The sequence below is a fragment of the Helianthus annuus genome, chromosome 10 (assembly GCF_002127325.2).
Source record: "Helianthus annuus cultivar XRQ/B chromosome 10, HanXRQr2.0-SUNRISE, whole genome shotgun sequence".
NCBI classification, from domain to species: Eukaryota; Viridiplantae; Streptophyta; class Magnoliopsida; order Asterales; family Asteraceae; genus Helianthus; species Helianthus annuus.
In genome coordinates this window covers 72,450,382-72,522,470 of record NC_035442.2, presented here as the reverse complement: position 1 = coordinate 72,522,470, position 72,089 = coordinate 72,450,382, and the positions used below count along the sequence as shown (strand labels likewise).

The following is a 72,089-nucleotide window of genomic DNA, read 5'->3' as shown; positions in this document are numbered from 1 at the left end:
CTCGCCATACACCATTTTATATCCATTAATTCCATTTCCTCAGCATCAATTTGATTGTAATCCTCTTTCGTGAGCATTGGATTTCCGATCTTTCCTGCAACAAAACAACTATAAGATTCTAAAATCATCCCTAACAAAGACATTTGATTTTTAGCAATCTCTTCAGTGTAGTCATGATCGTTTTCAAGGCTTAACACAATGTTACACTGAAGTTTTCTACCATTCTTTGTTACAGAGATGTTAGGATCAAAAGATGAAAATCTTGTGCTGTTGCTTGATCCTTGAGATGCCTTCTTCTCAGTAGAATCTTTAACACTGTAAGCAGTTTCGATCTTAGGAGAAAACTTTGTTGAATCTGTAACACCATGCTTGTAGTACAAACTGATATCCTGTTCTCCATCGTAGTTCTTCATCCTAGCGATCTTTCTCTGCTCCATCTCTTGAGCTTCCAAATGCTTTATGAAGTCTCCTAGCTTCATCTTTTTATATTCTGCTTTGTTGGACTTCAGCATCATCAAAAATGTTCCCCATGTTTCATATGGAAGCGCATCTGCAAGTTTTTCAATTAATTCATCAGTATATTTCTTAATACCTAACTTTGTCATATTTCTCACCAAGTTACAATATCTATCAATAATTTGCTTGGTGTTTTCATTTTTCAATCCTCGAAACAAATCAAATTCTTTCTTCATGAGAGACATTTTGTTCTTTAACATATCATCACTTCCTGTAAACTTTGCTTCCAATTCTGTCCACATTGAATATGCAGTTCCGTCATGTTGAAGCAGTATCAAGATATCTTCTTTTATAGCTTGCTGAAGCAGACTCACCATCAGTTTCTCATCACGATATTTCTTTTTATCTGCAGTACTCATCTCTCTAAGTATTAGCGGAGTACCATTCACAACATCGTTCTTTGTGGGTTTAACATATGGTTCTTCGGTGTGTTCGCATCAAGATGATAAGCTTCGACCCAATTGCCAAAACGTTCAGACCACACGTTATAATCGTCAATATCCATGAGTTTCGGTGGTTTCTGAGACGTTCCGGTTTCGTTTTCAATCAAAGCACTCTGTGTAATCGAGGTTGGAGTAGCAAAAGCGTTATAAAATTCAGTATCCATCGTTTACAAATTGTTCACAAATTCACAACAATTTCCTAACTTTGACAAACTGTTCAAATAAGCGAACTGTTCCAAAAGGCGAACCAATCAGTGTCTTAACGCGGATCAAATGAAATGTCCAGATAAGCGAACCAGAAGACTTGACCAGATAAGCGGACCAGACAAATAACCCTTCGAGCGAACTGTCTTTCGAGCGAACCGATGAACTGACTAAAGAGCGGACCAGTCAGATTGTACAAATGAGCGAACCAGAAACTGTCACTAAAAGCGGTCCAAGCTGAATTTTCGAGCGAACCTAACCCAAAAATGTTCCTTGGAGCGAACCAGACAGGTAATTTGGAGCGGTCCTGATTGATGACGTCACTTTTTGTGCGAGTATGTAAAAGCGAACCTCCTAAAAAACAGCTTTCTAGGTCGATTTTTGATCTGAAAACTTCAAGGGTTTGTTAGTTCATGATTCCGAGCGTACTGTGCAATTTTGAGCTGGTTTTACTGTAAAAAATTTTGAAAAACGTGAAGAAAGTGTAGAAAATCAGAAGAAATGTAGCTAAAATGGCAAGAACTCCTCCTCCTGAGCTCTGATACCAATTGTAGGATCGTTCTCGCCCCTGTTTGAGTCGTTCAGAGAAGTTCGTATCCGAATTAAGAGGCGGAAACTAATAATTCGGCGCTATTGAAGCTGTATTCACTTTAAACTTGCTGTTTTATTGATATTGAACTCGATTACAAGATTTGACAGCACTTCGGCAGCATACCGGAACAAACACCTTCAACTATGTGTTTCAGACTCGCTCATATGGTCCTATTTATAGACATCCTGGTTCGCTTATACGTTTCATGTACGTATAAGCGGACCTACATCATGACAGAAAAGCGGACCAAGCACATGACCTAATAAGCGAACCTAAACAAGACTGATACATAAGCGGACCTAGCTTAGTGACTGATAAGCGAACCTTATACAAACATGTATTTCTAGGTTTCCGTGCCATGTCTGATCTGTTCAACTTCAAGACTCAATGAAAGACGTAGTCAGCAGACGTAAGTGCACCAACAGTCTTAACACACTATTGTATCAAGACCGCTTTGATATAATAAATCGAAGTGGATTTAAAAACAAATCAATGAATAATTATTTAAATCCATGAATATGACGTGTATACGAGATTAGCGCAAGATTCAAATTAGTGAAAATCACCATCACATGGTGTCAGAATCAACAAACAACTTAAGGGAGTCGTAGACCAAACAAGTCTACAACGACTCAGAACAAATGAAGTGCTCGATAAAAATTGATTTGAATATGATGCTCCCAATACATCCTATGATGTTTTGAATTGAATATGTGTAATGGACAGGTTCAACAATTGAATTTGATTTCGGCGCAAGCCGGGAATAAATGCATGTATCAACAAGACAACTTTCGGCATGGTCGCAACGAAAACCATGTATGTAACTTGAAAAAAAAGAAATTTCAAGAAAATGTGTTGACTTGATAACAAAGAAGCCAAAAATTTCAATAATGCGGGTCATTCGAATCTCAAATCAATAATTAGATTTTGCGAAATAATATTTGAATCCTTGATGGAACGCTTATTCGAAATGAAACCACATGCGTAACAAACGATGCATGCGTAACATATGAATTTTCAAGACATGAAGTAAACAAGTATTCGCTATAATGGAAGAAATGTTCGTGGTACGGTGACCAATAAGAGCAGTAGAGATACGAAAATCTACTCAGTAAATGCGAAAGTCGAAATTTAAGGACTTTACCTGGGGTTGCATGTGACGTCCGATTGTTAGGTGACATTACCATGGAATGTCAAACATAGCGTATTCGTCGTTAACCGAAATAGGGGGATGTGGAGACATACGTCTTTCCCTTGGAGTGATTCGTGTCGTTGCGGGATCGCGTGACAAGTTGCTGTTTCCTGGCCGTTAGTTCTCCTGTTGACAGGAATCTAGCGTCGTCGTTGAATTGCGCCATCGCGTCTTTTCAAAGGCCTCGCCTCGATAGTCGTATGTGACGTACTTCAACCTCCGTTGATGTAAGCTTAAGTTTCACGTATACCTGTGCACTAGCATCGTGTGCCACGTAGAAGGTGATGTACCCCGACATCCGTTGACGTAAAAATTGAGTTCCATGTATTCTCGTGCGCTAGCGTTTTGTTATGCGTAGGCTGCCTGCTCGGGAAGTTAAAATATCATAGACAATATGGATAATAGTGTGTACCCGAGTTAATATTCGCGGTTCCTACGTGATGACCATGCACAAATAATCGATCATATAATCAAATAAGCATGTTAGTCACCAATAAGCAATCAAGTAATTCCCCTAGTCCCACTAGTCTATCCTCCCAGCCTCTCAGACTGAACTTCCTAGTCCCACTAGACTATTCTCCCAGCCTCTCAGACTGAATCTCCTAGTCCCACTAGACTATCCTCCCAGCCTCTCAGACTGAATCACCTAGTCCCACTAGACTATCCTCCCAGCCTCTCAGACTGAATCTCCTAGTCTCTCAGACTACCTTCCCAGCCTCTCAGACTGAATCTCCTAGTCTCCCGACCAGATCCAGCCACCCGGCTGAATTCCCTTTTCCGAAGGTCTTAAATGCATGTTTCCTAAACTCTCAGAGTGTTGTGTACTGTATGTAGTTGTTTTATGCACCATGTATAAAACACCACTTTAGCGTATGGTTTGGAGACAAAATTTTTGACTGTTTGCTTTTCGGCAACGGTTGGAGACCATATTCGAGTACTAGGCGTTCTGTATGTATTCAACGTCTTAATAGTCTAAGTCCCAGAGAAAAGTGAGGTTAGAGCCTAGGTATCACAACAGAAACCTAATTCACTATAACCTATAGCTCTGATACCAATCTGTCACACCCCGAAATATCAGAGCGTTGGCGTGACTGGACCGGTATCTTCATTGCACAGCGGAAGCAAAATAAGATAAGACTTCTAGAAATTGAACGCCCACTAAGTACTCGACTCCACATGGTTCTCCTATTCCAACCATGCCTTGGCTTTGAAAAGCAACCTGAGAAAGAAACATGCGAAAAATCAACATAGAGTTGAGCGAGTTCATAGTTTGTTTGTACAAGATTTGAAATAAATCTTTTGAATTGTGAAAGATTTGAAATAAATCTTTAGAATAACCGGTTTTTGAAATGGTATTGAGAAAACGAAATTTAAAAATCATTTTCTTGTCCAGTTATATGAGGACTTTGTATTTGTAACGATCTATGATCGTAAAACCATGTATTTGTAAAGTATGTATAACCGTCAATGCCCACCCTGACTTTGACTCTATGCCCGTATAATCCTATACTTTAAATTTATATAAAAGATGGTTTTTATTTTGTATAAATCAAGCGTTTAGTAGGTGTGTATGATAAAATCCCTGGTATGTAGCAAATAAGGAAATAAAGAGATCACCAATGGTTTGCAAGGCCATTGATATGTGTGATGTGCAAGTAGGAAGACTCAAACCTAGCGGATTTATGCGTTGGGCACAAAGTCACCCCGAGGTCCGTTATGCTGGGCCTGGGGCTGGGCTCGCTACACCCAGATAGATCTACCGCTCATGTCCCTCGGTCCTACCCTGAGGATTAATGGCCTCAAGTTTCCGCCTACCCACTCACATGATCGAAGTAGTAACCCTCCTTACGCTAACCATACCATGTAAAAAGTATCCGTAATTACTGTAACATATATTCCACCCCAGCCACCCTAGCTGAACCTCCCCAGCCACCCTGGCTGAACCTCCCCAGCCGCTAAGGCTGACTCCCTAGTTACGAAAAATCATTCACATTTCGAAAATACGCATTTGTTTTGTAAAAACCGGTATGTTTAGTATAAACCTTTCGCAAATCATTTGAGTTCCTCGAAATCCATTCGTGATATGATTTAGAAATACGAGTTTTGCGTTTGTTCAAAACTTTGTATGTTCTTGCAAAACGTACTTGTCTAAAAATATACAGTCTTTGTTTGTCGAAAACTTTGTATGTCTTGAAAAACGTGCATGTCTTTCCACCCCGAAAACATTTACAAAAATGTAAAACAGTAAAAAGTGGGGGTTATGAACTCGCCTGAATATTCCTGTGCAAAGCTAGCTAATTACGACTTCGTGATGTCGCTTCCAAGATGAGACTCGCTAGCGTGCATCCTACAATATTCCTAACACGGAATATCTAATAAGTTTCTAAATAACGCAGTATCTAAACTACGTGTCATCGAGCTCTACCGAATCGTTAATCGAACGATTCGACGGTAAGTTATTGACTTAACGGAAATGAGTAAGTTATACTCGTTTAGCTTCGCTTAATGTCGTAAGTAATTAATAAGTCTCAAAAAGACTTGATTCTCGAGAGATTTAAAAACAAATAAATATTTATATAAAAATATAAATATGTTGTTGTAATTGCGTTAGCCATCTCGAGAAGTCGTATGTGTATAAAAGAGTATTTATACGAAAATAGTGTATAACAAACTCGTATTATACATCGCGTTTGATATTTGAAGTAGATTTGTAAACCATATTTACTTTGTAAGACGAATAAGAGTCGTTGGAACTTTGAAATAAGGAAATAAATTATATTCATCCTCATAAAAGAAGTCGTGTTGTTCGATTGTTAAAATAAATATAAAATATATTTATTTTTTTTTATAAAACGTTTTCGTGTTATACGAAAGTTTGAAATAAATGTAAACTACATTTATTTTTATAAAATAGTTGTCGTAAATAATTCCGAATCGTCGCTTTCGTGATGTTGTGAAATGTCGTTGAAAGTAATATATACCTGTATTTTGTTTTATAAAAATCATTTGTAGTCGATCGGTTCTGCTTCATTTTATAATAAAACGTAATTATTTTACAGATTTTCTCGAAAAACGGGCAGAGTTTCCGTTGTTTTTGGACGCCCCGACAACTAAAGTGTCGTTATTTTTTTCAAAATCCAATCAATTCAATCAATATAATAAATATTAATTCAACAATTAATCAATCCAAATATATAATTTTCGCCAAATATATCATAATTTAACTGTATTCTCGTCGATTGGTTCGAGCTCGTTTTTCACGTGTAGAAACATAAAAGTATACGAATTTCGCCATAAAATTTTTACCACTCTTCGTGTCGAAATGTAAACGGGTTGACCGAGTTGACTCAGTAAGTTGACCAGCTGAGCTGACCGAGTCAACCGGGTTGACCGGCTGAGTTGACTCGGTTGACTGAGTTGAACTGAGTTACGCCGAGTTAAGCCGAGTTAAGCTAAAGCACACCGAGTTGGACCGAGTCAAGCTGAGTCGGACCAAGTTTGACTTGTTGACCTGAGACGAGTCTAGACTAAGTTGACTCGCTGACTGAGTCAACCGAACCGAGCCTCCTAACCGAGTCTGACCTGAGCAGATTCGAACCAAAAGATATCAAACCAACACTAAGCTCTGAACCGAAACAAAACATAACCCGAACCTGTAAGACTTTCACTCGAACCTGAACCGAGACTTGACCCGCAACTGAACCACTCCACGTCGAAGCCTGCCGGATAAAGTCAAGGACCACCTGTCGTTGACACGAACCCCCCGGTCCGAGACGTAACCCACCGGACCCTGGTCATGGACTGTCGGTCCGAGACGTAACCCAGCGGACCGAGATGCAACCCACCGCCACTCACCACCACCGTCGGCTCCTCCATCGCCGCCGCCGTACAGCTTCCGATGCGGCTCCGATAGCCGTCGGGCCTCACCGCCATCACCAGAAAACAGAACCGACCGGCGGTCCGAGCTTTTGACCGCCGGTTCTTCATCTCTTCCGGTCTCTCTCTCTCTCTCTCTCGGCTTTCTCTCTCTGCTCTCTCTCTGCCGTCGCACCGCCGCACCACCACCGGTTCGTGGTGGTGGTGGTCCATGTCTGAGTCGAAAGAAAGGGGTGGGGCTGGTTGTTGTTTACCGGAGAAAGGTAGGAGAAAGGGGGGGGGTTACCGGAATATCATCGTCGTCGCCACGGACGGCGGCGCCGTCGTACCGCCGCCGGGTCTCCACCGGATCTTCACCGGCTATTCGCCGGTTTCTTGTTCTAGAGAGATAGTGAGCAAGGAGAGGGTGTTTGGCATCTGTTTGTGTGAAGTGTAAAGGAAAAGAACTAAGAGTTCTTATTTATAGGCTGGTTAGGTTTTGTGGGCTTTGGGCTTGGGCCCAAGGCCTACAAGCCCGATTCTCGCGTTTTAAAGTGGCCCGCTCGTTTCTACGAGACTCGTTATAACCCGAATATCATAAAAATATCGTGAATATACACTATTTGATTAAAAAAATAATATATATATTTAAAAATTTTTAAAGTAGTGTCGGTAGACATTCGTGCTTGTTCGTTGCTTACGGTACAAATTCGCGAAAATTTCGTAGAAGACGCCGTCCACCGTTTAAATCCGTTTTTCGATCCGGTTTCACCGTAATCACTAAAATTTAATTTCGAATCTGGAATTTATCGTAAAGATTTAATATTTGTCGGCGTTGTCAGTATTCTGTACGGTTTCGATCCGTCGTCGCTTATCACTCAGCAGATTTTTCCGTAAACCACCGTCCGCGCATTGTAAAGTCGTATAGGCGTTCCTGGCACTCGAAAGGCCTAATTAAGTTAATTTGCTTTGTAAACACTAATTATTATTGCGTTAATCCTCTGTTAATCACGTAATTAAGATTCGTAAATTACCGGTTGTCACAAAGTTGCTGAGAGTTATTATTTTATAGGATTTCTTTTGGCGGCGTAGGTTAGGCGGTGCATTATTATAATAAAGTATTCGTCGTTTCAGTTACTGTTTGTAATTATTGTTTTTGATAAACTTTTTTCCCTGAAGTCTGTAGCACGTCTCGTCTTTCAAGTTTGACGTTTTAGATTCTAATATAATAAATTTTCCGTCTCTTCATTTTTACTGTTTTGTAGTTACTGTTTCTAGTTACATTTTCAAGTTTGCTTTTTATTTTTTTTATTTTTTGGGTTTTTTATAATACTTTTCCAAAGTAATTTTATTATAGTTTGGGAGTTTTTGGGGGTGTTTTACTGCATGATAGCGTTTTAACAAGCATTTTGGATGTTTGGCGTTTTTATTATATATGGCGTTTTTATCATATAACAATCAACTGAAAAAGAAAATTAAAAAAAAAAAGAATATATAAACAATTGATCTTCCAAATCTTCACTGTCACCAGTCTCTTTCTTATTTTTTGAATCAACTTAACTGGCCGGTTCGACTTTCGTATGATTTATTTTGTTTTTTTTTTGTTTTTCAAGTAGTTTTTTGTGGCTGTTTGGAAGCACAGATCTTTTTCTTGAAGATTTGTCCATCTTATGCAGCAGAATGTTATTGAGTTTAGACCCTTCAGCCAACAATCTTGAATTTTCCAATGAACGATGTTTGATTTTTTTAACTTTTTTGGCGTTTTACCGATAAAAAGAACACCACCAAATAAAAAGCACCTTAAACCTCAAAATTTGATCATGCTAAAATCAATAATGTTTTGTTGTATGAGATGGACAACATTGTTAATCCTCGGTTAAGAAAGATAACTGACAATGTTGTCCCCCCCATACAACTAAACTTTATTGACAACAAACCTCAATAATGTTTTTGTATGTTTTGGCGTTATAAATTGGATGGAAGTTGAGGATAAGTCAATAAGATTTTACTCTATTAAATGGACAATATCCTCACTTAAGGATTTTGTCCATTACATTGAGCGAAAGCTTATAGACAACCAAACTAAATTTCAAAAAACGTTTTGGTTTAGAAGATATTTGTTGTTTGGGTTTTTTGGCGTTTCTAAGACGAATGGGATATATTAAATATGGCGTTTGGGGTTTTGTGTGTGTTTTAATTGAAGGTCTGAGATGTTTATATAGGATTTTTTTGACGGTTTTTTAGGCGGGATTTTATTATAATTAAGCTTGGCGTTTTATATCTAATGGCGTTTTTAGTTAGAATGGTGTGTGATTTTTGTTTGGCGTTTTATTTTCATGAGATGGCGTTTTGTGTGGAGAAGTCTTTTTACCCTTAATGAAGCGCATCCTCATAATAAAATTGATGTTATTTACGAAAATGCCACCACGCCAATCTAGTCCATAGATTGTTTTGATCGGACGATCCATAAGCGTTCTCATCGTTCTCACACTTTCTACCGTTTTCTCTAAATCATGACCCTATATATATATATATATATATATATATATATATATATATATATATATATATATATATATATATATATATAATTGCGCTAAAATGAGAACCACCCCGAGTTGTAAGAACCGCGAGAACCACACCATCCGGGTCGCCGTTTACCACGATTTTTTTTACAACTAGATGTGTGTATTATAAACACATCCGTAAAAAAAAAATTTAAACGCCGCGCCCGAGGGGTAGTTTTTTACACCACAAGTTTGGTGTAAAAAAAAGAAAAAAGAAAAAAAAAATAAAAACACCAAACTTGTGGTGTAAAAAACTACCCCCTCGGGCGCGGCGTTTAAATTTTTTTTTTTTACGGATGTGTTTATAATACACACATCTAGTTGTAAAAAAAATCGTGGTAAACGGCGACCCGGATGGTGTGGTTCTCGCGGTTCTTACAACTCGGGGTGGTTCTCATTCTAGCGGTCCCCTATATATATATATATATATATATATATATATATATATATATATATATATATATATATATATATATATATATATATATATATATATATATAGGATTAGGTTCAAGAGTGAACACTAGTGTAGCTTGCAAACTGAGTGAACTAATCCTGGCCATACACGCGTGTAGATCAATGACTATGATTTGATGTTGAAATACACTAGTGTATTTTACGATTTGATGATGAGATCCTGACCATACACGTGTGTAGATCAATGGCCAAGATTTGTTCACTCAGTTCGCAAATACACTAGTGTTCACTCTAGAACCCCACCCTATATATATATATTAGTTTTTAATTAAACTATTTTTAATTAAATTGGTAAAACGACTAAACTACCCTCATGTGAATAGACTTAACTTAAAATTTTAACCTGGTTAGTGCTAAAGGACGTAAGTGTAACGGGTTTTACAAATAAGGGACTGTGACTGTAATTATTGAAGTTAAAGGCTATCCATTGCAATGTGATACAAACATAAAGGACGAAAAGTGTAATTTACCCTTTTTGTTGTTTGATATGCGAGAAAAGACAAAGAAATAAAATCAGATAGAGGTGGTCAGTGATGGGCGGTGATGGTGGGTGGAGACGACGACGAGTGGTGACAGCGGTGGTGGTGGTGGCAGCGGTGGCGGTGGTCAGAGGTGGTAGCGGCGACGACGATGACGGTAGTCGCAGGTGGTAGTGGCGGTGGTGGAGGTGGGTGGCGACGGTGGCGGTGATCAGAGATGGCAGTGGAAATGATCGCGACGATGATTGAAGGTGGGTGGTGGCGGTGATTGGAGGTGGCGGCGACGACGGTGGTGGCGGGGACAAAGGTGGGTGGTGGCGCCAGGTGGTGACAACGGTGGTGGCGGCGAAGGTGGGTGACGGCGGCGAATGAGAATCGTGGTGGGGGTTTAGATTTAGAATTTGAATTTGCTCCGATTTTGACTAGAGGTGCGGTGGGGGTTTGGGTGGGAGGCGATGGTGATAGCGACGATGTTGGGTGATGCGGTGGTCACTACTGCTACGTTTGAGATTTCTATTGGTGATATTGTTGTTTGATTCGAATAGTTTGTGTTCATCAAATTGAAACTTGCGATTAGTCAATCTTATTGCCTCGCTATTGAATCTAACCTCAATTTTAGTGAGAGAGAAGAAGGTATAGAGAGAGAGAGAGAGGGGGGGTCTGATCTTGTAGTTACAAAAATGGATGGAATTGGGATTGAAGATGAACAAATATAAGATTACGAAAATACCTCTACTTCTAACAGTTAAAGTGAGAGTCCAAGAACAGTTAAAGTGAGAGTCCAAGATTGATGCATATTAGAAACGATGGGGTGTAAAGTTGATGAAATTTTAAAATATTGTGTAAACATGTCAGCTGGGGTCAACCACATGATGTGAAATTGTAGTTTATTGAAACTTAATATAGAAAAATTGACTTGAATGACCTTTTTCATGTTTTTTACATGTATAAATAAAAGCTTTAATATAACAAAACAATATTAAAAGACTTTTTTCGTAAACAAATATAAAGTATGATGGTTTTTATTAATATTATACTGTATAAACCCTCTATGTATCTTCACTCGTCGGTTTTTAAAAAATGAAATTCATAGTTAACAATACATTTGTTTTGATAGCTCTCTTTACATTTTTTTAATAAAAAATGAAATTCATAGTTGGCAGTACATTTGTTTTGATAGCTCTCTTTACATTTCTTTAATAAAAAATGAAAATTCATAGTTGGCAATACATTTGTTTTGATAGCTCTCTTTACATTTTTTAATAGTTCTTAATAAAAAATGAAATTCATTGTTGGCAATACATTTGTTTTGATAGCTCTCTTTACATTTTTTAATAGTTCTTACTTTTTTACACAAATATTTATCATGAAGAATTTAAAAAAATATATAACGTAATCTGAGTTTAGTAACATTGACAAAACCATTTCATTATATACATATAAAATTGATTATTTTGCCCAAAATATTAATAAAACATAAGAAACTTGTAAGAATACATTATTGATTTGTTCTGTTGAATTGATGACACATTCGTTGCACATGCATTGTGAATGTCTTTATACTATTTTTATTTATTATATCTTTGGAGCGGCAAACTCATACTAGTGAGTATTAACATATTAAATTTTTAATCGATGCTATCGGACAAATAGCTAATGTCATACTAGTGTTTGTGATATAATCTTAAAGAAGACAATATATTGCGTTACCGCTGTTTAACTTTAACATATTTTATACAAGCATTTTTAGTTTTTGCTATCCAACAGTAAGTGACGATTTTTTTCCAAACAATTTCATTCTAAAGTTAGTTATTTGCCAATTTTTAGTTACTTTGTGTTGGTGAAATTTATAGCATTTTATATTATACATGTTCAAGAGATATGAGCCCAAACCCTGTGGGTCCGGCCCATATCTCAGAAAAGGCAAAGACAAGCAATTTGGGGGGGGGGGGGGGGCAACATGCCACGTCAGAAATGTCAGACACAGAGAAGACCACAAGGACATATGAATAACGATATCTGGTCAATGACGTTCCACGGATCTCCGTTCCTCTCAGTCACCACTAGCAGTTATCACATAAAAGACCACAAGACAATCTTGATAGCGACGTCTAACTATTGACAAACCTGTTCTTCAGAGTCACCACTAGCGGTTAACACAGAGGAGACCACAAGCACACCCTAATACGTACGTCTGACCATTGACGTTTTGCTAATCCACACACCCCTCTTGTCACAACCCGCGACCACACCCTAGACGGGAGCCATGAACAATCAAGTGCTACCAGTGGTTATTTTGAAAACATTGCAGCAGAAATTTCATCAGGATCGTTGAGTTAGGAAAAACATCAGAGTTTATAAAATCCGGAATTTATTTATAACAAATGTGGGTAAAACCCACGTATTACATAAAAGCTTTTAATAGGAATAAACCCGAAAACAATGTTTCTTAACTTAACTGATAAAACAAGCCACTCCTTTAAGCCTTTTGTTGCCGCATAACAACTCTTATTTAGATTTACCGTAAATCACCACAAACATGTTTAAAAACATTTGAACAGTGGGAAATACTGGGGAGTACACTCATTTGTATAAAAAGAAACTTTCTTATAATTACAACATTAAGAGTTCTTACATTTATTTATATCTTACAACTACTCAAAGGTATTTGTCACTCGACAACCGTGGTCATATCACTGTGAGTCATTCTCCCAACTAGTGAAGTCTATCAAGTAGTGTATACAAAACCTCACATACTAACAATAGTTTTTCTGGTAAGAATACAAAGACTTGATCACTGTAATATAAGTAACAATTGGAAAAGATTTAGAGTTTTGAAATCATTTGATAAAAGAGAATGACTCACCTTGTAAGTCTATAGTTCTGATTAAACAGGCCTTCTGATTCTAAGCCTAAACTAAGCATCTTGATTAGTAGTAAGTTTATAGTTCCGAGTCTTCTAATAATTAAGTATTAGTGTAAAATCAAATCAAACCTAACGATGGTCACGAGATCAAAACCACAAGGTATATTCACAAAGTCTCGCCTTATTTAGGCAGAGTTTCGGCGTTCGTTGGTTGGTTCTCTGATCGATCAGAGAGAATATCATATTAGTGATTATTGGTTAGAACACCAACGTATAGAGAGAAGAAACGAAGAAATTAGCAAGGAAAAATGAAGTCCTAGGCTTCCTATTTATAGGCAAGGCATATGCCTTTCTTAGTTAGGAAGTTTTCTTACCCCATATATACCTTCCCTATGTGCTATCTCCTCATATACACCTTCCCCCAGGTGCTACTTACCCTATATACACCTCCTCAGATGTTATTTACCCCATATACACCTCCTCATATAGTTTCCTTAATTATTAAGTTTACTTAATTGTTTAGTTGATTAGCATACTTAGTTGTTTAATTGATTAGCTTACTTAGTTGTTTAACTAATTAACTTACTTAGTTGTTTAACTAATCAACTTACTTACTTGTTAAGTTTCCTTAGCTATTAAGTTTCCTTGGCTATTAAGTTTTCTTAACTGCTCCCGGGTAAGTTCTAGTTAGTGTAAGAAACCAAATCAAACTTTAATGATAATCATAAGATCAAAACCGCAACGTGTAAAGTATCACCTTATTTAGGTAGAACTTCAGTTTTTCGTTGCTAGGGTTTCCGATCAATCGGACAGGGCATCATTTCAGCGATTAGGGTTTCGAACACTAGAACTGAGACAGAGATTCGGGAATAGAGAAACGAGATAAAGAGATTCAGAAGTCGAATATGAGTAATTTGTAATGCCCAAGAACTGCTCTATTTATAGCTGGAAAATTACGCCGTCGCGCCACACGTCGGTGCATGGTTTCCCAGTCGCGACACGCGAAGGGGCCATGTTTATCCGGATGGAATCTGGCTATGTCGCACTACGTGACATCCAAAGGGGAATCTGTTGCGACACGTGACGATGCCAAGTAGGGCCAAGTCACCTGCCACGTGTCATCTGGAGGTGACACGTGTCTTGCAGGAATCTTACCCTGTCGCGCCACGCGACAGGCTTCATAGATTCTATCGCAACACGCGACGAGAAGCAAAACTCAATTTTTATTATTTTTCGATCCAGTTTTCGGCACGCATGTTCAGGGTTTGATTATGTGTTGTCGGAAAAATTTGAGAGCTGTTACACCTCTTCTACTACTAATGGTTAGCACAAAGTTGACCAAAAGGGTATTGCGAAAGCAACGTCTCATCCAATCTTTTCTCACCACTTCTCCTTTTCAAATGATTCATTCCATGCTCTTTAATCTCACTCTTATATTACACTCATATCTAAAGAGATACAATACTTATTTTCATAGCGGAGGGTGAACCTCCATCTTCCTCTTCTTGTAATGAGCCTAATGGTGGTTTTGATTTTGCAAGTCAGGGCATCCTCAAAAACTCAATATGATTGGAAGAGTCTCCAACTTATCAAACCTAGTCTAAACATCCTTTTAACTTAGTGTTTCTTCATATATGTTTTAGCTTTGAAGTTAATGACTCATGTTAAAGATTTAATTCATGTAATTAAATATTATTGGGTTTAGAAAAAAAAATGAAAACTATGAATATAGTTAGGCCATGCTTATTAGAAATTTAAGGGTATCATTTTTTAATTTTATAGCAAGCCAAAACCATTTAATAATTATCTTAATTTCTTATTTAAATTTTGAATTTTAATTTTGATATAAGCTCTCGTTTAAACTTATTGTCTTTCGTTGTTGATAACCCATTCTAACTCTACAATTATTCAAGTAGTGGGCTTTTTCACGTGTTTAGGCAGATATTCGGTTAGTATCGGTTCGATTTGTTACAGTACTAGTATGATGACTGAAGTCGCTATAACAACCGAAAGAGACACACGCAAATGGATAGCAAGATGTGTTTTACAAGATAGAAAACTATAAAAACGAATGCTCGATAAAAGTTTCCAAGCCTAACAAGAAACAAAATAATTAACAAATTAATTAAATAATTACTAACAACCAAACCCAACATATTTAACAAATTAATTCAATAAACTATTAACAACCGAGCCTAACATATTATTTGGGCCCAAGTGGCTACCACCAATGGCGAAACGTGAAATTTTTTACAGGGGAGTCGAAAACGTATATACCAAAAAATTTCTATAGAACCGGGAGGTCGAAAACATATATATCCAAAAATTTTTATACGAAAACTACATATATAATACTACTGGCCGAAAAGTTCAGAGGATCGGGCGCCCCTCCTAACCCCTTCAAAGCATCGCCCCTGGTTACCACTGATTTTGTGTTTAATCTGGCATGCGATTGTATGTATCCTAAAAACCAACTCAAGAGAAAAAAAAAACCATCGCCCTCTAAACCAATTAGAAGATAGCGACTCATGTTAGCAGAACCCACCATTCATAGTGAGTTTCAATTAGGACAATTCACATCTCTTCCACCATCTTCTATCTTAGGTTATATAAGTGTGTTCATGACCTTCAAGACCATCGTTATTTTCCATATTAGTGCCATGTTACGTCACTATCCTATATGGTGTGGTCATTACTTAAACCACCATCCCCATTTTTTTAAAATTTATTTTGTGTAAAATATATTTAATTAATTAAGGAAAAGGAGGTGCATGTTGTCATGGTTTAATCCATACTAACCATAATGGTTTCCTAACGGAGATGGTGTAGCACATCATCCACCATCTAGGTGGCATTCCATCCCCCTCATACATCTTAGCCTTATAATTTAACTAAAAACCATATATCTTAAAATTTATCTCTCGTTTATAAAAAGAAGATTCCAAATCCCATTCATTATATCTATCTCTGTATTCAATTTTTATTATTTATTTATTTATTTTTATATACGTGTATGTGTGTGAGATATGATGATATAAGTATGAATAGTAACTTTTAAAATTTAGGGGGAGTGTGTCGGTTGTTGTTAAATTTTATGAGGTATAGATAAAGATGATGTACGGGATGTTGTGATGTTTTCACTAAATTTTTAAAGAGTAAAATGCCAGAATAGTACCGAGTTTAGGTCACTTTATTAAAAAATGAAACCTTTTGTATCTAGGTGACTGAGGTTTCATTTTTGTTGTCATTTTCATCCGATTGGCAAACTAAGTTAGATTTATAGTTAACTTATCCCTTTTTATCGATCTCCTCATTTATATTAAGGATATAAGCTTCATTTATGCTATTATTTTTTTATTAAATGAGGAAAACGACAAAAAAGAAGAAGAGAAGTTAACATAAAATTTTAACTCAATTTACCAGATGAAAATGGCAACAAAAATAAAATCTTAGAGACCCACATATAAAAAAATTCATTTTTGAACTTAAGTGGTAAAAGTAGCCTAAACTCGGAGTGCATCTTAGCATTTTTAAATTTTGAAAATGGGGCGAAGAACGGTGAAGGGTAGAGTTGTAAACGAACCGAACGAACACGAACAAGACCATGTTCGTGTTCGTTCGTTAAGGGAATTAACATGTTCGCGAACTGTTCACGAACACATACCGAACATAAGTTTATGTTCGTGTTCGTTCGTTAAGGAAATTCAGTTGTTCACGAACAGTTCGTGAACACTAGTCTCGAACACGAACAAACGCAAGCAAATAAAAATGAACGAAAACGAACATTTAACTTGAAAATAAAAATAAAAATATTGTTATCCTTAAACATTAGATATAAGTAGTTAAATACAACCATCAAATGATAAATCAAAACACAAGAAGTCTACTACACCACTACACGATGAATCATGTTTAACTAACTTAGACATAATTACCCCAAAAAAAGGTCTTAGAATGTCCAAATGTTAGCTAACTTAGAAAAAAAAAATAGGGTTTCAAGTTTTCAATATGTTTTGATAAAATGTTTATTATTATTATTATTATTATTATTATTATTATTATTATTATTATTATTATTATTATTAGTATTATTATTTTAATATAATCAAACCAAGACAAACGAACGTAACCGAACATATTACCGAACGTTCACGAACGTAGTCGAACGAACGAGACATGTGTTCGTGTTCGTTCGCTGAGCTAACCGAACAAAATTTTTTGTCTGTGTTCGTTCGTTAAGCTAATCGAACGAACATAAACGAACTTCCCGCCGAACGGTTCACGAACTGTTCGCTGAACGTTCGATTCGTTTACAACCCTAGTGAAGGGGAGCGTTTTTCAACAATCAATCAACACCCATTAGCTCCAACCCGACCCGAATGACCGAATGCCAAAATCACAAGTTGAGGGACTAAAATGTTAAATTACGAAACCAAAAGGGTGAAACAAATAAGAATACAAAAAAATTGTCCCCAATTTCTCGTCGTCTATATACCACCACTAGTTCGAAACAACACAAACAAAAATTCTCCCTGAAATAACCAACTACAAAATCATCTTCATTTCATTTCATAAAACTCAAATGAACTTTACACAATTATAATCAATGTCGATTCGCATAACAAAATTCAGTCGCATCCTTAAAACGATCCGAACAACACCGTATCCGGGTCGGGTTTCGGGTCATGGGCACCGCAATTACTCATCCGCAGTAGCGTCCCTTGAAACGGAGCCGGATTCTTACGAAAGTTACAGGAAATCGATGAATGGTGGAATCACGCATAAAGCTCTGTTGGTTGATGCTGTTGGTACTCTCGTTGTTCCCTCTCAGCCTATGGCTCAGGTTAGTTTGATCAATTTTGATTTTGTTTGTTGATTTTATGGAATTTGTTGAATTAGGGTTTGTTTGTTTGTAGATTTATAGGAAGATTGGGGAGAAATATGGAGTGAGTTTTAGTGAAGATGAGATATTGAGGAGGTACAGGAGAGCTTATGAGCAGCCGTGGGGAAGATCTCGGATCAGGTCAGCAGATTGATTATTATGTGCATTTATTTAATTATTATTATTTTTTTCAATTTAGAGGTTGTTTTGTGTGGATGTGTTTGTGTTAATTGATGGAGGATGGAGTGCATTTAGGTGTTTTTGTTAATTGACGGAGGGGTTTTTTTTTTTTGTAGTGAATTTGTGTTTAGGGTTATTTATGTGTGGATGTGTTTGTGTTTTGGTTTATTGGATTTGCATTTATGTGTTTTGTGTTATGTGTTAATTGATGGAGTGCTTAATTGTTTATTTTGGTGAATTTGTGTTTGGGGTTAGTTATGTGTGGATGTTTGTGTTAATTGATGGAGTGTGTTTTGGTTTATTGATTTTGTATTTATGTGTTGCAAGTTTGAAGAATTTACATTAAATAGATAAATAGAAGTGCATTTAAAAAAAGGGGGTAAAGTCGAAATGAGTGACCCGAATGAACGGTCCAAAATGCTCGAGCACCATTTTGAAGTTGACACATATTCTTGAGTGAGTCAAGCATGTGGATTATAGAGTTGGTTGTAACTCTAGTCAATTAAAAAGTTCACAATCTGTTAAATATAACACATTTTCTTACGCAATTCCGGCATCGCCACTTATACATACATATAAGTTAGCAAGTTTGCTACTTTTACCTCATGAAAAGTTTGAGCATGTTTGTGTTTTTGGATGGAAAACATAACCTGAATTAACTACAGTCATGGTTTTAGCCCAGGAAGTGATTCTGACCCCCAAAATTGTAAGGCTGGCAAATCGTGTCTTAACAGGTTTAACAGGTTTCTGACGGCGCGCACAACATAAGTTTTAAACATGATTACGACTCGTTTAACTACTTTCTACCTCATGTTTATAAAACAGTTTTATGTTTTATGTACAAAGATGAATAAATGATAGATCCTAACATTGAAAATTATACAAAAAGAAATAAAAAAATTTTTTGATTCATAGTATTTATTTTGATCTTATTTTTTTTGCTTTATGTTCATCAAATAAACAGATACGTAGATGATGGAAGGCCTTTCTGGCAACATATAGTTAGTTCATCAACGGGCTGTTCTGATTCTCAATATTTTGAGGAGCTTTATAACTATTATACCACAGAAAAGGTTTATTCTTCTTCTACTTTCGGCATATTATTGTATCCATAATAACTGTACATCTAACTTAATTCGGTTTGCATCAAAAGGCATGGCATCTCTGTGATCCAAATGCTGAGAAAGTGTTCAAGGCTCTGAAAAAGGCAGGTGTAAAGCTGGCAATCGTCTCAAATTTTGACACGCGATTGAGACCTCTGCTGCGCGCTCTCAACTGTGATCACTGGTTCGATGCTTTGGCCGTTTCAGCGGAAGTATGTCATCTGATCTCTTTACTTCATTTCTGTTGTATTTCTTTAAAGAGTGTTTTGACATTTCAACTGCACATAATAGTTCCTGGCTATGACCTGAACCCGTTTGACCTGTCTTCCAACTTGTTTTGTAACCTCTACAGTCATATATTAATAACGACCCGTGTTCTCTAGGTTGCAGCAGAGAAACCGAATCCTATGATATTCCTAAAAGCATGCGAGTTGTTAGGAGTAGAAGCCGAGGATGCAGTCCACGTAGGCGATGACCGGAGGAACGATATATGGGGCGCCCGTGATGCTGGCTGTGACGCTTGGTTATGGGGCAGTGATGTGCATTCCTTCAAGGAGGTATGATCCATTTGCTTATTGTCAATGCGTCGAATTTTGCGTATAAACATTTCTATTTTATGTAACGGTTTGTATCTTGTTGCAGATTGCAGAAAGGATTGGAGTTGAGGTATGAAGGAAGCCGAACCGCCTGACTTGATGAAATAACGTTTCCCTTGTAAATTAGGTTTTCGCGTACTGAAATACAGTAGTGTGGTATTGTATCGTCTTATGTTTATGGTTATGGTATAATATGTTATACCATGATTATAAATATAAACAATAGATACGATACGACTGCTTTATTCAATACTTTTTATATGTTGTTATGTTTGTTCATCACTTGTATATATTACCTACTTTTTGTATGCAACTATTTACGACACTTAAAATAATATATATGTCGTGGGAAATGATAACCGATAAGCGATTAGGAACTAAAGAAAACCATTCTTTAGTATTCCATTATGGAATGGAGAAAATGGTAGCGCTTTGTATGGAATGAGTAGTTTACTTTTAGAAGTGAAGAAAAGTGTTAGGTTAATAGGTTTGAATGATGATTATTAAACATTAAAATTATAAAACCCAAGATAATTAGGGGATTAATTTATTAGGGAAATGATCAAATAGGAAGATTGATCTTTTTAGAAAGGATATGAAGTAATCTTGGCCATTCACGTGACAAAGTAGAAATATAAGTGAGAAATGTATTTTAGTCTAATAAAAAATTAGTCTTATATCTAAAAGAACCCATGATATCCTTTATGTTCATCTCACCCCACATCGCCAATACTCCACCATCCACCGTCACCACAACCCCAACCGTCACTTGTCACACCCTAAAAGCGTCATAGCGGAAATACAAATGTGGTTGTGACAGAGGTTGGTACCCATAAATGTCTTAGTGGTCGATGCAATATTTATGTTGGACATTTGGTTTGTTTTAAACATAAGTTTTAAGTTTCAAACATACGTCACAACCACATCATAGTTGTTTGACCCTTAGGGTTCTTATTACAGACGGTCCCAAAAGTAGTTTAAAAGTGTACAAACATTATTTAATTACAATCGCATCACACAACCACATGACAACACAAGCCAAAATCCCGGAAGCCGAACTCATGTACCTGAAGAACACATCAATATTTCTTACCACCTCTGATCCACCAGCATCAGATTTGGTGTAACTCACATCAATATTTTCAAGCAACTGATCAACCATATTTATTGCCTTTTCCACCTTCTCATCATCATAGAAAGTACAATTTCCTTCCGGCAGTGGTGGAACCTGATGATATTCTGATCCAGTACCTTTTTTATTCTTTTCCTTTTCAGAGCCATTCTCATCAGGTGTAATATTGAAAATACGTTCAAGAATATATGGAGATGCATGATAACTCTGTAGTTTATTATTATTCTTTTCTTTTTCAGCCAATTCACGTTTTAGCTCAGCAACTTAATCAATATAGTCATTTACTGTCAATTGTTTGTCTTTATAATTGGCTTCAAGAAATTTGGTATTTTTAGCATATTTTAAGTTTCTTTGTTTAAGACGTTTAATTTCACTTTTTATATTATCATATGCTTCTTTCATTCGGTGATGTGAATATTTCATCACATCATATTCTTTTTGCAGCTCCCGAACAATATTTTCTTTTTTATTACACTCGCTGTATTTTGCTGAACACTTCTGCTTTAAAATTTCATTTTCTTTTTTAAAACCATTGCATTTTTGTGTCAGCTCTTCTTCTTTTTGTTTCAAAACCTTTTCTTTTTCAAGAATTTTTTTTGCATTTTCGAATCAGACACAGTTCTTTTTTCTCAAACTCTGAGTAAGTTTGATTAAAATATTCTACAAATTCAACCGTTTCTTTGATTTTTTGTTCAAGAAATTCTTCTTTTTGAGCCACCTCAACACAGGTTTTGTTCAAAAAATAATCTTTTTCTCAAGTACTGTGTGTTTTTGTTTGAAAAAATATTCATTTTCCGCACAGACTTCACATGGTATTATGTCAAACTTACTCTTAGCAACTGCTAAAATATCTTTCTGCAAAATTAGTACAAATTTCATCAGCTATAGAATTAGAAGCATCAGAATTTATAGAAACTTTATCAACACAACATTCTTCTTCATTAACTGCCTCCTGAGATTCTTCAATAATCTCAGCATGTTGAATCAGTTTTGTTTTAAACATGATGGAAAACATGAAAACATACATGTTACAGCAGACAGTGCAGTGGAGAATCCAGTAAGAGAAGATGCCATCGAGTTCGACATGTTTGTCAGTGTGATCTGGTTCCTCCTTAGGGTGCAAACTGATGATGGTGATGATGAAACCGAAAAGGGTATCGGTTTTGGAGAAGAGGGTCGATTATGATGTTATGAGAATTAGGTTATGTGTCTAACCTTAGAACCTCTACATAAGTCTCCTTTTATAAGCACCCAAGAGGAAACCTAATTAGTTAATAAGGGTAATATGGTTCATCAACAATTACCATCTAATTATTTAATAGGTTATTATATATTTTGATCTATATTATGTAAATGATTATAATGGCTACTAGATTAAATACTAAAACATAATATATTTAATCTTACATTCTCCCACTTAGCCGAGTAATCATTTACTATGAGCATTAGATAAGCCTGATCAGGAGTTAACACTCATTTTAGCTTTAAACAAGTACTATAGCAGAGAAATACAACGTTGAATCATTATGCGACTCAGGACCCCCATTAGTCATACTATAGCCTTAATTTAAAACCTAATCGTCATGATCAAAATACGCATAAGCCCTTTGTTTAATTTGTAACTTTATTTGTCTATATGCCATTATACCGGTTGAACATATTATAAGAGACATACAAAATCAAACTAAGGAAATTTCATTAACATAAAACATAAGCTAGTAAATATGCTATACAAGGTCTTTACTTATTCCGAACATGTTCTTCGTAAACCTTAGGAGGGAGACCTTTAGTCATCGGATCCGCAAGCATATCTTTAGTACTAATATACTCGATACAAAGATTATTTTCCTCAACTCGTTCACGTACGAACAGATATTTTGTATCGAGATATAAACCAGCTCCAGTCGAACTGTTACTGTTCTAGAAACTAACGGCAGCTGAGTTATCACAATAAAGCTTCAATGGTCTAGAAATGGAATTAACGATTTTGAGTCTAGTGATCAGATTTCTAAGCAACATTCCATGACAGGTTGCGTTATAAACAGCAATGTACTCTGCCATCATGGTGGAAGTTGTGGTCAACTGTTGTTTATGACTCTTCCATGAGATGGGTCCGCCCGCTAACATAAAGATATAGCCCGAAGTGGATTTCTTGTCATCTTTGCATTTGGCAAACTCAGAATCAGAATAGCCTACCACTTCTAAATGATCGCTTCTTCTATAAGCCAGTTTATAGTCTTTCGTCCCTTGCAGATATCGAAGTACCTTCTTAGCTGCTTTCCAGTGATCTAGGCTAGGATTAGTCTGATAACGGCCTAGCATTCCAGCAATATAAGCGATATCGGGGCGAGTACAGACTTGAGCATACATCAGGCTCCCGACTACCGACGTGTAAGGTATCTGGCTCATTTGCTCCTTCTCAACCTCTGTTGTCGGACATTGGAATGAACCGAAAACATCTCTTTTAACTACTGGAGCGACGGAGGGTTTGCACTGTTGCATGTTGTAACGTGTAAGGACACAATCTATGTAAGCCTTTTGAGACAATCCTAAGATCCCTTTGTGTCTATCTCGGTGAATTTCGATGCCAATGACGTAAGAAGCATCTCCGAGATCCTTCATGTCGAAGTTATGCGAGAGTAACCGTTAGTTTTAAAATATAATAAGTTTGAAAGCAAAGTTCTAAACACAGTTAGTTTTAAAGCAAAGTTCAAATGTTTAGCGGAAGCATGAAGTTCAGAAGAAATAGTTTGGACGACCACCATAATGCTCCAAGCAAACTCCAGCTCAGCATCTACGAACCTGCAAGCATGCAATAAGGTGTCAACATAAAGTTGAGCGAGTTCACGGTTTTCAAAAACGGTTTTTCTTGTTTTATCCAGAACGTGTAGTGGGAAATTCATCCCATAAAGAGCTACTAAACTGTGAAGATACCGAAACCTTGACGCAATTGTTGTTTGCCCCAGATCAATGTTCTATCATCATTGACCTATGATTCCAGATAATAGTTCACTACCAGCTCCTAGCATGGTGTGAGGTTTGTCAAACCTAATAGCGATATCAACTAATATCCTGTTCGCTCCCCGCGATTAATCGGTATATACGTAAGGGGACTTTCGTGGTAGAGTTTTCGTTTAGTATGGAAGTTCCCGATCTTGGGAATACATGTTTTGAACTTATGAGTTTCGTTTAATTACTATTCCGTTCCCTCGGAATATTAGGTTCCCAAACCACCGGGAATACATGCTTAGAGTGTTAGTCGTGAACTCACCTTGGTTTGCTCGGCAGATAAAGCGTTTGTCCTAAGTTGGTCAACCATACCCTATTATGGTTACCACACGTTAGGACAGTAAACAAGTAATCACGTATAAGCTACACGTATCTCTCACGTATTTGTCAAGTAGTGTACAAGAAACAGTTATGGTATAACACTTAACCATAAATAATCCATTTATGAACAGTTAACACAAGATAATCATAGAACAGTGATGAGCGAGCGACTATGTAAGAGTTTGGGCTAAATCAGTGTGCGGCCCACTTGATTAAGCCCATTCCTAATATTGTGCGACCCACTTGTCAGTGTGCGATCCACACGGGAGTGTGCGACCACTGACAAGTGTGCGGTGATACGAGTGTGCAGTTCATACATTAAATGTGTGGTTTAATAAGTGTGCGGTTAATCTATGGGGTTGGGCTCAATTAGTGTGCGGCCCACTTAATTAAGCCCAACATATCAACTGTGCGGCCCACTACCCAATGTGCGGTCCACACGGAAGTGTGCGGCCGCTGGGTAGTGTGCGATCATGCTAAACAAAGTTGTACATTATGTGGGTAAGGTTCTACATGAAGGTTGTGCGGGTTGCAAGGTGTGCAACCTTGCATCACCCTTTGTACATCATGCATTTAAGTGTTATACCCCTTTTGAGAGTGTGTGACCAGTTACTTTCATTATTAAGCAGTTTTATTCTTAATCATCTTATATGACATCATCATAATAGCAACATGTACTACACCATATAAACAGTTTATACGAAAAGAATTATGTTATCATTATAAACATCATTTGTTAACAAAAGGGCATATACTTCATTAGTATACAACAAATAACAATTTATTCTTTATAAAAATTTCTTAGTTTGTGCTCACTATTCTCAAACACTATCGAAACAAACAACGAGTTTAGCAATGTATGTTTATATCCAATCACAGTTTACGGTAATCATTCTAAAACAAACACATTCCTGAGTTCTATAAATTTCGAGATGGTCATCAAAACACCCTAGTATTACTCTTAACATTAAACACACCCAAAGCATACCTTTTCATTTCACACTTGAAACCACAAAGAATTCAAAATACACAATCAGCTAAAACTATTAGAATTCACTTGTCAGTTATCACATATCTACACCTTAGCCGAGAATTAGGAAATATAGACATTTTAACGACAATATATGTACTTGATCTAAAACAGTTTGCATATAACTAGATCTAATCAAAATCTCAAAGAAAATGCCCCAACTTTTATTACTATCAAACAAAAATCCACAAACATGACTCTAGTCATACCATTAGTAACCAGTTAATATCCTATCAGTCTAAAAACGATTCCGAACACGCAAACTTTCGACAATTTATGCAAATCAGAAGTCATAAGGTACAAACAATAGCCAAATACTCACCGATGGGTCCTGGTGTCATCACCTCCACTGCTGTCGCCGAGGTTATCTCAGCCGTTGGCCACCTGCCATTGCTTATCATTACCGTCCACCGTATTTCGTCGGAAGCAATATCAAGCCATCATCATGAATCAACAGAATCCATCTTCATCATCGTTACGAAATAGAAAATAAACCAAATGAAAAGAACGGGGAGGACTTTCTTATCGGTGAATCCCGTTGGACATCTGAGCACCGCCTCCGCCGTCACGGCGGCGCTGTTGTCGCTGCTGCCGGAAATGCCACCACCGTCATCCTTTTATCTAATTATCAATTAACAATTTTCGAATAAACTTAGAAGATAAAATTGGATCAAACAGGAAAAAAACACTCATTAATCCTAAATACATTCCAAAACATAAAGGAATTTTCGAATTTTCCTAAGAACACATGATGAACCCTAAAAAATAAAAACATGATTCTGGAACCCGAAACCTGAATTTTTAATGTTTTGTAACCAGATTTCGGACATTAATATCAACCATATGATTTCGAGTGAACGTTTAATTATCCTTTTTCCGAAAACAGTGATCTCGGCATATATGACTCGAAACCAACCGTGAATTTTATTGAGTTTTCTAAAATTCCGTTTTCTAGATTTTAATCCCAGAATAATGGATACGAAAACAGAACCGACTAATCAACATATGCTCTGATACCACATGTTGAATCAGTTTTGTTTTAAACATGATGGAAAACATGAATACATACCTATTACAACAGACAGTGCAGTGGATAATCCAGTCAAAGAAGATGTCATCGAGTTCGACATGTTTGTCAGTGTGATCTGGTTCCTCCTTAGGGTGCAAACTGATGATGGTGATGATGAAACCGAAAAGGGTGTCGGTTTTGGAGAAGAGGGTCGATTATGATGTTATGAGAATTAGGTTATGTGTCTAACCTTAGAACCTGTTGGTGCACTACATCTGTTGATTTCGTCTTGGATCATGTTATTCATTGTATTGTATAGATTAGGGCACGTTTTACGAGAAAACTGGAGAGTGTATGTGTTTTAGAGAGTAGGTCCGCTTATACGGACATAGGAGGTCCGCTTATGTGTCAGGTCCGCTTATACGGACATAGGAGGTCCGCTTATTTGTCAGGTCCGCTTATACGGACATAGGAGGTCCGCTTATTTGTCAGGTCCGCTTATACGGACATGTCCGTATGTGGGGACCTACCAACACTATAAATACCCCATAAGCGGATCTCATTTGTAACGTGTGTGAGATTCCATACCGAGGTGCTGCCGGTGTGAGATTTGAATGTAAACGTTGTAATATCAATCAGAAAAGTGATTTAAGTGAAGATCTAGGTGTTTCTACGTCAGGTACTTGTTTTCCGCACCTGTATCTGATCAAACTCCTCTGATAGACTCGTTCGGGTCAAAACACGATCCTACAAGTGGTATCAGAGCTTCAGGAGGAGGAGTTCTATAGAGATTTGCTGGATTTCATCTAAAATTCTTACTTCTACACCTTCTTTCTTCATGAGTGACGCGCAGTCGTGGTACACGCAAATTTAATCCCAAAAACAACTAATTAGCTAGCGGTAAGTGGGTATCGAACTGTTAGGTCCGGTTTCGTAACCGATTCGATTGCGTAACGACACGTTCGACGTGCGGAATCCGTGAACGTGTGTGACCGAACACACGAGATCGTACAAATGTCGTGATTCTATTGATAATCTGACAAGTACAAGCTCCGTGAATCACGTTTTGCCACTTTCTCTCTCTAAGCACCTAAGCTCTCAAAGCTCTAATGTGGCAAAAGTTCCTAACTCTAAACCTAAGGCTCCTATTTATAGGCATAAGGTTATAAGGGATTTCCCTTATTTACAAGTTTGCCACCTTGCCTATTTCTATATTAATTACAATATAAAGCCTATTTTACTTCTATTTCAGCTACGGTTCCGATTGACGCAGGCGATAGACATTACTGCACTAACAGACTCCCCCTTGGATATTGCACTAAAAAGATCCTCTAACAAGTGGTATCAGAGCAGGTGCTCGGTTGCGAAGATCAAACTCACAGATTCGTACAAGTTTTGAGCAGATTCAGAGCCAAAAACCTCCAGATTTGTCAAATTCTTCTTAACTTTCTTATTCTTCACGTTTTTCTATGAATTTTACAATTTTGAACGGGTTTTTACGGTTCAAATCGGCTGAAATTTTGATATGTTGTGCGCATATATCCGCTCTATAATCCTTCTACTGCTGAAGCTGTGATCTCTTTGTACGATAAAGACACTGGTGAAGCTAGGAAAATTTGTATTCTAGACCCGATGTGGCTGGTAAATTGCTCAAAGAAAGACATAGATTGCTTGTTTGTCAACAAGATAATCTATGACAAGAAAGACAAAGCCATTGCTCAGCAGTACCAGAGTGTAGTTGATGTCTGTTTTGCTAAAGAAATCAACTCTGGTAAGAACTGGAAAACTTCATGGAGAGAAATAGAGGTTGATGAGTTTCTAAAGGTGTACAAGAGAAGTTTAAGATCCAAGGAAATTCAGAGAAAAGCTGTTGAAAGAGGAAGACGAAATCTTGGATTTGTACCTCCTACTGATCAGACACCCATAGAGTCTGAAGAGAACAAGATCCCTAAGTGGGACAGAAAAAGAGATGGAGATCCAGTGTACAGAAATTGGTGGATAACAGAGGGAAGACATAAGAGAAGACAAATGTTAGCTGAACGAGAAGAGAAGAGAAAACAAAAGGCACGAGATAGAAGACGCAACAGGAAATAATCAAGACTTTGCTGGAAGGGACTACAGCTACATCCGAGGGGGAGTCTGTTAGTACATAAACGTCTGTAGCTTCCGTCAGCTTAAAGTCTTTATTTTGTTAAAGTTGTATAGTTTAATGTATAAGGCGTCAGAATACAGGGTTTGTTTTGTAAAAGTGCTGCTTTGTAAGCCGATCGGCTGGCCTAGCCGATCGAACAGCCTAACCGATCGAACAGCTGTTCGATCGGGTGGCCCAACCGATCGGTTAGCCTAACCGATCGGACAGCACTTAGCTTATTCTGACTTGCCTATAAATAGAAGTTCAGTCAGCTCATTTAGGACTTTTGAATCTGTCTGTAACCTAGAGAGCTGAAGTCTGTGATCAACTGGAACTTGTATCTTGTCATATATTTCAATTGAATTGCAGACTATTGAACATGGAAATCATATGTCTTTCTGTATCTGTATATGATTTGCTGGATTCCGCACAGCAATCATAGTGTGACATTCATTAACAGGAAGATCCCGTTCAACCAGGGACCAACACGAACTCAGGGAGTATGTGGAAAATGTGTTTATGTTATAGCTTTGTGATTTAACTACAATTACCTAAAATGCAGAAATTAAAATTCAAGAGTTGATTGTTTTGGTTTTAATAACTAAAATTAACTAATTAAATTGCAAATCAAAGACCGTAGTTTGTGAACAGATTAGGAACAAGCGACCATCCTAAATTTCCAGTTTGCTTTTGACAATTGTGTCTAAATTCACTAGAAAGAATCACATAGACATGATTCGTGTATAATTGTTTGTTGTGATAAAAGGGAACTAAGTACTCGGATTATGACAATGCGAGGTTGTTACCTGATAACCAATTGACTAATATCCAACCCTAATCCCTCACGTGATATCTCGATTGTCAACGACACCAAGAACGTACGGTTTAGAATATGATTATAACATCAATCAACAATTTACAAACAAACATCCACACACCATAATAAACAAACGAACATTGCAAGTCTATTATTCTAGAAATACGAATCCAAACACAAAAGTCTTAGACAAACCTTCAATTCAGGATGATCACCATAAGTTTAGCCACACATAGCTTGGTGAATCATCATAGCAACAAGTTCAATGTTCATACGGATCGAAAAACACAAACAAATTGTTTAGGAAATGTTTACAACCAAGCAAGATCACCAAAATCGCCCCTAGCAAGTCCCAAAAACGTCCAATGATGAGAATAGGTGAAAAGACACCCCAAAACCGTCTTAATTGTGGCAGTTACAAAAGTGATCGCATGCTCCATCGTAATTTACGGCTCCACCGTAAATTACGGTGGAAACAAACATGTTACGGCAGTTTGAATCTGTTTTACGGTGGGAACAAAAGGAATTTCAGGTCCACCGTAAATTACGGTGGGACCGTAAATTACGGTGGCAACCTGAAATGTGTGCTCTTTCATCCTTTGCTCCGCATTCTCAACCCGTTCGACTTGAAAGCTTCCAAAGCTGCACTTTTCCTCCATTTGAGACGCTAAACCGTACCTGAGACATAGACAACAGTAGTTATCTAATTCAAGATAATTACACACATAAATGAGGGATAAACTTGTCTTTTAACATTGCAAAGGGTTGTCCAATGGACCACCCGTCAATGAGAACGAGATTTTACGATCGGAATTTACTCAAAATTTCACAGATTGTAGATTATTGATCATTGTCAAATCCCTGAAAGTTTGGATTTAAAATTCACACTAAAAATGGGTCAAATTAGTCTTCGAATATGGTCCGCTTTTATGAACAAGGTGTAGATCCGCTCCAAAGGTTCGCTTATTAGACACCTGGTTCGCTTTTTTGGACACTTTTTGATAGGTCCGCTCCAAATAACGACCAGGTCCGCTTCAAATAGCATGTAGGTCCGTTTCAAAGAACACTTTGGTTCGCTTATAAGATCAAATCAAGTCCGCTTCAATGGTCCGCTCATGTGACATCATAGATTCGCTTCAGTGTCACTAGCTCATTAGGTCTGCTCATCTGGTCAATATAGATCCGCTTTTCTGAATCAATCAAGTCTGCTCTTAAAAACAAGTCCGCTTTTATGATCACACTAGGTTCGCTTTTATGACCACCTAAGACAACAGTTCATGTGAATCATTTTTAAATTCAAAATGGGTGGCCCAATGAGATGTTTGTGATGAATGGATTTGTCAACCACTTTTATAAAAGGTTATCAGTATAATAAAAATAAGACAAATTCATTAAAGGTTGTCGGCTAAGTGGATCGGTCCAATCATAGTTGGTTTATGTTGTCAGCCTATGTGAACAATAGTCATCGGTTTAATTTTTTTAAAAAAAGGTGGCAGCCCACTTCATGACATCGGTCCAATCAGAAAGAAATATTATAAATGGTCCAATTATCTTTGGTGTTGATAATATAGTCACATGAAATTTTTGTCAGGATCCATTAATTGAAGTTCATAATAGCGGCCAAATAGTTGTGTCTCATTTTAAGAGTTGTCGGCCATTGGGTTTCATCATGTGTCTTTGTTTTTTAAAGGCCCAATAATAGTAATCGGTTTTATTTGAGGCCCAATCACCATCAAGCATTAACAAATCATCGGTTGATGTGATTATTTCAATGCTTCACGTGATGTCGTGTGATCCACCAACCATTCAAATTTTCAATAGATGATCAAAGTTTTTCTCGAGCCACACAAGATCTTTTACTCTCACCTTGTCAAATAATTGTTCACGTGATTGTCTGATACAATACAAAGATTATTTGAAAAAAAATGACAATTTTATCAAAAGATACTATGGATCAATTATTCAAAAGGTGGTAAGAGAATATTGTGGGAATGTGATTAGTAAATTGTCATAGCTCATTCAAGTATTATCGGCCTGTTACATTCATCGATCAAATAGTTTTAAAAGGTGTTAGCCCACTAAAGTTGTCTAAGTTGCATGGGTTGAAATTAGATCATTGTTTGGGTTTTGTTGGGCCAGAAAGGTTGTAAGATTTGGGTCAGTTTGTGTTGTGAGTTTTAGCTCAGTTTGCACCAAATTCGAGTCACAACAAATCTCATTCGCACAAGGTCGCTTGAAATTGATTCAGTTCTTTTGAGAATAGTTATTTGAATTCAAACTTGGTCAAGATTGTGTGGTTTAGTCAGGTCCCGTGAAAAGGTCCGATTCGTTTGAAAGAAATCATTTCGCTTGGAAGTTTGTTCCAGTTCGTACGGTTTGAAGTTCACAATTTTCAAAGGTTTATCACGTTGTCCGAAAGTCCATCAGTTCGCACGTAGTGAGTCTGATCATTTGAAATTGATCCGAGTCATAGCAGTTCTCACGGTTTGCCAATTTAAACCTCAGTCCACACAGATTATTCATCAGTTCGAGTGATTCAGTTCGCACAGAGTATCAGTTTGTTTCAGTTACTTTGATAAGTGTTTTAAACTAATTGTGTTTTTGCTTGTTTGTGTACGTCAGGTGATACAAGTGTGAAGCATGGATACTGAGTTTTACAACGCGTTTGCTACAACCCCTGCTAGTCCATCCGACATTGCTAAGAACATGACAATGGAGAATGAAACCGGAACAATGCAAAAACCCCCGAAACTTATGGGAATTGAAGATTATCACGGATGGAAGAAATGGTTCGAGAATTGGGTGCAGGCAAATCATTTAAAAGCTTGGGAGAGCATCGAAACTGAATATGAGAGGCCAAAGAATTCAGTGGGTGTTGATAAAATCATTTCAGAATTCACAGAGCAAGAAAGAGATAGTTATAAAGGCGAGAAAATGATGATCAATCTGTTACAATAAGCTGTTAAAGAGGATATATTTGTGTTACTTCAACATGATGATAATGCTCATTCTATCTGGGAAGCTCTTAAGAAAAAGTTTGAAGGAAGTACTGAGATGCTACAGAGTAAAGCAGCTTTACTAAAGAAAGAGTTTGAATTGTTTACTTGCATGCCTGGTGAAACGACAAAGACTCTCATTGAGAGATACTGTCATCTTGTACGCACTATGTCACAGCTGAAGATTACAAAAACTCCAGCTGAATGGGTTGAAAAGCTTGCTGATGCATTACCGCAAAAGTAATGGGGCACATATCTGATGATATTGAAGAATTCCAGACAGTTTAGCAGGCTATCTATTGCACAGTTTATCGAGAAGCTGGAGGCACAGGATTTGGAGCAGCAGAAAATTGCTAGAATGAACAGTTCTACTCATCAACAAGATATTAAATTGTACTATAAAGGAAATGTTCAAACTGCTGAAGCAAGTCCAAAGATACAAACTGCATTTAGTGTTGGAAATCAACCTACACCAAGCAGTCAAGGATCAGTCAACTCTAGTGGTTTTTCAACGGTGAATCCTCCAAGTGTTCAAAGTGCATCTGCTGGAAATGGACATTCGATTCAGTGCAATGTAGCTCTACATCTTCAAAATGGTCAAAATTATTCTGAAGAAGTTGTAAAGCATCATATGGGATTATTGGTCACAGCATTAGAGTCTTATGAAGGGTTGATTGCTGGAAGAATTGGTAATCCGATGCTCACAAAGGAAGATTATGACCAAATTGATGCAGAGGAGCTAGAACTGGTGGACATTAAATGGGCCATAGCGAGGTTTTTGAGGAGAGCAGAAAAGTTTAGATTGGTTACAGGGAGAACTGATTTCTTGGATGCAAATCTTTCTAATCTTGGATTTGATAAATCTAAAGTTGTTTGTTTTCGTTGCAGGGAGAAAGGCCACTTTAAAAGAGAGTGCAAGAATCAGGAGCCGAGAGGAGCAAAGGAGTCATCTGGGAAAGATGATTATTATAGGAAAACCATTTATCAGCAAATCACTCATCAGCCGCATCAACAAAAAGAAGCTCAAACGGCACATGGAAAAATGATAGAGGATGCAAACAGGAAGGCTTACTATGGCATCGTTGATCAAGATGATGAGAAAATGGCTGAAGGTTTTAGCTGGGACAAGTTTATTCCAGCTGATTCAAATGTTCATGCGTTTATTACTCAGATTATTGAAAAGCCAGAAATGTTGAAAGAATGGATGGAAGTGTTATCAGATGAAGAGAAAAGTGAAGATGAAGAATCTGTTTCATCTGAAAACAATTCATCAGAAACAAGTGATAGTGATGAAGAAATTGAACAGATAAATATTGGAAAAACTCACTTATCTTCTGATAGTTTTGAATTTATTTTGCAGAAAAACTGAAGAAACTGAAAGAGAAGAAAACTGCAAAAGAATTAAAAAATGTCAAAGTGATTGAGAAGATTGTTGAAGTTGAAAAAGTTGTGGAGGTTGAGAAGATCGTTGAAATCACAAAACCTTGTCTTACATGTTTAGAGTCTTGTAAACAATGTATAGAAAAAGATGAGAGGTTTAGTGAGTTAGAAAAGTTGAAAGAAAAGTTGTTGTTTGATGTTAAGAATCTGAAAAAGTCATATGATGTATTGAATAGACATGTGAATGGTCTGGAGAAGACTAACTTAGAAAGAGAAAAAGCTTTGAAGATGCTAAATGCAACAATGATCACAAAGCAGAAAGAGATCAACATGTACATAGAAGAATGTGCAAAGTGGAGGAAAGAGTTGGAAAATGAAGCAGCTGAAAATGAAAGAATCAGAAGACTGCTGCAAAGTTACAAAGGATGTCACTACATAATTGATAGAATTTATCCGACAGTTGAAGGATTTGAAGCGTTTAACGGTGAAGAATCAAAGTCAAAGAAGAAGAAGGATACTGGTAAGAAACAGGGCGTCTGTTATAATAAGTGTCCGCCTCCGATTTGGGAAGGGTACTCGCCTAGAAAACCTAATGAAGAAGAACTAAAACAGGCGGTCAATATTAAGCTAGAATCCGAGATAACCGATGTTTTACCGGACAATATTGACGTCACGTTCACAGCGTCCGACACAGATCATGAGTCCGAACTGATAAAACGAGTGGTCGATCAGGTGTTGGATAAGGATGAGGAGTCAGAGTCAAAGTCCGAGTCCGAAAGTTCGTGTCAGTCAGTCGGGAGTTCGAGTTCGTCCGAAAAGAGTTCAAAATCGTCGGGAAAACGGGTTTATAGTAAAGAGTTTTTGCTATCAAAACCTAGTTTGAATGATGAAACATTTGAAGTTGTGTATACTTTGAATGGTTCTGACAAATTATATTTTGATAAAGAGTTTCCAATAAGAGGTGTCAAAACTGATTTGATAAAAAAGGTTTTCAAACTAACAGAAATTAATATTTCTGAAATAAAAGATTTGAATTTTAATGGCAAACCTAAATTTTACACCTTAAGAGTTCAACAACGACTAAACAAGAAAAAAGGTTACAATTCTGGTTCTGGTTTTCAAAAGAAACCAAACCAAAATCGTAGCTACAAAAAGAAAGGACTTGGTTTTACTCCATCAGAAAACTATAAAAATGAGAAATTTTCTAAAACAAATACAAAATTTGTTTCAGGAACAAGCTCGGAAGAGGAAACAAAAAGCACATTCTGGGAACAATCTAACCAAGAATTTCTTGCCGAGAAGAGAAAGAATGGAGCTTATGTGAAGAAAGAGACAAGAACCTGTTTCCGATGCAATGAAGCTGGTCACATTGCATGGAATTGTCCGAAAGCGACAAACACAAAACAGGGAGTTTCTGGAAAACTGAAAGAAGTTATTGTTGATAAAACCGAATCACCAACTGAACAATTTAAAGTTTTCAAAAATTCAACATTTGAAGTTGGTGATGTTTGAAGAGATTTTACAGGCGAAGTGTGAAACTTGACAACCAAAAATGGGTTGTTAAGAAATCTAAAGTAAAAACTGGTGATGAATCTGATTCCACAAAATCAGAGGAGCCACAGTTTGATGAGAATGATGAAAACTCAGTTCCCTTCAATGGATGATGAGAACTTTCCACCATTGAGGACTGAGAATTATAAAAGAAAAGTTGAAAAGACTGAAATCTCAAATCAGGGTTATTCTGAAAAGGATAATTTTGATGTTGAGAAAGCATTTAATGGGAAAGTTAAGAAGATTTTCTAAAAAATGGTTGATGGGAAGGTGAAAGGGGTAATAGACTTTTATGCTAAAAAGAAAGCAACTTACACCCCAACAAAATCTGAACTGAAATCACCCAAGGCTGGTCAGGCTTGGGTGGACATTTTCTTTGCTTGATAAACCTGACTCGCCGGAGATCCCAAGTTTATATCGTGGATCAGGAATCGGCATCATTCATGTTTTATGAGTTTGGATGAAAAGTTCTTAAAATTGTTATAATTTTACAGGATGAATGACTACGCCGGAGCTTCCAGGTTGGTAAGTGCGAAGCAGGAATCAGCATTTTAAATATACATACAAGTGGTATTGTTTGGTTATTTTTACAAGTGGTACAGGTTGCTTAATTGCAAAACGGTAAATCAGGGACATTAAGTTGTACTTGATTTACTAACTCATGATAATACAAAGAACAAGATGATGAACCATATCCCCGATTTTAACAAAGTGATAAACCTACAAGTGGTTTTTATCTTAACAAACTCATTTTCCAGAAAAAATCATTTTGATTAAAACAAACTTAAGTGTTTTGAAATCTAAATGAGAAAATGGTTTGTGAAAGGGGGAGTTCAGATTGTTTATGCCTAGTGAATGGCGATTTGAAGCGATTTGATATCGGTTGTCGTGTTTCTGTATAGTTTATGTTGTTTTTTATGTTTTCACGTGGGTCAAGAGTATAGATAGTTTTCAAATTTCTTTAATGTGTTTGCATTTTAGGGGGAGTAGAAAATTTCAGAAAATCCAAAAACATTAGAAAATTTGAAAAAGCCAAAAACATGATAAAATTCAAAAATGAGTTTTGTTACGAAAAGAGGAAATGATAGTACATCAGTAGGCTGTCACAACATGCTAAAGAAATGTAAAGATAAAATGTGATAAACAATCTCACTGAGGATGTGCCAGTAGGTTTTTACACACTTAGTAAGTTGTGATGAGATATAAACCTAAATTTCAAACTTGCTTGTTCTGTGGGTTAACACAAACTTGGATATATAGGTAACCCCTGAAATCTTGTTTGAAAGGTCCCTTATTCTGAGATACTAGGTCTTTATGCTCAATGATATTTGGGGTATTATCCCGGGACTTCTGCTGTATGGAAGTACTTACCAAGTCCCCGGATAATGCTTTCTGCTATGCTTTGAAACATAAGCGCCGCCCTCAGCAAGCTGATGAAACAATAAAATTGATAGTCGCTGCTGTTGAAATAAAAGATCCTCTAAAGGGGACACACCAAAAATCGAAGCCGTCATCTCTTTGCGTATGCGGAAGTATCGGCCTGAGCTCTCACGGCCCTCGCATTTAACCCCTGAACATATATCATCTGTGGTATACTCACCTGTAAGAATGAATATTGGGATCTGGATACGGGAGTATATTCAAGTAGTGAGACACATGAATAAGTCAGTATCTAAGACATTAACATCGTATCTCGGAACAGTTGAACTTTGTGTGAAAATTTAAGTGGACAAATATACTGACAATCTAGGTGATGTGTGAAAATCTGTATATTAAATTCGAACAAGTTTTAAAAATGGAATCACAACCTAAACCACACACAATCGGCAAGTGCACCGGTCGCAGTGTAGTGTAGATGGCAAGACCGGATATTAATCCGTGGACACTATATGCAAACTCTAGATACTGAACCTCTATCGAATAAGTAGTCAAATTTTTAGATTTGTTTTGAGTGATTTTAAATAATTAATTAACAACTAAAATAAGCAAGAAAACGTAGGAAACAAAACAAGCAAACGAAGCAAACACGTGCGCAAATTGTGATCAAATATATATGAGATAAAGGCTACCTAGGTGTCGAATCCCTAGAATCATGCAATGCTAACGTGACAATGATGACGGTTAAATATTTATTTCCCTCGATTGACCCCCCGCTAGAGATGTCCCAAACGAGAAAGCAAGACTAAATGTGAAGTGCTAGAACGAACAGGCTCGAGCTATCGATACCAAATCCTACGAAAATAGAATCCTTTTGACCTCAGAGACAATAATGTTGAGAGAGAATCCCACAATCGCAAAGCAAATCCAACTTTGATAATTGAAATCCTAGGAAACCCTAATTACGATGCAATAAACGAGCCCGAGCTATCGGTCACCCAATCTACCCACCAATAATTAACTAATAACCTAGCTCACCCTAATCGTCTTTCGAGTCACAAGATGAGGATGCAAGTTTTAATATCGTGATTTTAATTATTAATCAACTTGGTCAATTTCTCAACACAATATTCAACCCGAAAATCCTAAGATAACCGAATTAAATTAAATCCTAAGTCTAGGGGGAATTTCTTCGTGCCTAAACCGCTGAATTTATTGACTAATAACAATCAAAATATACCAACATGCAATATCAAGATCAATATCAAAGAAAGATTATGTAAATCACATCAAATAACCGAAATCATGTCAAATATGCATTACAATCATCTAGTTCATCAAAACCTAGGTAGTTGTGAAGTTTAGCTACTCGTAATATTCAATAAAACAGCTGAACAAAGTCTGGAAACAACTGAATTCATAGTTCAAGACGAAAAGAAACCGAAAAACTAATGTTTAACGAACCCGAAACGCTCCAAACTCGAACCGAAAGCTTCCAAGACTCTTGCACAGCTTCAAGATGCCTCACAATCGTCCAAGAATGCTCCAATGCCGCCTGTGTTGCGTGAATGAATAAACCCTAGTCGGCTGCCCTGATTTATAATTTTTTTGCGAAAATCGACTCGCTTACGGACCGTATGGTGAAAGGCTTGCGGTCCGTAAGCAACTAGGTCAATCCGGGTGCGCGCCTCCTCCTTGCGGACCGTAAAGACCTGGTCTTACGGTCCGTAAAGGGTCCTGTACAACATTATTTTATTTTTTTCTTGCTTTTCCGACACGTCTTTCCGTGTTCCTTTCGCTGCACCATTTTTCTTTCGTTTTCACCGCAAAATTAGCATCATCAATTCCTGCAAATCCATAATTTAAACAATTAAGTATCCAAATCGCGAGAAAACCACATCCAAAATCATAAGAATGTAAGGAATTTGATACGAAAAATATGTGTAATTATAAACATATCAAACATCCCCACACTTAACCTTTTGCTTGTCCCTAAGCAAAATCCAAAGCAGCATGTTCAACTTAAACACTTTAACAAGAACGCAAATCTCGAACAAGTTATAACGCGAACTACGAAGTTATCCACCACAAAAGTTTCGCAAGACTTACAACGTTCAAAAGGTGACGAATCATAACATTTTAAATAAAAACGGGCCTACCTAATCAAGCTTTTCTTACCTTCGAGCAATCAATTATGCAATGTCAATACCCCTCACAATTTCACTCATCTCTCGTCTAATAAATATGTAATTTTGAGTGAACTCTCAAAACCAAACTTTGAAGCAACACTATCATAAGCTTGTACGTCAATCAGATTTCCACCTATTTGTTAAAACTCGACATGGATCAAAAGGACTTTATTGGGTAAGTAAGGGCTAAGGGTAGGTATTGTATATATATATATATATATATATATATATATATATTTTTCATTTTTTCGGACATAACACATAAACACAAGATAAACCGGATATATACGAAACAAATACTAATACATTGGTCATTTTGACCCACAACTTTATTCTATTTTTTTTTCTTTTCCTCTTTTTTTTCGATTTTTTTTATGTCAAATATAATAATCACGTAACACGATCCGGCTATCAAATCACAAACGGGTAACAAACGAACGGCTAGGCTCAAAGTGGTGTATCTAGGGGTAATGATAAAACGGGTCAAACACAAAGGTAACACTCTATCATATCCATGTCAAATCCTAACCGAAGGTCTCAAACTGTATCAAAACGCACAAGTTCTAAAGTGATGCAACAAAGTTGGTAAACACACATGAAACGAAAGTAGTGAACATATAAATATGAACATGTAAAGGCTCAAATCTCACTATCATGTGGTAAATAAGGGTTACCGATATTGACAATGCACAACCAATTAACTCTCCGGCTCCATCCACTATCCTAGGCATCCCAAACCCTTTTACTTCCCAAAAACCGATTCAGTCAACCTACTATCCCGCAACTTAAAGAAACACGTGCTTTCCAACTCGTAAATTCGACAATTAAACCGCTTTTGACCGACGTTTTGAAAAGGTTTTTCGTTTCCTACGCGCTAAAGGACCGGGACTCACAAACCAACTCTTTTTTTCTTTTATTTATTTATTTATTTATTTATTTTTTTATAAGTATTTACAGACTCATTTTACAAAATTTCCCCATCCCCACACTTGAAAGACACATTGTCCTCAATGTGAACAAAAAGGAAATAAACAAAGAATATACAACAACAACAATCAGGAAGAGTGAAACTGAAACTCCCCTGATATGCTCGATACACTGATCAAGATGAAGAAACCGTTCAGCTTACGCGACTCCGTATCATAATATAACCTGTATAATGAACTGCACGGCTAGAAGCAATATATCAAACACAACCATAATATACAATAAATATACAACGTACAAGTACAACAAAAGACCCAACCGGTTACCCTTACAATTCCCCCGAATATATATATCAAGTACAGACCATGATCATAAAAACAAAAATAAAGGGAAAAAGTACAAAGGTAACCCAAAATCCCCGCTGTTGCTGACTACTGCTGGCCTGGTGGTGGTATCGCTGCAAACGGATCAGGCATCTGCGGATCCTCAGAATATCGGATCACTCGAGCAGGACGCTCAGGCGGCGGCTGTGGTGCTGGAGTGCGTGAAGGACATCCTCGCTTGCGAGACGGCTTTGCTGACGATGAAGATGCCATACCTGAGTGTCGATGCAGCGCAGAAAATGAGGAGAAACAGTAGAGGTGGCAGCGGCGGAGCGGCTGTGCGGTGATGGTGGCTGAGATGGTGGCGGTTGTGCGGCGAACAGTGGTGGCGGAGGGTGGGTGGCAGTGGTGAGAATCGGCGGTGAAAATGGTGGAGATCGGGTGGAGATGAACGGTGGTGGTTATGGCGATGAAGGTGGTGGAGATCGGGTGGTCGGCGATGGTGATGGCTGGTGAGGGTGAAATCGGTGATGGTGGGTTCAAATGAGGGAGACGGTCATTTTCGGGCTTTTATATTTTTTTTCCGCTGCTGACAAGCTTACGGACCGTATGGGCTATCCCTTGCGGTCCGTAAAGTAGTTAAATTTTTTTTCAAACCGCCAAGCTCTTACGGGCCGTATAGAGAGTTACTTGCGGTCCGTAAGAGATGTCAGAACAGCATTTTTATTTTATTTATTATTATTATTATGGTTATTATTATTATTATTTATTATTATTAATAATGATTTATTATTATTAGTGAATATTATTATTATTATACCGTTAACTCACCTCGTTTCCGACGGTACACCCGCACTCCTTTGCTCAGTTATCCACCTGTGAACTACGCAGCTCAACAAACCGATCAGTACGTATGACGCAAACTGACACAAACAGACTCAATATACACAAAAATAAAAGATACAAAATAAATGGTACAAACTATACAACTCGGGAAATCCCGAGCGTGTAACACACTCTCAAGTGCTCATAACGGGGAGGTCAATCACCTCCTCCTCTCGATCCTCTGTCGGTCCCTCGACAAAATGTTTCAATCGATGCCCATTGACCTTGAACCTCTGACCGTCTTCATTCTCAACCTCTATCGTCCCGTACGGAAACACCTGCTTAACCACATATGGTCCGTGCCAACGCGATCTCAACTTTCCCGGGAACAGCTTCAACCGGGAATTGTATAGCAACACTTTCTCCCCACACTTGAACTCCTTCACCTGCTTCAAGTGTTTGTCGTGCAACGCCTTAGTATGCTCTTTATATGCCCACGACTTCTCATACGCCTCATCGCGCAACTCCTCTAACTCGTGCATCTGAAGAAACTGGTTCTTACCCGCAGCTGGCAAGTCAAGATTGACTGCCTTCAGTGCCCAGTATGCACGATGCTCTAGCTCCACCGGTAGATGACACGCTTTCCCATAAACTAACCTAAAGGGTGTGGTCCCAATAGGTGTCCGATAAGCAGTACGGAAAGCCCACAGAGCGTCATCCAACTTCTCGGACCAATCAATACGACTGTTTCCGACAGTTTTCTCCAAGATTCTCTTAATCCCCCTATTCGAATTTTCCACCTGCCCACTTGTTTGTGGATGATAGGCCGTCGAAAGCCGATGGGTGACCCCATAGCGTTTCAAGACCTTCTCCATCTGTGAATTGCAAAAGTGGGTGCCTCGATCAGATATCAAGGACTTCGGTGTCCCAAACCTAGCAAACAACCTCCTCAAGAATCTCACAACAACCCTCGCGTCATTCGTAGGCAAGGCCTCTGCCTCCACCCACTTAGAAACATAATCCACTGCGACTAGGATGTATCGGTTCCCCCTCGACATGGGGAACGGACCCATAAAATCGATACCCCAAATATCAAAGACCTCAACCACCTGAATGGGGTTCTGGGGCATCTCATTACGGGATGAGATATTTCCTGTCCTCTGACAGGCATCACAACTTCGCACAAACTCATGTGCGTCCCTAAAGATGGTCGGCCAATAAAAACCCGCATCAAACACACGTTTGGCGGTATAAGCAGCACCATAATGGCCACCAGTCGGTCCCTCATGACAATGTCGCATAATGCTGCGCGACTCGGACCCAAACACGCATCTCCCAATAACTTGGTCCGCACCGATCCTAAACAAGTACGGATCCTCCCAAATGTAGTGCTTGACATCCGCAAAGAATTTCTTCTTTTGCTGATACGCCATGCCCTCCACAAGGTCACCTGTAGACAAGTAATTCGCCAGATCGGCGAACCAGGGAAAGCCTTCCTCGTGGGCTTTCAAATACATCAACGCCTCATGAGGAAAATCATCCCCAATCCTGTCCTCCCGAGTCTTCTCTATCTCGGGGCTCTCTAATCTCGACAGATGATCAGCAGCAACGTTCTCAGCCCCCTTTTTGTCCCTAATCTCTAGATCAAACTCCTGAAGCAGCAAAATCCATCGAATAAGCCTAGGCTTCGCATCCTTCTTCGCAAACAAGTACCGAAGAGCCGCATGATCCGTGAAAATAATAGTCTTTGACAGCACAAGATAGGAATGGAATTTGTCGCACGCGAATACGACTGCCAGCAACTCCTTCTCCGTCGTGGTGTAATTTTCTTGGGCATCGTTTAGGGTCTTGCTAGCGTAGTAAATGGGATGAAAGTGTTTCTCCCTACGCTGCCCTAGAACGGCCCCAACAGCAAAGTCGCTGGCATCGCACATGATCTCAAATGGGAGGCTCCAATCGGGAGCAATCAGAATGGGAGCACTCACTAACCTCTCCCTAATCAACTCGAAGGCCCTCAAACACTCATCGTCGAATACGAATGGCCTATCCTTCTCTAGCAGCTGGGTCATCGGGCGAGAAATTTTCAAAAAGTCGCGGATGAAACGGCGGTAGAATCCCGCATGACCCAAGAAACTCCTAATCGACTTCACAGAAGTAGGCGGCGGGAGCTTGGAAATAACATCAACCTTGGCTTGATCAACCTCAAGCCCCGCCTGTGAAATCTTGTGCCCTAGCACAATCCCCTCTCGAACCATAAAATGACACTTATCCCAGTTAAGCATCAGGTTCGTCTCCTCACATCGAGTAAGCACACGCTCGAGATTACGCAGACAATGATCGAAGGAACTCCCAAACACAGAAAAGTCATCCATGAACACCTCCATGGAGTCCTCAATCAACTCGTGAAAGATCGCCACCATACAACGCTGAAATGTGGCTGGAGCGTTACACAACCCAAATGGCATGCGTCGATACGCGAAGGTGCCAAAAGGGAATGTAAATGTGGTCTTTTCCTGATCCTCTGGTGCAATAGGGATCTGGAAATAACCTGAGAATCCATCAAGAAAGCAATAGAACTGCTGTCCTGACAGTCGCTCCAGCATCTGATCAATGAATGGCAAAGGAAAGTGATCCTTGCGCGTGGCATCATTGAGTCTGCGATAATCTATGCAAACTTGCCAGCCGGTGACGGTCCGGGTGGGTATCAACTCATTCCTATCGTTGACGACCACTGTCATACCCCCCTTCTTAGGGACCACCTGGACGGGACTCACCCATGCAGAGTCCGAAATCGGGTAAATCAGTCCTGCATCCAGCAACTTAATCACCTCTTTCTTCACAACCTCCTGCATATTAGGGTTTAGCCTTCTCTGAGGCTGAACCACCGGCTTGCACTCCTCTTCCATCAAAATCCTGTGCGTGCAAAATGAAGGGTTAATACCCTTGATGTCCATCAGCTTCCACGCAATAGCCTGCTTGTGCTCTCTCAAAACACTCATCAGCTTCTTCTTCTCCTCTTCCGTCAATCCAGCAGAAATGATGACGGGTAACTGCGATCCCTCGCCCAAGAATGCGTACTCCAGATGAGACGGCAAATCCTTCAACTCCAGGGGCGGGGGTGCCTCTACAGACGGTCTCTCCTTCGGAATCTAGGGGAAGGCTCGGTAGCCTGCAATAGAGGGTCCTGCTCAACATCTAACTCAGTGACCTCACTCCCCTGATCATCCATACTAGTATCATGCGTATCAGACGCATCTCTCCCACAAATCTCGCTGAGAAGGCCACCCACATGTGACATAAGAGTATCGATAAAGTATAGAGTGTCATCATGCTGCTGGGTATGCCTCATAGAACGCTGAATGTCGAATGTGACCTCATCCTCATCTACTCGAAGAGTCAACTTGCCGTCGTACACGTCAATAAGTGCTCGTGCCGTGGCAAGGAATGGACGACCTAATATCAGTGGGACCTCAGAGTCCTCGTCCATATCAAGGATGACGAAGTCAACTGGAAACACGAATTTGTCGACCTTCACCAACATGTTCTCCACGATGCCCCTAGGAAACTTCACCGATCGATCGGCGAGCTGAATACTCATGCGCGTAGGGGAAGGCTCTCCTAGGTCAAGCTTAGCGAAAATGGAATAGGGCATGAGATTTATGCTAGCACCTAGTTCAGCAAGCGCATTGCTGACAGTAAGATTCCCAATCAGACATGGGATGGTAAAGCTACCAGGATCAGTCATTTTCTTTGGCAGCTTGTTCTGCACGACAGCAGAACACTCCTCACTCAGGGTGACAGTCGAAAGATCCTCTAATTTCTTCTTATTCGTAAGAAGATCCTTCAAAAACTTCGCATACTTTGGCATCTTTGCCAAAGCCTCGACGAGCGGGATGTTCACGTGTAACTTCTTTAGCATCTCCATGAAACGACCATACTGCTCCGCGTCCTTACCCTTCACTAACCTACCAGGGTAAGGGGGTGTCGGCTTGTACACCCTCATCGGCCCCTTCTCTGCATCCTTCTTCTCTACTGGAGACCCGCTGGACTGTGCTGTACTTGCTGGGCGCAGCCTAGGGTGCACTTTGCCAGCAGGGGTCTCCATCTCAATCACCTCGTCGACCTCCGGGTCCTCATCGACTGCCGGCTCGACCTCTATAGCTCCTCGACCACTCCTCGTAGTAATAGCCTTTGCAGTGGCATTTGGATTACCCTCAGTGCTACTAGGGAGACCACCAGGGGGTCTCTGACTCAACTTCTCTGACATCGCACCTACAGTCCTCTCAAGATTCTGGAAAGCCATGCTCTGATTCTTCATGAAAGTCTCATGCTCCAAGAATCACGACTGGTTCTCCTGATGTCGTGCCTCCTCTCTGGTCATGAACTGAGTCAGTAACGGTGTCTGCTGAACCAGGGTCTCTTGATGCTGCTTCATTGTCTCCTGGTTCTGCCTCAGCATCTCCTCCAACGTGGGGCTTTTATTCGTACCCGAACTTGATCCTGCTCCTACGTCCTGAAACAAGTTCTGATGCTACTGAAACCCCGGTGGGTGGTTGTTCTTCCAACTGAAATTCGGGTGGTTCCTCCAATTCGAATTGTAACGCTCCCCAAAATTTCCCTGATTTCGATTTCCCACAAACTCTACCTGCTCTGGTGTCTCAGTAGGGGCAATAGGTGACGTGATGTCGTGGTCACAGTCAAATTTAATCCCAATAACAACTATATAGATAGCGGTAAGTGGGTATCGAACACAGGGAGTTTGTGGAATATGTGCTATCTCGATGTATGTCTAACTTCACTAAAGTAAACTAAATTGAAAGAAAAATAAATTCAAGAGTGGGTTTGATTGGTTGATTTTTAAAACTAGGATTAACTAATTAAATTGCAAAAGAAAAGTTTTGGTTGTAAACAATTAGAGACGAGTGACCATCTTTAGTTTCCGGTTTGCTTCAACATTTGTGCTATCATTCACTAGAAAGAACTACATAGACATAGTTCATGTGCAATTACTTGTTGTGATGAAAGGGAACTAAGTACTCAGATTCCTAGAACGTGAGGTTGTTACCCGATGACCAATTGACCCTTACCTGATCCTAGTTCTACCCATGATATCTCAATTGCCAACGGCACCAAGAACGTATGGTTTCAAAATAGAATAATCATAAGCATCAACAATTTACAAGCAAATAAGAACACACCATGATAAATAAAACATAAATTCAATTTACCATTCTAGAAATATGAAATCAAGCACACTTGTCTTTACAAACCTTCAACTAAAGATGAACATAAAGAGTTTAGCTATCCATTGCTTGAACAACCCTCCTCCACCAAGTCCCAAATTCGTTCCCTAACTAAGTGTTGTGTAACCGAATAATAATAATAAAAAAAAACCTCTCATGAGACCTCTTAAAATTCCATAAAAAGGCCATTAAATTCGATAAGTTACATATGCTCTCCACTATGTTCATGTGAACTTTTAATGATGATGATGTCAATACATTGAAAAGCCCCTTTGAATATTTGTAGGTTTTTTTATTAGAATAATGATCATGGCCATTTATGTTGTTTCCCAAAATGTCAATTATGGCCCTCCAACAAAACAAAATCCACGCTGCCATCTTATAATTCTGCATTTTGAACACTTTAGCACCTGCATAATCCAAACATCTAGTGGTTACCAAGTTCAAGCAATTAACCGAATATAGTATAGAATGTGCATTGTATTAAACCTTATAAGGATTGTCCTACGGACCACCCGTCACATCCCCACACTTACCCGTTGCTTGTCCCAAGCAACCCGTTCAAAACTATTTTCAACCAAGAACGATCAAGTATGAAAACCAAGCAAAAACATGTTGTCCTTTTAATAACCCGTTCTTAACACCCAAAACAATACACCCCTCTCTAAATCTCTCCTCTCGGCTACAAGTAAGCACTAGCATTAGTAAGCTAGACACACAAAAGGCAAACGGGCGGTTGCACAACTATATGCTTGTACCTAAATCGGTCCTCCTCCTACGAGTGTCAAATATGAATGCAAATCAAAGGGGCTTTTAAGGTTGTAATAAAGCTAGGTGAATGGGTAGGACATGGAATATATATGAAGTAGCGAAGGACTTGCCCGGTCTTTTATTACATAATGAAATAAACAAACAAACAAACTTAAACTTATATACAAGACAACTCAACATTACTTTTTTTTTTCATTGCTTTTTCCATTCTTTTTTTTATTTTCGTTTCTCTTTTTTTTTCAAACATTCAACATAACATCGAACGTATCTACACACTACTAAAATAACTACTAGCACTATAAGACCGGGTCAAGTGGGGTAAATTTTTAGGAAACACGCTAAGGGGTAACAAACGATAGGCTTTAGGCACAAAATGGGCAACTAAATGTCCAAACCCCCACCCCTCTCGCAACCATGCTCATATATATAATTAATGAGGTCCAAGTCCCCAAATCCCACACTCGCACTCACCAAGACGAAGCTACCTAATTGCCCTTATCCTTTTCGCATTCATGTCTAACTAAGGACTCAAACCGCATACAAGCACAAGTTCTAATGTACCCCCACCCGTAGCCACTCTCATCAAATATAAGCATTATTTATATACAAATGTGGCTTCAACTCTCACCAAGAATGAAGGGTATTAAGGGTTGCCGGTGTATCATTTGGGGTTAATCCAAGGTGTTCAAATTCTCATAATGTTTTGCTTGATTTAATATTTTTTTTTAAACCTCAAAATTTCTCCCCATCCCCACACTTGGGATACATTGACCCCAATGTATGGTTTTAAGGAAACTTGATTGCTAAACCTTTTTAACACCAACCAAAAGGCTCCACACTTAAACCACAAATTTTTTTTTTTTTTGGTATTTTCATTTTATATTTTTTTTTATATTTTTTTCTTCTTTGAAAACATGACACCACCAACTTTCACACCCATAAACTAAACACATCAAAACACCACCCAACCGCCCAACCAAAAACTTAAACATGAATATATACAAAGGTGCACAAGATGAGAACAAGACACGACCTGATTAGTAAATTAGCAGTGTTGGTAGTGATGAAGCTGCAGTAATCGGACCGGTTCGAAACATCTCTTAGATTCGCCAATATCTCAACAGGGATGTTGCCAAACATCCCCACACTTGAATTATTGCATCCGCGAGGGTTGAAACGTAATAACCTGCCAAAACACAACACAACACCAAAACAACACCAAACAAAGCAAGACAAAACACAAATACAATACTCTACATCCTCGGGCTGCCTCCCGAGAGCGCTAAAATTTAGGTCTTCAGCCCGACCGTACCTGATATGTCTCAAGGTGGTCTCAATGCACATTTACCTTTTTCGTTGCTGATGTAAGCACGGTGTTTGATTCTTCTATCGTGTGTGTGCTTTGTCACGTCCCATCTTTCTTTGCAAAATTCTTTAAATCCATATTTTCCTACCGAATTTCCAACAAATGCTCGGTAGTTTACTCTCCACTTCACTACTTCGTTTTCTGTACCCAACAAATCCAAACTCTCCCATAAACACAACTTATGAATGAAATCTCCCACATCATGAAGTGCCACCTTCCTAATTTCTAAACATGCATCCTTAACACTCTTGGTTTCCATAACCACCACAGCCGGAGAGTTGTAATCAACTTTGATTGGTTCATCAAGTAAAAGGCCCTCAACTTTGCTCTCCATAGGTGGTTCCTCCACAATAATTTCAATTGTATATTCCTCATTTGGCCCTAATAATTCAGTTTCAAGTTCGGGAGGACTCACAACCTTTTCTTCTACATCACCCATAGGTGTCATTTGTTCAATCTGCACATATATCCAGTGTTGTTTTGCTTGACGTTTTTCCAATATCGACGTCCCTGGCCTCATCTCTTTCACCTCTTTTGGTAACAAATCATATTTCCATTCCAAAAGTTCTACTCGTTCTTCCATTGACAAATGAGGTTTTGTTAATTCTTTTTCAACATGGACCATGTGTCTCTTTCTCATCATCTTGTCAAGACTTTCAGATTTATGTGACTGAGAATGCAAAGTAGGTTGTTGGGTTACACATTCATAACCATACTGATCAAATGTATACTGAGCATGATAATAGTCTTGATCGTACATCTGAGGGCCTTCATATGAAAGTTGGGAATATTCATCATAATAATCACCGTAATCGTACTCCTCTTGGTAACTCATTTTTTTAATTTTTTTATTAATTTTTTTTAAACTAATACACAAGATAACACACGTTGCGCACTACTCCCCGGCAACGGCACCAAAATTTGACGTGATGTCGTGGTCACAGTCAAATTTATTCCCAATAACAACTATATAGATAGCGGTAAGTGGGTATCGAACACAGGGAGTTTGTGGAATATGTGCTATCTCGATGTATGTCTAACTTCACTAAAGTAAACTAAATTGAAAGAAAAATAAATTCAAGAGTGGGTTTGATTGGTTGATTTTTAAAACTAGGATTAACTAATTAAATTGCAAAAGAAAAGTTTTGGTTGTAAACAATTAGAGACGAGTGACCATCTTTAGTTTCCGGTTTGCTTCAACATTTGTGCTATCATTCACTAGAAAGAACTACATAGACATAGTTCATGTGCAATTACTTGTTGTGATGAAAGGGAACTAAGTACTCAGATTCCTAGAACGTGAGGTTGTTACCCGATGACCAATTGACCCTTACCTGATCCTAGTTCTACCCATGATATCTCGATTGCCAACGGCACCAAGAACGTATGGTTTCAAAATAGAATAATCATAAGCATCAACAATTTACAAGCAAATAAGAACACACCATGATAAATAAAACATAAATTCAATTTACCATTCTAGAAATATGAAATCAAGCACACTTGTCTTTACAAACCTTCAACTAAAGATGAACATAAAGAGTTTAGCTATCCATTGCTTGAACAACCCTCCTCCACCAAGTCCCAAATTCGTTCCCTAACTAAGTGTTGTGTAACCGAATAATAATAATAAAAAAAACCTCTCATGAGACCTCTTAAAATTCCATAAAAAGGCCATTAAATTCGATAAGTTACATATGCTCTCCACTATGTTCATGTGAACTTTTAATGATGATGATGTCAATACACTGAAAAGCCCCTTTGAATATTTGTAGGTTTTTTTATTAGAATAATGATCATGGCCATTTATGTTGTTTCCCAAAATGTCAATTATGGCCCTCCAACAAAACAAAATCCACGCTGCCATCTTATAATTCTGCATTTTGAACACTTTAGCACCTGCATAATCCAAACATCTAGTGGTTACCAAGTTCAAGCAATTAACCGAATAAAGTATAGAATGTGCATTGTATTAAACCTTATAAGGGTTGTCCTACGGACCACCCGTCAATAGGACACGCGGTCGTGTCATGCCTACCAGTGCATATCTCGCATAGCTGCTCCTTCTGTACCTTCATATCACTCACCTGCTGCTTCAAAGCATCAATCTGTGCTTGCATCCTGGTGACCTCATCGACCTTGTGCACTCCTCTATGTGTAGTGGATGAATCTCTAGACTCAGGAAACTCATAGCTACTCATCGCTATATCCTCGAACATATCCATGCACTCATCAGGTGTCTTGGCGGTCAGAAGATTGCCACCGGCAGTAGTGTTCAACATATTCCTCGTAGTGGGCGTCACTCCATGATAGAACCTCTCAACTAAAGCCCAATCCTCAAATCCGTGATGAGGACACTTGAGTAATAACTCCTTGAAACGCTCCCACGTCTCGTAGAATGAATCTCCCTCCTTTTGACGAAACTCTTGGATCATGCTCCTCAGAAGAGCGGTTTTGGAAGGAGGGAAATACTTACCTAAGAATTTTTCTTTCATACCGGCCCAAGTAGTAATGGATCCCGCAGGAAGGGATTCCAACCAAGCATGGGCGCGGTCAGCGAGCGAGAATGGAAATAGGCGCAGCTTGCAGGCATCCTCGGTGACACCTTGCTCCTGGAACGTATCGCAGATAGCTGAAAAGCGCGAGAGATGGACATTCGGGTCCTCAGAAGGTAGTCCATGGAATTGGATGGTGTTCGTAACCATCGTGATGATCTGGGGTGGGATCTGCCAGCGATTAACCCCGATAGCGGGTCGGGTAATGCTGGAACGAGCATTGGCCGCGTTCGGCCTGGCGTAGTCTGCGACGACTCTCCTAGCTGGGGCTTCGTTGTCAGCCATAGTAGAAGCAGAAGATGAAGTGTGTACCTGACTAGCTCGGAAAATGCGAAGGCGCTCGTGGAAATCTCGCTCGGGCTCAGACGAAGCAGCAAACGAAGGTGGCCCCTGTGAACGAGTGTGGTGCATACAATGAGAAGAAATCTAATCTAAGTACTAAAGCAAATCTAACCCTAAAGGCACAAATTGCAAGCAAAAGGTACCTAAAGGCAATGGAAATCTATGAAAGCAAATAAACAACTAAATAGACGACTCGGGTCGTTCTCTAAAGTGCCAGTGTCCCTGGCAACGGCGCCAAAAACTTGATGTGTGAAAATGTGTATATTAAATTCGAACAAGTTTTAAAAATGGAATCACAACCTAAACCACACACAATCGGCAAGTGCACCGGTCGCAGTGTAGTGTAGATGGCAAGACCGGATATCAATCCGTGGACACTATATGCAAACTCTAGATACTGAACCTCTATCGAATAAGTAGTCAAATTTTTAGATTTGTTTTGAGTGATTTTAAATAATTAATTAACAACTAAAATAAGCAAGAAAACGTAGGAAACAAAACAAGCAAACGAAGCAAACACGTGCGTAAATTGTGATCAAATATATATGAGATAAAGGCTACCTAGGTGTCGAATCCCTAGAATCATGCAATGCTAACGTGACAATGATGACGGTTAAATATCTATTTCCCTCGATTGACCCCCCGCTAGAGATGTCCCAAACGAGAAAGCAAGACTAAATGTGAAGTGCTAGAACGAACAGGCTCGAGCTATCGATACCAAATCCTACGAAAATAGAATCCTTTTGACCTCAGAGACAATAAAGTTGAGAGAGAATCCCACAATCGCAAAGCAAACCCAACTTTGATAATTGAAATCCTAGGAAACCCTAATTACGATGCAATAAACGAGCCCGAGCTATCGGTCACCCAATCTACCCACCAATAATTAACTAATAACCTAGCTCACCCTAATCGTCTTTCGAGTCACAAGATGAGGATGCAAGTTTTAATATCGTGATTTTAATTATTAATCAACTTGGTCAATTTCTCAACACAATATTCAACCCGAAAATCCTAAGATAACCGAATTAAATTAAATCCTAAGTCTAGGGGGAATTTCTTCGTGCCTAAACCGCTGAATTTATTGACTAATAACAATCAAAATATACCAGCATGCAATATCAAGATCAATATCAAAGAAAGATTATGTAAATCACATCAAATAACCGAAATCATGTCAAATATGCATTACAATCATCTAGTTCATCAAAACCTAGGTAGTTGTGAAGTTTAGCTACTCATAATATTCAATAAAACAACTGAACAAAGTCTGGAAACAACTGAATTCATAGTTCAAGACGAAAAGAAACCGAAAAACTAATGTTTAATGAACCCGAAACGCTCCAAACTCGAACCGAAAGCTTCCAAGACTCTTGCACAGCTTCAAGATGCCTCACAATCGTCCAAGAATGCTCCAATGCCGCCTGTGTTGCGTGAATGAATAAACCCTAGTCAGCTGCCTTGATTTATAATTTTTTTTGTGAAAACCGACTCGCTTACGGACCGTATGGTGAAAGGCTTGCGGTCCGTAAGCAACTAGGTCAATCCGGGTGCGCGCCTCCTCCTTGCGGACCGTAAAGACCTGGTCTTACGGTCCGTAAAGGGTCCTGTACAACATTATTTTATTTTTTTCTTGCTTTTCCGACACGTCTTTCCGTGTTCCTTTCGCTGCACCATTTTTCTTCCGTTTTCACCGCGAAATTAGCAGGTTCATCATCAATTCCTGCAAATCCATAATTTAAACAATTAAGTATCCAAATCGCGAGAAAACCACATCCAAAATCATAAGAATGTAAGGAATTTGATACGAAAAATATGTGTAATTATAAACATATCAAACATCCCCACACTTAACCTTTTGCTTGTCCCTAAGCAAAATCCAAAGCAGCATGTTCAACTTAAACACTTTAACAAGAACGCAAATCCCGAACAAGTTATAACGCGAACTACGAAGTTATCCACCACAAAAGTTTCACAAGACTTACAACGTTCAAAAGGTGACGAATCATAACATTTTAAATAAAAACGGGCCTACCTAATCAAGCTTTTCTTACCTTCAAGCAATCAATTATGCAATGTCAATACCCCTCACAATTTCATTCATCTCTCGGCTAATAAATATGTAATTTTGAGTGAACTCTCAAAACCAAACTTTGAAGCAACACTATCATAAGCTTGTACGTCAATCAGATTTCCACCTATTTGTTAAAACTCAACATGGATCAAAAGGACTTTATTGGGTAAGTAAGGGCTAAGGGTAGGTATTGTATATATATATATTTTTTTTCATTTTTTCGGACATAACACATAAACACAAGATAAACCGGATATATACGAAACAAATACTAACACATTGGTCATTTTGACCCACAACTTTATTCTATTTTTTTTCTTTTCCTCTTTTTTTCGATTTTTTTTATGTCAAATATAATAATCACGTAACACGATCCGGCTATCAAATCACAAACGGGTAACAAACGAACGCTAGGCTCAAAGTGGTGTATCTAGGGGTAATGATAAAATGGGTCAAACACAAAGGTAACACAAACAAGGTGACTTGTCTCATAAACTGATATGATCCTCTTACACGAACTCACAAAAATATTGTCTGTAAATATTTTCTTTACTGCATTACATTTTCTTTATTTCAAAATCCAAAAAGATTTTCAGTGTGTTTTAGCATAAAGTTTCAGAAAACTCAAAAAGATTTTTGACAACTGATATTGGAAAGCTGATTTTCAAAATTCTGAGTGCTAAGCATGATGAGTATAATTTGAGGGGGAGTTTGTGTTTAAAACTGATTATTTTTTATCAATCCTTAAAGTGGTTCATCAGATTGGAAAATCATTTTGTTTTTGAGAAGTGAGTCTGAGTTAGTTCATGTGTTTATGTTTGAAATATGTATGTGAGAGAAATTTGAGAAATTTACTTTGAGGTAGAGCTTTTGCAGGATAAAATGAGAAGCTGTTAGACGGAAGGCCAGATAACGATCCTGAAGATGATGCTGATGAACTGAAGAAATGCCAGCATATCGCAAGGGGGAGTCTGAAGACCTGCAAGAAAAGATTGAGAGAGAAAAGCCCAGAGACTGATCAAGACTGAAGATGTGAAGACACAACATAGTCGTGACTCAATGAAAGACTCCATCAACATCTGGGGGGGAGTCTGTTGGTGCACTACATCTGTTGATTTCGTCTTGGATCATGTTATTCATTGTATTGTATAGATTAGGGCACGTTTTACGAGAAAACTGGAGAGTATATGTGTTTTAGAGAGTAGGTCTTCTTATACGGACATAGGAGGTCCGCTTATGTGTCAGGTCCGCTTATACGGACATAGGAGGTCCGCTTATTTGTTAGGTCCGATTATACGGACATAGGAGGTCCGCTTATTTGTCAGGTCCGCTTATACGGACATGTCCGTATGTGGGGACCTACCAACACTATAAATACCCCATAAGCGGATCTCATTTGTAACGTGTGTGAGATTCCATACCGAGGTGCTGCCGGTGTGAGATTTGAATGTAAACGTTGTAATATCAATCAGAAAAGTGATTTAAGTGAAGATCTAGCTGTTTCTACGTCAGGTACTTGTTTCCCGCACCTGTATCTGATCAAAACTCCTCTGATATACTCGTTCGGGTCAAAACACGATCCTACAGAACCTCTACATAAGTCTCCTTATATAAGCACCCAAGAGGAAACCTAATTAGTTAATATGGGTAATATGGTCCATCAACAATTACCAACTAATTATTTAATAGGTTATTATATATTTTGATCTATATTATGTAAATGATTATAATGGCTACTCGATTAAATATTAAAACATAATATATTTAATCTTACACAGCAAGCATTGCTTGTCTGTTAGGTTGAAAATACATATTATTCCAATTGAAACCTACATCTTCGTGTATAACAACTAATGCTTTGTTTCTTGATTCAGAAGATCCGGCTTCAACCTGTAACCTACTGAATGGATTGATGTTGTCTTGATTTTCATGACCTGTACATTCTCTTTTGAAATGTCCTTTCCTTCTGCATTTGAAACAGGTCACTTTTGACTTGTTGAACCCTAGTATAGAATCGGATGCAAGTACACATTGTCTCCCAGTAATCTCAGTAATTCTCTGTGCTCTTCTCATAATACTTGCCATACTCCACAGAACATCCATTAGTTCCATCTCTTCTGGATCACTTTGGTCATAGTCCTCCTTTGTCATATTACAGTTTCCAATTCTTCCGGCTATGAGACTATCATATGATTCAAGAACTGATCCCAGAAATGCCATGTGCTATTTTACTGTGGATTCACTCATACTTTGATTATTTTGTAGATTTACCATGACATTGCATTGTAGCACATGAGACTGATTGTTTCTTTGATTTGAATTTGGTCCTTGTGTTAATTTTAGATTTGGAGTTGAAAATTTTGATTCATTGCTCGAAAACGCTCCAATCCACTGCCGCTTGAGTTGTTGATTGTCGAAAATCTAGAAAAAATCAGATGAACTTTTTGCACTGTATGTTGTCTGTACTTTTTGACTCTGATTATCTGATGAACTACCATTTCTGTAGCACAGGCTTACATCTTGCTGTTCATTCTTTAACATCCCTGCTTTTCTCAATTCTAACTCGTGTGCTTCCAATTTTTGGATTAAGTTGTTTAAATTAATGGTCTCGATTTCCATATTGTTTCTCATGATCATAATAAATGTGGACCAATCGTTTTCTTTTGGAAGTGCATCAACGAGCTTGTCAATCATATCTTCTCGATTCTTTTCGATTCCTAGCAGTTTTAATTCTTTGATCAAATAACAATATCTTTCTATCAGTTGTTTCACTATTTCGCCTTTTAGACTTGTGAATTTTTCAAATTATTTCTTCATTAAGGCTCTTTTGCTTTTCATCACCAGCTCATTTCCTTCAGCTTTATTTTTCAATGCAATCCAAATTGAATAAGCAGTTTTGTTATGTTGTAACAATGATAGGATACTGTCTTTCACTGATTGTTGCAGAAAACTTATCATTTTCTTTTCATATTTGAATTTTTCTTGTTCTTGTTCATTATATTCTATCAGTGACTTCTTTTGACCATTTTCATCTAAGGGTTCCTTATATTCTCTCAAAACTGCATACCAACACCTCATATGATAACCTTGAACCCAATCAGCAAACCACTCTTCCCATTTTCTATAATCGTCTAAGTGCATTAACCTAGGTGGTTTAGATGACGTTCCATGTTCATTTTCAAAATTTAAAGTCTGAGCCTTCCAATCCGGCATTGTTGCAAAGGCATTGTGAAATCCAGAATCCATGTTTAACACCTGCGAAAATCAACACACGGTCAAACAACTTTGAAATAGAAATGTAAATCGCTTTCGTGCGAATGGGAGATATCACTTCGTACGAATGTGACATATTCGTGCGAATGTGACAAATGATAACAATCTAACAACAAATGAGCAGGTTTGTGTGAACTGTACTTGTCCGGTTCGTACGAATGTGACAATTCTTCCAAAAATTGACTTTTATGCACGTTCGTACGAATGTGTCGTAACAAACTCGGACGAATCTCGAAACTCAAGTTTCGTTTTTCATGGTTTTTCAAGAATTTTCAGTGAATTAGTTCTAATTTTGATCTGATTCTTTCAAGGATTGATTAAAACATGGTTTCACACAACATATCCAAAAATCAGTCAATTTTGTCCATGAATTCGACGTTAATTATGCGTCTTAAGTTTAAAGAAGATGAGTAGAAAAGAAGTGAGTAGAAAGATGATGAATTCAGATCCAAATTGGCTTGAATCTGCTTGAATCTTGTGTCTTCAGTCTGGGGAAATTGGTCTCCTGCTCTGATACCATTTGAAAGGACCGTTTCAGTGATCCCAAATGCTCTGACCGGCTAGTTTGACTCAATATCTCGTGGGGAATCCGAGTATGAAGGTGACATGCACAAGAACAAGCTAATTAAATTGGTTTATATTGATTATATGAAGTTACAATACCACAAAACCAAATGGACAAAGTTTCCCCTCTCTGGTCCACAAAATTTACAAATGACAAGACTTGACTCCCTATTTATAGGCCTGACCCATTCGCAAGTATCAACTAGGACGAATGGGCTTTATATGCAGATGCGCCCCTGGGACAGATGGGTGTCCGGTTTGTGCGAATCTGCCATTCGTACGAACTGGAATTTACACTACAATCTCATCTTGTCCTATACTATTAACTACCACTCGATATATCGACAATTAAGAACATGATTGACGGAAGCAATACACATAATGCATTTACATTCCTCAAAACCTATAAATCTTAGATAATTACTATTACTTACCTATTCAAATCAGATTCACAGCAAAAACTACGGGGAATTGCGTAGGAATTGGATGTGTTGTTTGGAAAACATCAATCACATCCCTGGCATTAATCCTGTCATCGATGACTGCATCTCATTCTTTAACCCGTTTTGTGACAAACACGCGTTGTCGCTTCCTTCATTTCTCTAATCGAAATCACTTAGTGACGCCATCACGATTCTAATCTCGCTCCGCCTCACTGTAAAACCCTATTACAGACTAATCCTCAACGACACGATTTGTGGAATCAACGACAATTACAAAACTAACTTTTGAATGAATTCACCAAGAAACTGAACGAATGAAGTAACAAATTTGCAGATCTGAGAGGAATATCGAGATGTATAAGACGAAAGAGAGTAATAAAGAGGGTGAGAGATTAAAGGTAGGAAAAGATGGAGAGATAGTTATGAGATAGGTTTTTTATTCCTAATATATACATATATATACTCCTCCATGTATTTCATTTGAAATTTACTTTTGTGGCTAAGATTTAATCTCAACCCTCTATTTTTATGATCGAAAGGTTCTTATTTAATCTCAACCCTCTAGTTTTATGATCTAAAGGCTCTTATACCAATATAACTAGGTTATAACCCCGTGCATTACACGGGGTTAAAAAATGTAATTTTACATAGTAAATAATAAAACAATATATCTTTAAAAATCTCGCTTATTACACGAGTTGAATAAAATATAATGTAATATGTTGACACATACAGTCGTCAAGATTTATCGGGGATGTGGATATGAAATACCGAGTATAAAGTTAACCGAATAGACTATAAAGAAATTGAACTAAAGTAGAGTATATGGTCTAAATATGGAGTAAAGTGAAATAACGAAGTAAAGTGTGCATGGTCTAAATATGGAATAGTGAAATAAGTCGTTTTATATTTAAAAGTTATGAATATATAAAACTCACTAAAATTAAACTAATAATATTTATCCATAAGATATTAAACTAATAATATTTAGTAGGAGGATTATCTACAATATAAGATATTAAACTAATAATATTTAGGGGGTGAGGGTTATCTATAATTAATTACAAGAGATTAAACTAAAATAATAATTATCTATAAAAGATGGCCTAATATAATGACAAGTGTCCCTAAAATGGTTTCTTTTATTATATAGTATAGATATAGAGAAACAGGATCAGGAGAAAACGCTCAAAAGTGTGAGAACGGTGAGAACGAATCCTGGCCCAACACGTGTCCCGCGGCATAGAGAAGGGCGGAGGGGCTTTTTTGTCTTTTCATTTTTCTTTTATTTTCCCAACGCGGTATAATATTTTCTGGCGTCTAAGTTTTTTTTGGCGTTAATTGTACTTATTAAACTTTTTGGTGTTGAATTAATTGTTTTTGTGTCACATATATAATTTTTTGGCGTTATAGCGTTTTCTGGTTAATTTTTTTGGCGTTTGTGGCGTTTTGTACAATAATTCACTAGGAGTCATTAATATTTGCATAAGATTAAAGTAAGACCATTTTTTTTGCGTTTAGTGAATATTTTGGCGTTTAATACCCTTTACAAGGTGCTTTGCCAGCAACCTTTCTCCCAGTTTTCATACTACTAGCGTCTTTGTGTTTGTAGTTTTTGGCGTTTTATATAATAATGTATTTTATTTATAGAGAATTAGATAAAAAAACAACATATAACTTGATATCAAAACAATATAAAATGAGATAAAAAATAATAAAAAATGGTAATCTAATTTTTCTTCCGAATCTTCACTGTCATCAACCTCTTTCTTCTTGAATTTGTTTTTGGCGTTTTGAACCTTTTTTTGAATACTTTAGCTAGATGCCAACTTTCCTACATAAACCTTGTCTTTTTCAGAAGAAACTGCTTAGTGGCATCCTGTGTTTTGGTGTGATATTCTTGTTTGGTAGCATGTCATTGAAGATCACCTCTGCTTGATGCTATTTGTAATAATGGAGTCCAAAATAGCATTTTACCCTTGTGTTGATCCCTTTATTCCATGCATATAATCACCAAGAACAAAGCTCACATGATGGCATATCACTGTCATCAGTCTCTTTTTCTTAAATATATATGTCCATCTCATTCAACAAAATATTATTGAGATAACCCCCTCAGAAGAAGGATCCGTTTCAGTGAAAGCTTTGCCATCTGTGGCGTTTTAAAGTGAGTGGTTTCTAGAGGATATGACGTTTGTGTTTTCTGGGTGTGATTAATTTCATCATGTATAGACCCCTCTCTTATAGGAGTTTTTTGGCGCGTAGTTTAGGTGGGACTTTTTATTGTAATAAATGATAGTAATAAAGTAACTGTCTTTTCAGTTACTGTTTTTGTATTTACTGTCTTGATCAGCTTTTATCCGTTTTATAGGTTATAGACGTCCCATCTTCTAAGTTTGGCGTTTTTTTAAATGGCGTTATGCAGACCAAGATGACAAAATATAATAACGGAGTAAATAAAATATTAAGCAGGAATTTTTTTTTGTTATTTTTGGCGTTCTGTAAGGATTATTACCATTTTTAGTATTTTTTTGGCGTTTTGCTAATAAAGATAGAAATATATCATTTAATTATCTTAAAAAAAAGAAAAGAAGATTACATAAAAGAAAAGAAAGAGGAAAAAAATTAAAAGCCTTCGTTAGATGGTACTATATCCGAAAAGTATCTATCACTTGCGTCATCTTCTTCCTCCTCGGAGTCTTCATCTGGATCTTCATCCATGTCATCACCTTCACCTTCATCAGTTTCTTGTTCCGGAAGATTCTGAAGCCTCCACTTGAACATGTCTTGCATTAATCCAAATTTGAGTCTATTTCTGTGTTGGTACAAGTGGCGTTATGCAATTCTTCCATGAAACTCAGTCGCTGCTTTGTCATGATGTTTTCTAGCCAGTATACTTCCTGCTGTCCGCTGTCGTATGTAAGCGTCACCATGTCTGTTTCATCATCAAAACGCCATGATGTCATGACAGGGTCCGGCTTCACATCTGCTTTGATTGGTCCAAATTTCCTGGTTAATGCTTTCATAAGCATATGTGTTTCATGGCATTCGTTGTCTAGAGCGATGCCAATGGATAAGATTCCCCTCTGTATCTCTTCTTCCATCTTCAGAATTCCCCTGACCGTCTTAACATACACCCTCCTTCTGTTGTCAAAACGGAGGACGAATCGCCTAATTGCCAGAGTGTATCTCCAGGAAACGATTGTTGCCATTTTTGGCGTTTTGGTTAAGTTGGCGTTTTGGTTACAAATGTTTTTTTGCAGAAATGGATAGATTGAAGTGATTATGGAAGCTATGTTTTTACCTCGTATATGTAATGATGTTTTTGGCGCGTAATTTAGGATGAAATTTCTTCTAATTAATGTTATTAACTGAAATTCAGTTACTGTGTTGTTTCATCTTCCTGTAATATCCAACACGTTTTATCACTAATTTTTGGCGTTTTGTTTTTAATGGCGTTTTATTTTTTTGTATGGTGTTTTATTATTTGATGGCGTTTTGAATATGAGCGGTAAAAGACCATTTTACCCTTAATGAAGCGCGTCCCACATAATAAAATTGATGTTATTTATGAAAACGCCACCGCGCAATCTAGTTAATGGATTGTTTTGATCGGACGAGCCATAAACGTTCTCATCATTTTCCCAATTTTCACCGTTTTCTCTAAATCCTGACCCTAGATATAGATACACAAACATACATGTGTACATAGAGAAAAATCAAGCTCTATATGACACTCACCTTACGTGTACCAAAATTTAAATAAAGGGTTAGCAACCACATAAAAGTGATAAAAAAGCATATCACATCTTTGTTTTTGTCATCTACCATGTGATCAAATCAAATTGTGGACTTTATCAACAAATAACAACCGAAGACACCAAGTGAGTTCAAAATTCAAATGAATTGTCAACTACCACAACCTTTCCAAATTAATTATAAAACATGTTCCTTGTTCATTCGTCGCTTCCCAACCCTATAAACAGCTGTCCGTCAATTCACCTTCTCTCTCCTCCGGTCTTTTCGCAACTCCCATCATGTCTTCGTACGATCTTGACAGATACACCTCATGGTCGACTAGATGCCTATGCGATGCAAGATCATCATGCCACCTTGATTCATAAACTTGTTTTTTTTTGTTGTTCTTATATTATATTATTAGTTCACGTAACTATCTGATCACAGTAGATCTATAAGATTGAGATTGTTTGTCATTTCTGATCTGGGTTATTCGTGTAACGTCTTCTGGTTGTGAGTTTTGCTTATTTTGTTGACAATAATGGCGGATAGGTTTGGGAAGGAAGGTGATTATTATTTGGTTGAAGATGACGATGATGAAGATAATGATGATATTGAAGCAAATGATAGTGATGATAATGATGATGGGAATGATGATATTTCGAGTCGTAGGTCGTCGTCTTCTCAAGTTTCTGCGGGGCAGTGGCCACAGAGTTTCAAGTGAGTTTCAATTTCATCTCTTGCTTTTATATAGTTTAATTTTGTGTTCATTATGCATGTTTGATGTGAGAATTTTGTTTAGAATTATAGTTGTTGTTTAGCTATATTTACATGTTAACAAAAAATACAATTAGGGTTATATGACTAGCTAGCTTTGCTATGTGTAACTATGAGCTTGTTTACACTATAAAAGCATCTGCATTGTTCTTCCATAGGCAATGCGTCAAACGCGTTGGTTGTATTTGATGTATGACATTTGTTATAACCTATAGTATTATCTCATGTGAAAAGAAAGACATAGGATTTGGGGATCCTTTATTTTTTTCTTATATCTAGGTGTTTTAGAAAATCATAAGCGTTTCTAGGAGTTTTTTTTTTTTGGAAGTTGTTTTGGTTTATAGGGAGTCCGCGAGTCAAAGTAGCAGCCTCAATTGAAGTCCGCTAGACAAATGAAGTTTTGCCATGTTAGTGTATTGAAGGAGTGCTTCCCGCGTAAATATCTGGTGTCCGTTTTTTTTGGAGTCCGCTACCATGGGAACCGAACTACTACATAGAAACCAAAACACTTCCAAAAATCTTTTAGAAACACTTATCATTGCTAAAACACCTACCTAGAAATTAAAAAAAAAAATACAATAGGATTTGTGATTTTTGTAAGGTGTCACATAGTTGGTCACTTTGATATACGTCGTTGTAACGTTAACATAATAACTCTTTTGGTGTCATAGCATTCATAGATTGTGCTTATTCAGTTAATTTTGTTATACAAACTAATCTTCTGGTGATATATTGTGTTATCCTGAAAACAAACTGAAACAAGATCTTTACATTTTAGTTTTTTCAACCATTTGATTACAGGCAGACACTTGATCCTTTTTCGCTTTCAGCAACACCAAGTTTGGGATTCCTCAGACGACCATCTGGTTCTATATATTCAATGTATGAACCTAACATCGATAGTAACTTTGATGGCAACTTCAAGTCCAAGTTATTGTCAGAATGTTCAAAGGTTTATAGCAAACAAGATTTGGATAGAATTTCAAGAATGATATCGACATGGTCAGGGCGAGGAACCATACCTGATCAACTCATCGATGAACTTCCCATTACATTCGGATGCAGCGTCACTCAGACTGTTTTCAATTGTAAGATCATACATTAATCATACTTATTGTTTTCAGTTTCAAGTTTGATCAAACAACAGTATATGAATGTTTTTAATTTTTGGTTTTTTGTTGGATTAGCGGTTAATGTGATGGTTGGAGTCGGAGTGCTTTCTATGCCGAATACAATAGCAGAAGCCGGGTGGGCGGGCATGGGCTTGTTAGCCTTGTTTGCAGTGATGTGTTGTTACACGGCTTATCTCATGAAAAACTGCTTTGAGAGCAAAGAAACCATCCAAAGCTATCCTGATATTGGAGAAGCTGCATTTGGGAAATACGGGCGTCTAATCATAGCAGTAAGTCGATATATCATGTTAGCAAGTGTTTTGTTTGGATGTTAGGGTTGCTAAACGGGTCGTGTTTGTGGGTTGGCGGGTTGAACCCGAACAAGACACAAACACGAAAATCATGCCAAACACATAAACCAGAACATGACACAAGTGTCCGTGGGTTGACGCAATAACGACTTGTTTAACCCGATTTGCATATCAATACTCTATAATTACAAATTTATAACAAAAAATACAAATGTATATAAACCAGGTATCTGTAGATTACAAAGTTGATCTCAGCTTTTCTTTTAAGTTTTACTTATTAAATTTGGCAGAAAGTACCAATTATTTTATGTTACGACATAAAAACACATTTACGAATAAATCAGGTTAAACAGGTCAACCTGCGAGGTCAACTTGAACCCAACCCATTTAGCTATATGTTTTTGCGTGTTCAACCCACAACTGACCCATTTAGGCTAAATCTAAACCCACGAATTTTATGCTAGGTGCACACCATGTTTTCGTTCCTTTGTCAAAAATTCCACCCCTGGGTGTGCGTTTTGAAAATGATTATAGCCATCCTTCTTGCCAAAATGCAAAAGTAAACAGTCCATGATATATATATATATATATATATATATATATATATATATATATATATATATATATATATATAGGGGTTGGTTAACGTACAATTGGCCTTAACGTACGATGCGTACGCTGTGAAAATATAACATGCGGAATTGAGGTCATAACATGCGGATTTTAACGTACAAACTCGGAAGACTACCAAACCCAGAAGATTCATCATGCGGCTTAAAACCCGGACAACCTATAACATGCGGATCCACAAAACCCGGACACCTATGCAGATTCACAAAATCGGAAAATATAACATGCGGATTTCCTAAACTCCGAAAATATAGCATGCTACTTCACAAACCCGGACAACTATAACATGCGGCTTAACAAACTCGAAAAATATAACATGCAGAATACTCATCGCGTACGCTCGCGTTAAGGCCAATTGTATTTCACTCTCTCTCTCTCTCTCTCTCTCTCTCTCTTTATGTGTGTGTGTGTGTGTGGGGTGGGGTTCTAGAGTGAACACAAGTGTACTTGCGGACTGAGTGAACAAATCCTGGCCATTGATTTACACATGTGTGTGACAAGGATTAATTCTTTCAGTTTGCAAATACATCACTGTTCACTCTTGAACCTAATAGTCTATGTCTATATATATATATATATATATATATATATATATATATATATATATATATTGTGAACTGTAGTGTTTTCTTTGCATATTGGTTAGATAGATGATCTCTTTGCTTTGACGATCCCTTTACTAAATGATATTTTTGAAGCTTTTTTTATACTAATCTACTCTCCGTTTTCTTGCAGATAATTTTGTACACATCCCTCTACGTAAGTAAACCGTTTCTTAAACTTAAATTTAGTATGTAGAAACACTACAACCACTGCTTCTATGTTCATAAATCATGAGTTATCTTCAGGCATATTGTGTGGAGTTCATTATATTAGAAGGAGACAATATTGCTAGTTTGTTTCCTGATCTATCCTTGCATTTCGGCGGTCTCAATATGGACTCGGTTCACTTCTACGCCATTCTTTCTGCTGTCATTATGGGACTCACCCTTTTGGTGAAAAACGCGCGAGTGATCTCACTTCTTTCAGGTACGTTATAGTCAATGCTATTTTGACGATTTTTGCGTATAATTCATTGACTTTAAATATACATATTTTTCGTTGATTTGCAGCTACTGGTGTTGTGTCCACTGTTATGGTCCTTTTGTGTGTGTTCTGGCTTGGCACAGTGAATGTTGGCTTTCACGAAAATGGTCCACCCATTAAGTTTGGTGGGATTGCTTTCGCGCTTGGTGTATACGGATTTTGCTTTTCGGGACATTGTGTTTTTCCTAATATATACCAGTCAATGGCTGACAAAACCAAGTTTACAAAGGCAATGATAATCTGGTGAGACACTTTGACTTTTGAAGTCAAACATGCTACTTTTTATGTTTTGAGATGAATATATAAAACTTTTTCAAGATCTTGATGAGTAACAGTCAACTTCTGAAAAATCAAACTGATATATCATATATGCTATATATGCATCTGTGATCATTGAGTACACATCTTGATCAACTTTGCACTTGATTCTTTTGCAGCTTTGTGTTGTGTGTTTTTTTGTACGGGATTGTTGCCGTTATGGGTTTTCTCATGTTTGGAGAACAATCTTTGTCCCAAATAACATTGAACATGCCTCAAGATGCAATTGCATCCAAAGTTGCACTGTTGACAGTTGTAAGTGTTCATCTCTTGGTTGATCTTCGCAGTTTGTTTTCAACTATTGAAATTGATTTATGTTTACGTATTTGCAGATCGTCAACCCATTCACCAAATATCCTTTTCATGATCACTTACATACCAAAAAAATTGTTGTGATGTTTTAAAAGTAATCCATTTGTCTCCTTAACATTTTATACATATGCTTTGCTAATGAACCCATTGGCTAGTGCCATTGAAGAGCTCTTGCCTGCTAAAATTGCGAACAGTTATTGGTGCTTTATTATTCTACGGATCGCGCTAGTCGCATCCTCTATTTGCGTTGCATTTGCTCTTCCATTTTTCGGTAAGCATTACTTGTAGTACTTATTGCAAACTCCACAAACAAGTACTGAATTTTATGCAAATTTCATGAGGTACCCAACTGTTTTTTCTATCATTTTAATGTATCAAACTATAATTGACAAACAAAAGTTAAATATCTATAATGAAAAATTGCATAGAGTTTCGCTTTGCAAAACCAGACTTGATATATGTTTCTGTTGAACTTTCATACTTCCTTCTTGTTCGTCCGTTCAAATTTCTCATTTTCTTGTGTTTTCTGAATGTAGGTCTCTTGATGGCTTTAATGGGTTCGGTTCTTTGTATTTTGACGGTAAGTATGCCGTTCTGAGTTCAAGCTAGTAATACATTTCCAACGCTTAAACTTAACGCGTTTGGTTCTTTGTATTTTGGTACAGTCCCTCATATTACCCGCTTTATGCTTTTTGAGGATCAATGGGAGTAAGGCCACAACCACACAAGTAAGTTCCAATACATTTTGAGCATGATTCTTGCAAGATGTCTGCTTTGACCTTTGTAGTATGTATTTCATCATCATAGTACTCCTTGTTTTCTTAGTATCTGTCTGACAATGATGTTGGTTAAAACTTTTGCAGATTGGTTTGAGCGTTTCTATTACGGTAGTGTCGACAATCTGCATGATTGTAGGGACATACTCATCCTTGGTGGATATCGTGAACTCATTCTGAAAAATGAACGATCTCTCTTGTCTGTGCGGTTCTACTTATTTACTTCAGATAAATAAATATGAATAATCTAGTTTAGAGGCTATGAGTTGAATTTTGGTTAAGTATGACTAGAGATTTAGTTTCGTATTGCTTGGCATTGGTTTTGACTTGATATAACACCGCCCTTGATCCTCTTTTGCATGGCCAAATCTGTTAGCATGTTTTGTTGTTGTAACAGATAAAAGTTGGATGCTAGTTTTTTATGTTCAATCTAGGAATATATTGTGATTCTTTACCTATTTTGTGCTCTTTTATTGAAATCTAATAATTTTTTTTTGTTTTTTGTTTTTTTTCTTCTGTTACCCACTAATACCCTAACTGATGTGTCTAACATAGTGGTGGGCTAATTGTGTTCTAAAGGGCTTAGGAGGTGGAACATATATTTTGTATATTAGTATAAGTTTTGTTACCGTATAGGTCATTTTATTAAGAAGGTATATCCTTTTGAATCACTATCTTAACATTATTAAAAAAAAAAAAAAAAAAAAAAAAAAAAAAAAAAAAACAGTTGAGGATATTCATGATGTAAATAAAAACACACTTATAAAGGATTATTTAAAAGAATGTTTTAAATTTACATGAATTGCTTCAATAAAGGATGTATAGCTCCTGTAAACCTACTCCTAAAACTACTCTTAAAATCTACATTAATGTTCACTATAGGACTAGAAACTCAACAACTTGGGGAGTAAAACCTTTAAAGCACACCTTGATACCAGTTGACTACAAACCCTTTGGTCAAAGATGTCTAACTCAAAGATGTTGGTCCTTGATTGGCATTACTACAAAGCGTGCGAAGGGGATTGAATACAACTATACACTTAATATCAAACTCGGTGTGGAGAACAGAAAAGGATACCCCCTACCTAAACAAGTTCTTTGAGCGTATTAACTCAAATTGTTGAAAACACAAATCATTGGATAGACCACACATAGATGGGTATGGGACTCGAGAATGTGATGATGAGTTGATAAAGGTTATGCTTTGACACATTACTTCTCCCAACACACTAGACTAAACCTTATTGTTCTGACTTTGCTATCGTACATGTTTAATGTGAGTCGTACTATTTAATTAAGCAAAACAAGATTCATAGCATTGCGCTAGTAATTGGCAGAGTCGTAATTGTGTCATTACTTACAACTCTTTCTTCAGTTGGTCTTCGAATTAGTTGAATGATAATCTTAAATAGGTTGCTTGGAACATGGTACCTTTATATTAAGATACTACATTTAAAGTATCATGGGTAAGTCAAGGTTGTCCCTGAGAATGATTCTCAGGAGGCCTATGCGACTAGAAAAAATGAGCCCGGATTTTTATAATCTCGTATTGAAATTTCTCATCGCTGTTCATATATGGTTGGAACAAACTCCTTCAGCTTCATTCCTGAATGACAAATATAAACACCTTCATCAGCATAGCTGTATAGGCGCATAAGTGCATATCATAGTATAGCAACGTACACTCAGAAGTTTTTTCTTCACTTCTTATGTCAAACCTACAACTATCATTAATTGCAAATCTATCTGCTACAAATCTAACGTTCTACATTAAAGTCGTGTGTCTACCATTTGCACCCAATTTCAGTGAAGCTGTAAACAGAAGTTTTCAGAAATTTAATCTAAAGTCAATAGCACTACTCTTTTCATGTACATTATAGCATAAAGATAAAGACGTTTATTTTGAGGTCAAACCTAAAAGATTTGTTTCTAAGCTAACACTTAAGGCCCAAATATATTCATTTCTATTACTACTTTAGCTCTTCAAAATTTAAAAGTTGACAACTAGTCTATTGACCTAAAAGTCAAACTAGACAGCTTGTTATCTCTTGGTAGCCTCCAACCTGTATAAGAAACTTAATTTTCAGGCCAACTTGACCCTAGCATCAAATAACAACCATTAACAGGATTTGAACCTAAGTCTATATGAGTTTCTAAAGGGGAAGGGCATGACAACGGGTTAGAGAGCCGTATATTTCATAAGTCCAAATTAAATCTACATAGATTCTTTTAAAAACGATATACATATATTAAAAAAATGGCTCTCGGTGAGAATAGCCCATGTGTGCTTGCCCCACCCTCGCACTTGCCATGGGGCAGCCTTGTATAAGCAAAAGAAAGGCAAACATTGGTGACACAATCAATTTACACATTTGTCATCTTTCTTTAAGGTTGGGTATTGTGGGGTGCTAAACGGTGCCACCTTAGAAGGGGCACAAACACGAACACCACCGTTAAGACTCGGGAAGAGAGGGGTTGTAGACTTCCAGTGTCACACTTTTCTCATTCACATTAAAGACATTCCACACCACTTTAACTTTCCAAACCACTAGCTCATATTAGACATAGTTTAATATTATGTTATATTAGAGGGATTAGAGTGTAATATTGTATTCTATATATACTCATGTATATTCAGCAATTATAATCACAATCACAATTCAATAACAATTATATCTTTACCGAGTTTAACTTGGTATTAGAGCTGAGGATCAAACCCTAATTCTGCCGCCATCCACAGCTCTGCTGTCCTTTTTTTCTCGATCACCCAATCACCATGACTACCCTTGTCGCCTTCTCCCAATCAGAAAAGACTATCCACAATTCTCACAAGTTTGGATTTACCCTATCTCCCACCAATTATGGTCATTGGAAGACTATGATTCATCCGTTTTTGGTCACAAACAACATGTTCGGTTATGTAGATGGCACAATTCCATCTCCAACGCCTACTATTCCTGTTTCATCTTCTTCTGGTAAAGACAAGGAAGATGGTCTCCCACAACAATCTGAACCGAATCCTCAGCATGCAATCTGGGTCTCTAATGATGCCCATATTCGCATGCTCCTGCTGTCCACAATCTCTGAAAGCTCTTTTCAGCATGTGCAGGGCTCTACTTCTAGGGAGCTTTGGCTGTCTCTGGAACGTGCCTATGCTCCTCATACGGCTTCTAGAGAATACACTTTGAAGACTCAAGTGCTGCAGATTGAGATGCAGCCTGATGAATCCTCTTCAGTCTATCTGACTCGGGCTCAAGAGTATGCGATTGCCCTGGAAAATATTGGTGAACCGATGAAGGAAAAAGATATCGTGATGATAGTGATTGCTGGTCTTCGTGAAGAATACCACAGCCTGAAGATAATAACCCTTACTCGCCAATTGGTGTTCAACGAGCTTCATGCTCTGTTTGCTGATCATGATTACATGTTAAAGAAAACAGCAGCCGCTATGCCTCCCACACAAGCCTTTACTACAGCCCGTGAACCCGCTGCTTCGGCCACTGCTGCCCCAACCGGTTCACTGCCTCATTCTGATGCAGTTAAGGCTGTCCAACAGCTGGCTGCCCAGCTAGGGTTACAACTACAATTTCCTTCTTCCCCGTCCCCACAGGCCAACTATACAACCCGCAACACAAACCGCAACCCAAACAATAGACAAGGAAACAACCGTGGAGGACGTGGCAATTATAACAGCTCCAACAATCGTTCCAACACAGGAGGTTATCGAAATCAATTCAGTTGGGCTTCTAATCAAAATACCGTGTATGGTACTTGTAACATGTGTGGCATCGGTCATATACCGTCTTAATGTCCCAACCGTGATCCTTCAACCATACCCTCAGGACAGCAATCATCTGCCAACTTTGCTGATTACCGCTCACAACAGGCATTCACCAACTGGCTCAACGACACCGGATTGAGCCACCACGTAGCAACGAATCTCTCCAGCCTCGATAACTCAGAAGCCTATTATGGGGGTGACAACCTTCATGTTGGCAATGGTAAGGGAGTTCCCATTTTACACATTGGTTCCACTCGTTTTTCCTCACCCACAAAAACCTTTGATCTTAAAAACATACTTCATGTTCCAGAAATTAAACAAAATCTCCTTTCTGTCCAACGTTTTTGCCTTGATAATAATGTTTATTTTGAATTTCACGCTACTCATTTTGCTGTGAAGGACAAGTCTACACACACTATCCTCCTCACGGGTCTAAGTAATGGCGGTCTGTATTCCATCATGTCACACCCGTGTCAAAGGCGGAAGCGCGTAGTGTGACTTAATCGGTTTCCATACCATACACCATACAACGTAAGTAAAAAACTATATGATATAAAATATACACGATGTTCATCCATTCCATAATGTAAAGATACAAGTCATAAGTTGTTTTGTAGCAAAAGTTTTACAAACAAGACTTGTTCAAAATAAAGTTTTTAAAATAACGAGGTTTTGCATCCTATGTCCCATTCGAAGACGGGATATGTGGATCAAACCCTCCAAAATACGGATGACATCGTCTTCATAATAACTTGAAACTTCTTAATTCGTTGCACCAAGATCCACATAGATACCTGAAATACATGTAAGTTTGAAAACATCAACAAAAGTTGAGCGAGTTCACGTGTTTTAAGTTCGTAAGCATCAAATGAATCTGTAAAACATTTGAAAGTTGAAGTATCGAAATCCGGTATGTAAAGCGTCAATGAACATGTTGATCATTAATGTGTAGCTAGGACATTAATATGTGTGCCGACATAGGAAGCCACCAAACCGTAAGCGATTTAGTACTGGTCCACCCGGCGAGGGTAACAAAGGAAACTCCATGTGGCCACACAAGGACCCATGAGTGGGGCTCGCCCTGTACCTGATAGATCTACCCCCTTTGTTCCTTGGTCTTAAACAAGATTAATGGTGCTTTAAGTATCAGCCTATTCGCACGTGATCTACTAATTCATTCTGTAGCTTAACCATACCAAAGTACATGTATTTCCCCCTGAGAGTTATAAAACCGAAAACGTTTAAAAGAAAAGGGGGACATGAACTCACAGTATTGCGTCCAGCAATAAGTTTTAGCAACTGTGTTCCGTAAGCGTGAGTTAACCTACAAGGGTTCTAACTCGTTAGACACACCGGTCTCTTCTAGACCTTGTACTCGTTGTTCATCTTGAACGTTATTGTATCCTTTTTGTTTTTGGAACACTTGTGTATTTTAGATACGTTGGCATTTGCTTCGTATGTTTGTTTAGTGTATATATATATATATATATATATATACTTCTTGAGTTCATAATGTGTTAGAACGGGCATCACCCTTTGTAAGTAACTGTGCTTCGCACGAGTATATGTGGGTCTAGCCTGTATAAGTCCTTGTGTCTCCTACAAGTATAAGTGGACCGAGTCCAACATCGTCTTTATGCCGCGCTTG

General features: G+C 37.9%; 3 protein-coding genes and 1 non-coding gene across 4 annotated transcripts; 3 read left to right on the top strand and 1 right to left on the bottom strand.

The window, feature by feature from the left end:
* Window positions 1-17,694: 17,694 nt before the first annotated feature.
* Window positions 17,695-20,311, top strand: LOC110884898 (haloacid dehalogenase-like hydrolase domain-containing protein 3). The gene is made up of 6 exons (XM_022132600.2): window positions 17,695-18,034; window positions 18,108-18,214; window positions 19,218-19,326; window positions 19,407-19,568; window positions 19,740-19,913; window positions 19,999-20,311. Exons 1-6 carry the CDS (start codon window positions 17,798-17,800, stop codon window positions 20,026-20,028), a joined length of 819 nt encoding a protein of 272 aa, XP_021988292.1. The 5' UTR covers window positions 17,695-17,797; the 3' UTR covers window positions 20,029-20,311.
* Window positions 20,312-44,093: 23,782 nt separating this feature from the next.
* LOC110881516 lies at window positions 44,094-45,272 on the bottom strand. Its single transcript, XM_022129745.1, has one exon. It carries the CDS (start codon window positions 45,270-45,272, stop codon window positions 44,094-44,096), a length of 1,179 nt encoding a protein of 392 aa, XP_021985437.1.
* Window positions 45,273-50,689: 5,417 nt separating this feature from the next.
* Window positions 50,690-50,796, top strand: LOC118483452. The gene has a single exon (XR_004870741.1). It is a non-coding gene; the product is annotated as a small nucleolar RNA R71 (small nucleolar RNA).
* Window positions 50,797-61,567: 10,771 nt separating this feature from the next.
* On the top strand, window positions 61,568-67,160 carry LOC110884900 (amino acid transporter AVT1A). The gene is made up of 12 exons (XM_022132601.2): window positions 61,568-62,058; window positions 62,917-63,203; window positions 63,303-63,517; window positions 64,904-64,927; window positions 65,017-65,197; window positions 65,281-65,497; window positions 65,692-65,827; window positions 65,905-65,924; window positions 66,010-66,155; window positions 66,421-66,464; window positions 66,550-66,612; window positions 66,748-67,160. Exons 1-12 carry the CDS (start codon window positions 61,880-61,882, stop codon window positions 66,838-66,840), a joined length of 1,605 nt encoding a protein of 534 aa, XP_021988293.1. The 5' UTR covers window positions 61,568-61,879; the 3' UTR covers window positions 66,841-67,160.
* The last annotated feature ends 4,929 nt before the right edge of the window (window positions 67,161-72,089 follow it).

Coding starts and splice junctions, on each gene's coding strand:
- LOC110881516 (XM_022129745.1), bottom strand. CDS start 45,272: ATGGCTTTCCAGAATCTTGAGAGGACTGTAGGTGCGATGTCAGAGAAG.
- LOC110884898 (XM_022132600.2), top strand. CDS start 17,798: ATGTCGATTCGCATAACAAAATTCAGTCGCATCCTTAAAACGATCCGA. Junction 18,215..19,217: donor TGGGGAAGATCTCGGATCAG/GTCAGCAGATTG, acceptor TCAAATAAACAG/ATACGTAGATGATGGAAGGC. Junction 19,327..19,406: donor ACTATTATACCACAGAAAAG/GTTTATTCTTCT, acceptor TTGCATCAAAAG/GCATGGCATCTCTGTGATCC.
- LOC110884900 (XM_022132601.2), top strand. CDS start 61,880: ATGGCGGATAGGTTTGGGAAGGAAGGTGATTATTATTTGGTTGAAGAT. Junction 66,156..66,420: donor ATTTGCTCTTCCATTTTTCG/GTAAGCATTACT, acceptor TTCTGAATGTAG/GTCTCTTGATGGCTTTAATG. Junction 66,613..66,747: donor GTAAGGCCACAACCACACAA/GTAAGTTCCAAT, acceptor AAACTTTTGCAG/ATTGGTTTGAGCGTTTCTAT.